The sequence below is a fragment of the Gigantopelta aegis genome, chromosome 10 (assembly GCF_016097555.1).
Source record: "Gigantopelta aegis isolate Gae_Host chromosome 10, Gae_host_genome, whole genome shotgun sequence".
In the NCBI taxonomy this organism is placed as follows: domain Eukaryota; kingdom Metazoa; phylum Mollusca; class Gastropoda; order Neomphalida; family Peltospiridae; genus Gigantopelta; species Gigantopelta aegis.
Window position 1 is genome coordinate 16,258,911 of NC_054708.1, and position 72,089 is coordinate 16,330,999.

At 36.4% G+C, this 72,089-nt stretch overlaps 5 protein-coding genes across 6 annotated transcripts in view; 2 read left to right on the forward strand and 3 right to left on the reverse strand.

Annotated features, from left to right (window-relative positions):
- Positions 1-481: 481 nt before the first annotated feature.
- LOC121382598 (trithorax group protein osa-like) lies at positions 482-27,509 on the reverse strand. 2 transcript variants are annotated; one of them, XM_041512115.1, is made up of 4 exons: positions 27,351-27,509; positions 13,255-13,302; positions 2,676-3,422; positions 482-1,121 (listed from the first exon to the last, which is right to left on the reverse strand). In XM_041512115.1, exons 3-4 carry the CDS (start codon positions 3,406-3,408, stop codon positions 853-855), a joined length of 1,002 nt encoding a protein of 333 aa, XP_041368049.1. In that variant the 5' UTR covers positions 3,409-3,422; positions 13,255-13,302; positions 27,351-27,509; the 3' UTR covers positions 482-852. The 2 variants fall into 2 exon arrangements, with proteins under 2 accessions (XP_041368049.1, XP_041368047.1); XM_041512113.1 differs by having other exon boundaries at positions 13,206-13,302.
- A 326-nt stretch (positions 27,510-27,835) lies between these two features.
- LOC121382909 lies at positions 27,836-34,854 on the forward strand. The gene is made up of 3 exons (XM_041512590.1): positions 27,836-27,972; positions 32,427-32,585; positions 33,939-34,854. Exons 1-3 carry the CDS (start codon positions 27,903-27,905, stop codon positions 34,013-34,015), a joined length of 306 nt encoding a protein of 101 aa, XP_041368524.1. The 5' UTR covers positions 27,836-27,902; the 3' UTR covers positions 34,016-34,854.
- Positions 32,696-42,202, reverse strand: LOC121382907 (protein ALP1-like). Its single transcript, XM_041512589.1, has 2 exons — positions 42,151-42,202; positions 32,696-33,853 (listed from the first exon to the last, which is right to left on the reverse strand). Exon 2 carries the CDS (start codon positions 33,751-33,753, stop codon positions 32,944-32,946), a length of 810 nt encoding a protein of 269 aa, XP_041368523.1. The 5' UTR covers positions 33,754-33,853; positions 42,151-42,202; the 3' UTR covers positions 32,696-32,943.
- Positions 42,203-48,820: 6,618 nt separating this feature from the next.
- On the forward strand, positions 48,821-53,015 carry LOC121383502. Its single transcript, XM_041513573.1, has 4 exons — positions 48,821-49,398; positions 50,641-50,782; positions 51,237-51,410; positions 51,896-53,015. The coding sequence occupies exons 1-4, from the start codon at positions 48,873-48,875 to the stop codon at positions 53,013-53,015; spliced, it is 1,962 nt and encodes a 653-aa protein (XP_041369507.1). The 5' UTR covers positions 48,821-48,872.
- A 14,231-nt stretch (positions 53,016-67,246) lies between these two features.
- Positions 67,247-72,089, reverse strand: part of LOC121383434 — an 8,340-nt gene continuing 3,497 nt past the window's right edge. Inside the window, exon 2 of the mRNA XM_041513452.1 lies at positions 67,247-72,089. This exon is cut by the window's right edge and continues 1,086 nt beyond it. Coding sequence (XP_041369386.1) covers positions 69,712-70,944 — 1,233 coding nt within the window. The 5' untranslated portion in view covers positions 70,945-72,089 and the 3' untranslated portion in view covers positions 67,247-69,711.

Sequence of the window (72,089 nt, forward strand, 5' to 3'; positions counted from 1 at the left end):
TGACACCACTAGAGCACATTGATTTATTAATCATAGACTACTGGATGTCAAACAGTTTGTAATTTTAACATATAGTCTTAGAGAGAAAACCTGCTACATTTTGACATTAGTATGCCAAGGGATCTTTTATATGCACCATCCCACAGACAGGATAGCACATATCATGAACTTTGATATACCAGTCGTGGAGCACTGACTAAAACCAGAAATAGACCAATGGACCCACCGACGAGTATTGATCCTGGACCGACCATGCATCAGGAGAGCGCTTTACAACTGGGATACATCCCGCGCTACCTTCATATATAAAGTAATACAATACATGTACGTCGATCTCACCTTGGATACATCCCGCGCGCTACCTTCATATATAAAGTAATACAATACATGTACGTCGATCTCACCTTGGATACATCCCGCGCGCTATCTTCATATATAAAGTAATACAATACATGTACGGATCTCACCTTGGATACATCCCGCGCGCTACCTTCATATATAAAGTAATACAATACATGTACGTCGATCTCACCTTGGATACATCCCGCGCGCTACCTTCATATATAAAGTAATACAATACATGTACGTCGATCTCACCTTGGATACATCCCGCGCGCTACCTTCATATATAAAGTAATACAATACATGTACGTCGATCTCACCTTGGATACATTAAAGTAACAATATGTTGCACATCTCTAAAACGTCAATGTTTCAAATAAAAGAACATTTTAGTGATAAAATGTTATTTGATTAGACACTAGTTCAGATAATACAGAGACATGTTCAGAAGGGCTGGTTTTTGTGCCTAACACTAGATGAATATGGCCTGATAGAAGATAATGGCATCAGTCAAACTTTCTGCAAACACTCAGCGTCCTGTATGCAGCATCCACTGTGTATTTGAGAATTAGGCACTATAAACAAATGTTTTTTATTACCTGCTGCATCTTTAAAGTAAATAACAGCTGAATGTCTGTCCTCGTACAATGACAGTGAAGAAATGTCTCCACCTCCACTTTTGCGCCGGTTTCCAAAATACGACCGCACACTCTTCTCACTTATCTTCATCAGTCCTTCAACCAGTAATCCTATTGCTTCCTCACTATCATCAGATTCATCTAGTAAAATATACAAAACAAATCCCAACATATCAAATGAATCAATAGCATTAAAAGAGTTAAACTAATGATTATTACGCTGAAAGGAAAAGAAGAAATTATAATGTGACCATTGATTAGCATTCGTATTTCCAGGCTTCTGCTTCAAAAGGATATACATTTTTTCTATCCTGCAACCACTGCTTCTATTGACAGATTATGATGACCTATTAAAGCAAAATCATAAACGTATACTAGCAGATTATGACTTTTTTTTATCACTCATATGACATCACACACATAGCTGCATTACAAAATTGCTCATTTGACATCTAGGTCATCGTAAAATGTGGCTGAAATAACAGAAATAATAGCTTTCCCCTTAATTTTTATGGTCTGCAGGATAAAGATAATAATTAGTTAGTGACATCGGAAATCTGCTTTATCCTGTTCAGGCCAAATGAGAAATTTCCCATTTTTACCTTCACAGGATAAATCAGATATCCGACGTCACTAACTGGTTATTCTCTATATATCCACATACTTGTTACCATTGGTAAAAGTTTATAGACAACATATCAGGGATCACACAAGTGGGCGATGTGGATAAAATAATCACCCCTTTCATACTAAACTTCGACTAACTTTTCAATCCATGGCGAAGTTGTAAGTCACTTTCTTAAAAAAAAAAGTATGTATCACAATGATTCAGGCTTTTTTCCCCATCGGAAAATATCGGTACCGGTACATTTTGCCTCCATTTTGTCCAAAGATCATGTGACCACATTTTGCAATCGGCCAGTGGACTCGGTTATTAATAACACAAACATCAGAGCAAAACTTTTGTTAAATAATTTTACTACTTATGGCATGAGTCCATATAAAATATTTAGTTAAAGATGCTGTTTTATTACAAACTGAATATCGATGCATACATGTATAGTCCGTCCCGTCTTTCTACCAAAATGTTTTTTGTAAATATTTTCAGTTTGGATTGATGTAAAAAGAAAAGTAAAAGCGTTTTGGAAATAAAAACAAAAACATTATTTTTGTGTACAATTTAGAAAACAATTGTCTCTAAAATAAACAACTTGTAATAAATTTCAGAGAATGAAAAAAGGCGTTCCCTGTGGGAAGAACTATAGATGTTTAAAATTTTGTTCGTGACAATGGCTTGGTTATGTCTTTTTAAACTTGGCTTTGTTCAAGTGGAAGTGGTACCTAAAAAAAGGTTCCCAAAGATTTAAATCAGACTTCTTTTTAAATCAGACATCTCATTTCTCGGCACGAGTTTGACCCATTACCCCCCACCCCACCCCCATTTCAATGGTTAGAGTTAGGGTCAGGGTTCATCTTAGAGCCTTTTATATAGAGGGGTACGGGTCGAACTCTTTCCCATTTCTCCTTCACCAAACCTCACTTTTCCCTAATGTTCCTCACTTCTCCCTAATGTGTCTAGAGTGAGAAGTGACTTCTCCGTGTTTTTCTAGCTTAGCTTGAACCCTGCATATTAATCAAAGTCAACAGATAATCTGGAATTTTTCATACATTTTCAACAACCTCATAGCCACTCACCCGACATAGAATTTTCAGATTCAGATGCTCCTGTATCATACATAGCTTGCTCTTGTGCATGACCAGTAGCTTCATTCTCGTGTTCTTCAACTTGGTGCACATGCTCCGGCATATCATAGCTTTGCTGATCCCCCGGACAGTCCATTGGCTGTTGTGGTCCGTTTGGCTCTGAAACTCTGCCAGGACTTTGTACATCTGTGGTTGCTGTACCTGGGTATCCTGGTGATGTAGCATGTTGCTTTTGGAAACTCTGATCGAAACGTTCTGCTTGTCCTCCTGGAAAAGGATACTGCCCTGGATGTGGCTGCGGCATGTTTGGATAGCTGGGATATTGTCCTGCATTTGGTTGGTGCATTCTTGGCACTGTAGGTGCATACATGGGATATTGATACAGCCCTTGTGGCATGCCTGCTTGTGGATGAGGAGGATACTGTGGGTACATTGGTGGACTACGGTAAAAAGGATAGCGATTTTGTGGACTGTATTGAGGCATGGGTGAATTGTGTGCAGGATAATTCACAGGATAATCCATTGCCTGGCTTGGATCATTTTGATGTGTTCTGTTACCATACTGTGCATGTGGATACACTTGACCCACGTTATCTCTGCCCATCTGTTGTTGTCCTTGGAAATGAGGAACATGATCTTGTCCTCTGTTAGCTTCACCCAGCTGTTGTTCTTCTTGACCTTTCACAGAAGGCTTTTCTTCATCATCTGGTGGCTTGTCATCCATAATGAACTATAGTTCTGAAAAAAAAGAGCTAAATAATATTTTTTTTTTTTTATAACATTTAAAATGTAAAAAAAAAAACCTGATGACTTATCATCCATAATGAACTATAATGGCAACAAAAAGCAAAATAATATTTTTTCATCACATTTAAACAAATGTCTCCATTTGGAACTGTCCATAGCCAATTCAAAATATTGTAGAATCCATAGCCCAGGGGTACTTTTTTTTAAAAAGCACTTAACTGATCCACAACTGGTGTAACAAAGGCAATATCCTGTATGTAGGATGCTATAAAAGATATCTTGCTGCTAATCGGAATGAGTAGCTCATTGTGTGGGGGTAGTGGATTTCCTCTGTCATTATCTACTCCCAGTATATAGATATTGAGAAGACTGCAGTCGATGGAATAGAAGTTGGACTGCATTTAAAGTTCAAAGTGAACAATTAAAGACTGACAGACATGCAATTAAGTTATTTTCAATTTTTGTAAGTTGCTAGCTAGCTTAGAAATCGCAGAGGTGTACGTAGACAAAACAAGGAATTGTTACTTGTTTAACATGTAATGCTGATATTACAAAGCTAAATTTATTTTACTTAAACATATGGATACATTTTAAAATTAAATGTACTCAGCCACACAAGTTCTTAATCTTGTGAATTAATCACGTTTTTGGTTTTTAGGACTATCATGAGTTATTTTCAAAGTTTATTTACATTTTGCTTGGACCATCTTAACACATAATGCTAATAATGTTGCTTTAGTTATTATTTAATACAGTATGGTAATACTATATGTATAGACCAAATGCCTAGCTACATGTACCAACAGTAAAGTTTATTGTCATAATTCACTTAAGAAAAAAATCAGTCTGTAGCATCAGATTTAGGAAATCAATTATTTTAGTCATAGTATTTGTCAATCGTTTGATAGCACTATGCAGAAATGACATAATAAAATAGACATTTATTAGTCCCCTACCAGTCCAACTGGGGTGGGGGACTAATAAATGTTTGACATATCCAATAGCGGATGATCAATAAATCAATGTGCAATAGTGGTTTTGTTAAACAAAACAAACTTCAACTTGTTATGTACATTGGTTGTTGATAATGATAAAACAACATAGAGCGCGGTTCCAGAAGGCAAATGAATTCACAAATCTTTTAAAGAGCACCCACATTTTCAAATAAAGAGATTAGGAGATAGCTGAATTAAGAAAAACAACATTTCACAACTGATAGCAACTTACCACACCCCAGCTCTCCTGGACTTAAGCAGAGTGAACCTTAAATGGATGTGGATATGCAAATACAGTTTGGAATGTGTTATTGACCCAGTCAATCATATTTACATGCAAAGTTAAAGTTTGTTTTGTTTGACCACACTGCTAGAGCACATTGATTTATTAATCATCGGCTATTGGATGTCAAACATATGGTAATTCTGACATGTAGTCTTAGAGAGGAAACCCACTACATTTTTCCATTAGCAGCCAGAGATATTTGATATGCACCATCCCACAGACAGTATAGTATATATACCACAGCCTTTGATATACCAATCATGATGCACTGGCTGGAGTGAGAAATAGGCAAATGGGTCACTGACGGGGATCGATCCCAGACCAAGCGTGCATCAGGTGAATGCTTTACCACTGGGCTACATCCCGCCCCCATATTCACATGAAGACAGGAACATCCTGTGTAATTACCATTCTATGTACATGTACGTCCCATGTATAGTGCTTGTATCACACCCTAAATATCACAATAAGTTGGGGGGAGAAGCAAGGGACATTATATAATATACACCTTTTATTGTTTTATTTGCATATATAGAGGTTATTACCAGTGGTTTTCGATATCATCAATATCATATATTAGGAATAAAAATTGTATTATGCAAGGCTCTGGGGAGCATAATACATAAATTTTATTCCTAATATATAATATTGACGATACCAAAACACATGAGGGTAATAACCTCTTTATCATATAATCTTAAGCTTATAATACCATTATTACTAGATATTCAAATGACATAACAATATGTGATGCAGCGTCTTTTTGAATGGAAATGACGTGAAAACTTGGATGACGTCATTTTGGATATCCTTACATAAAAATAAACTAGTACTTAACATTTTTTGTTTTCTGAATGCTGAACAGCTTTCAGTGTAAGGTTGCTTTTGAAATGTTTTTGTTTCATGACTATGAATGCATACATCAATTAAGGAGTGTCATCCTAGTATAGCTAGTACGTTTGCTTAAATGGCAATAAACATAGTGCCGGCCATGACCTCATTTAATTTACATCTAATTTGCAAAGTTATCAAATTCTTAAAGTATGTGATCTGAAAAATATCACATACTTTGATTGCACTGGAAATGTAAAATATTATATGATAAATATAGTTGTTATACAATTTGACATATCGTCGCTGAATTAAGAAATTCTCATATCTGCATTTTTTTTATGAAGAAAAAAGGGTTTATTTGCTATCTTATAGTTCTTAAGAGCCATTTCTTACACTAAATCAGCTTTTAACAGAACACTTTTTAATTGTCATCTCCTGGAAAACATAAAAAATGCCAATACTACATGTAGGCTTTCTTTGTTTTCTTCGTTCAAGGTTTTCTTGTTTAGCGACATCACTAGAGTAGTTTCATTTATTAATCATTGGCTATTGGATGTCAAATGTTTGGCAATTCTTAGAGACGAAACCTGCAACATTTTTCCATTAGTAGCAAGGAATATTTTAAATACACCAACCCACAGGCAGGATAGCACATACTACTGACTTTGATAGACCAGTCTTGGTCGACTGGTTTATTCTCCAAAACGATCCCCCAAAACATTACAGGGCTAGTTGCAAATTTCAATAACAATTGGCGAATTTTGTTTTGATTTGGCAAAATAATTTTATGGAGTAATTGTTATTTTGATTTGAGACAAAATAACTGGGTTTTTGCAATTTTTGAAGTTTAATAGATCATTTGGCGAAATTTTCTGCTCACACAGAGCTAGCCCTGCATTATGTAATGCTCAGAGACACCCTCATGCATCCCAAACAAGCAGTGTGATAACGTATACGCATATTTATATATATACTATTATGATGTTATTATGGTTTTTCATTTGCGCCAAACTGATTGCCATGCAGCATAATAATGGTTGATAAAGCATTAAAGCTGTACCAGACCATGCAAAAAGGTTATGGAAGAGCTCACACAAAAATGTTGTGACATAGAGGCCTAGCTGCATATTAAAGGCCATGGTATGTGCTATCCTGTCAGTGGGATGGTGCATATAAAAGATCCCTTGCTGCATTAGGAAAAATCCAAAGTCAGAATTACCAAATGTTTGACATCCAATAGCAGAATGATCACTTAATCAATGTGCTCTAGTGCAGTGTTCGAATTAAGCACTTGTCCGTTTGTCTCGACAAGTGAATATCTATTCGAACAAGCAAAATGTGCCTTGGTGGTTGTCCAGTGGACAAATAGAAATTTTTAGCGCAGTTTTATTTTGATCAATCAAAAACATCATCCTGGTGCTTGAATAAAACAAATAATTTATTTGGACAAGTGAAAATATTGGCGGACAAGTAGATTTCTAGATGTATTAATTTGTCCAGTAGACTACTGAAAAAGTCTGCTTATTTCTATCACTGTAGTGGTGTCGTTAAAGGGAGGATCAACTCAAATAAGAGCCTTATGTGTTGGAAAGATGCATACCCGGACGACCAACACATACTGATACTTTAAGAAATGAAAAACACGTTATTTTAGAGTTAATAAAAAAACATGATTATTCTTGCTAACTGGGGGCAGCCATTTTGTTTCATCTTTGTGATGTTCGGTGGTATAGCTTGGGGCGAAGTGACATCAGCTCTCTCCAACGCCTCTATGCACAGTGTAAACAATTAAACGCTCTAATTTATGATAAGGTGCTTCACTTTCATCAACCTAACTTGTAAAACAACATAAATGACTTGATAGTATAATAAACTATTTAACTACCGTATATCTTCGCCTATAAGTCGAATTTTTTTCACTCATAAATTATTTTATAACTTGGGGGTCGACTTATAAGAGGGTAAAAAAAATTCTACAAAAAATATTACTGTTTTGGGGATTATTTTACAAGTTTTATTGTTGAAGTATGCCATGTATTTATACTCAAATATGTTAATTTGACACATTTATTTTTTATAACCTATTTTTTTTGGCATTAGAACGGTTTTGGTTATGCGAAAAGGCGTACGATCTCACTCACATGCCAAGACAACAGTCCACTTAGTTAAATTAACAGTCATCACTAATAGTAAAAATGTAAACAATACTAACTACCTGTTGCCTGAGTTTATTTTGAAATCTGGTCACTGGCATTAATGGTTGTTCAAACAATGTTTTGGCGGTGATTAACTTCATGAATATTACTGAGCTTTCCCTTAAAATAGACTGATCTCTGCAGTTCACTATCTAGAGCAATGGTCTCACTACACAGATGTCATCTGCCATTGAAACCCATGTTAAACTGCCCAACTTCAAGCGAAGATTGCCCATAGAACGGGTTCTCGTTGGCACTAACAACATACACCATTGCAAACATACATTATATAAGCATTTATTTTCACTCCAAAATTGAGAACATTTCCGTCTCAGTTTTTTGCTATACGACCGCATCTGGCTGTAGTACCGGTCCGAATAGGTGGTTCATTAACCGATTCACTCCGGCTGTCACTTGCGCTATATACCCATGTCCCAAAAGGTCGATGCACAATATTACAAAATAACATGGGCAAAATACAGCCAGAAGGCTTACCATTAAGCATACATATTGTTTTAATTCTTCACCATTTGCTAGAAGTGAATATGTGACCCATAACATGTGTCCCAATTAGGAACTATAGTGGACCGTGATGAATGAACTGTCACCCGGAAGTGATCTGTGTAGTGAGACCTTAAAGTCTAGTGACCGATTTTGTCAAACTTGGTATGAAGTCAGTTTGATAATTTGGGTCATTTACACCATGAAAAGCTATACTAGAGCCATGTAACTTATGAACTCTAACCAATACACCAAAAGATAGATGCACCATACCATCCAATAAAACTTCATATCACATTGTTACTCCTCGGTCATCCACACAATAGATGGTCATCAAACAAACAGCCACTATATGGTAATGTATGACCTTGTTGGTAGTTCTGATATGGGGAACATACAAAGAAGCTAATTATCTAGTGAGTTCATTAAAAATATTAGTTTCCATCAATTGTTGCTAGGGGCAACAATTGTTTCATAATGAAGTGTTGAAATCCTGTTTTTTTCTGTATATTTCAGCATGAAGATCCACATATTATTAATGGCAGATACAAATTCCACTTTCATAGTAGAATACTATGTTATATATTCACAATACCATCAAAACTGTGTGTCATTATGACTGTACATTCGAAAAAATTCATTATGCACAAAATCACAGAAATTAGGGTGAATTTGGATATTGACCTTGTGACCTTGAATTTTGACCTTTTACAATGAGAAACTCAGTGTTAGACACTCAGATCAATTTATTTATTACATTAAGTATACTAGAATATACATTTTGACACACACACCCTAAAAAATAAAAAGAAAATAAAAAGAAAAATAATAAAATAAATAAAATTAACATGTTTGCAATATTTACCCAAATAGGGCCCCCATACACTTGGCTGAAATCCACATCGATGTAATTACCTTTTATAAGGATGCTACACTAGTACATTTTCATTTTGGCTTGCTAAACTTATATATTTTGGGATAAACAGTAATTTCATGTTTTACATTATGGTCTCACTACACAGATGTCATCTGCCATTGAAACCCATGTTAAACTGCCCAACTTCAAGCGAAGATTGCCCATAGAACGGGTTCTCGTTGGCACTAACAACATACACCATTGCAAACATACATTATATAAGCATTTATTTTCACTCCAAAATTGAGAACATTTCCGTCTCAGTTTTTTGCTATACGACCGCATCTGGCTGTAGTACCGGTCCGAATAGGTGGTTCATTAACCGATTCACTCCGGCTGTCACTTGCGCTATATACCCATGTCCCAAAAGGTCGATGCACAATATTACAAAATAACATGGGCAAAATACAGCCAGAAGGCTTACCATTAAGCATACATATTGTTTTAATTCTTCACCATTTGCTAGAAGTGAATATGTGACCCATAACATGTGTCCCAATTAGGAACTATAGTGGACCGTGATGAATGAACTGTCACCCGGAAGTGATCTGTGTAGTGAGACCAATAGGGACACACATCATTTGGTACAAAAACCAGTGTACTTTCCAGAGTTATCCTCCTTACATGTATTAATATGGCGGCAAAACGTGATACTTTCAGTTTTATCGTAGTGATCTGTTGTCAGTGTTTATAAATAAAGTTGTTGTCTGTGCACAAAACCATCTGTACAGTACTATACAGTAACAGTCAAACAGCTTTCACTCTCTACTAAGGAAATATTTCGTTTTGATGCTATGTAATAATGATAGTTTGATTGGAATAGTTTGATTATATTGCGATGTACAAAACATGAAAACCGAAGTTTGTAAAATAATTTTCTTTTGTTCAAATATTATTGTTCTCATGTGCTGAAAATAAGAAATATTTCAATATTTATAAGTAGTTTTTCATGGGTCGACTTATAAACGGGTCAATAAAAAAATAAGTTTTCAGGGCTTGAAATTAGGGACTCGACTTATAGCCGAGATCGACTTACAGGCGAAGATATACGGTAAATATATTTCAATTTGCATCAATAGAAAGAAATGGAGTTACAGTATTTTACTCTTTTAAAAATCCAAAGCAAAAAATGCATATCATTAGGCCTATTGCATGGTAGGGTACAACATGTACATTCGAGCAAAAACAACCACTCAAGACACCCAAATGATAATTTTCTTTTCTTTGGGACTACGTAATCAATGGTCAGTTTTGTGATTTTAGATGGGAAAGTCTACTTAATCAAGGGTTTTACAGAATTACTTACAGTAATAAAGACAGACGGCTGATAATGTCTATTAAGATTGGAGGGGTGTCTGCATGGTTATCACACATAACCCTGTGATCTTAATAAAAGAGGCACGTCTTTTTAGTGTGTCTAGACATAGTGTCTGGGGACCATCTAAATATACACCTGCCAATTAGGAACCACAGGTACAGGCCACAGAAAGAAAAGACTCAATTAACCAAGAAAACACTGATTATCATTTCAGTACGTGGGTTAATTTATGTACAAAACATAAGACAGTTATTTCAACTTTGACAATGGTGGTTTATTTTTTATTGAAATATAATATATACTTGGTGCTGGCTTATCCGGATGGACATTATTACAGAACACTGCGATGCATCCACAAAAATCAGGTACATGTATGTTTCGTTTCTTCAGTTCGAAGACTACCTGTAGTTCCTGACATGACAGGTTAGGTATTACGTAACCGCCAGCTCGCCAGAGGGCGTATTTACTGGGATGGTACAAAATGGCTGTGCCAGTTATATATAATAGCCGTCACATTTAAGCATTTTATTAATTAACTATACAATTATACTTGTTGATATTAAGCAATAATGTTCATTATATATCCTTGACTATGCATACCAGGCCAAATGCCTTAATTGTCCCCTCCTTTAAACAAAACAAACTTCTTTTTTAAGAGGCCTACATGTAGCTATCCCGGTTCAAGAGGAAAAAAACAATAATTTGAGTAAAAATAAATGTTACGTAACATTGTTCAGTATACACACCCCACACCCTGTAATGATGCATAATGTTTGGACCTAGCTACAGCCCCTGAATGGCCCAGCCCTTTAGGAAGTGCTTACAGTATCAAAATAAGATGTGGGTGGGAGATATATATCTTTTACAATTTTATTTTTCGTATACATATATGAATATTTATCATATAAACTGTTCAATATTGATCTATAATCCAGGCAAACATATCCCCCTGTAGTATCTAGCCACAAACAACTAATCTGCCTACTGGTACAACACAGTAAGTTTTGGACTTTGTTGCAGAGGTCGAACTTTAATCGTTGTGGGGCATGTCAAGTGTTACCTTCAGATTAATAACAAAAATTAGACTGAGCTGGAGGCTTCAAAGGCAACTTACTTTCTGTCAAGGTTTCCTCAGATAAAAATTATTTCACCAGGGCTAGCTCTGGCACACTTGCAAATTTTAGAAATAAATAGTGAATTTTATTTTAATTTGGCAAAATAATTTCATGTTAAAATTTATATTTTGGTAGACTAGATTTTTTAAAGTTTAATAGATTACCAGTATTTGGCGAATTGTTCTGCTCACCCAGAGCTAGCCCTGTTTCATCCTATGGGACAGGGAGGGGGTATGGTGGAAAACCAGTCAGGGCACACCACCATTTTTTTTGCCATCTACAATGTCAGATTTAGGGGCATAACGGCAAGTAAGGGGCCATTCAAATATTACGTAACACTCGTGGGGTGGGTGGGTGCATGTCCAAACTTTATGTAGTGTTACAGGGTGTGGGTGGGTGTATTGAACAGCATTACATAATACACTTTTTTAATTACTAATTAAAAATACAGGGGACAATATTTCAAAATTTTAGGAAACCAGAAGTCAGTTCACGTGAGTTTTACTTAGGTAACCGATTGTTCAGATATATGCGAATATAGTTCTTGTAACCGATGAGTCAGGCCTACCTATCTAATCCTAAAACACTATAACTATGGTTCTGTGCTACATTGGTGGTTCAAATTGATTTTCTCTTTCATTACTGATATATGGTACTTTTAATTTTAGAATGTAATTGTTCACCACAAAACCGATTGGCAGTTCTCATGATTTTAAAGTTGTGTAATTGACATGCGAACTGAACAACGATTCTCGTGAAATATTGTGCCCTAAAAAATATATATATATACCGTATATTGCCGTGTATTAGCTGACTCCTTGGATAAGCCGACCTCTTAGTTTGACCCTAAATATCTAGTACAAAATCATCGGCCTTGTGTATAAGCTAAAGTCATCTTTTGTCCAGTTGTATGTTGTATCGATTTCAATAATACTGTCAACAAATAGACTTGTGCTTTTCTTGTTCATTATATTTGTTTTTCCTTTAATTATTACAAAAACGGTAATCGCGATCGCAATCAATGCCGCAATGCCAACATCTACCAAGCCATGAAAAATAATTATGAACTGATAAAGCATAACAAAAAAATAAAAATATCAAGCTGTAACAACATATATCACTGCACACAAGTGATGATGATAACTAGTTTAACGTGCCCATATACCACTAGGGTTTCGAACACGCCCATCCCGAGTCCGACCTCCGATAAGATCGGTGGCCTGACTCGGGATGGAGGGGGGGGGGGGGGGGGGGGGGGGGGGGCGGCGGTGAAAATGGGCAGAATTTTGAAAATAGCAATTAGTAAAAAAGATACATATCTGATAACATTCTCACAGTTATTGGATCTTTCTTATTAACTGGTTTAGATAACCGTCTTTTTCCTGCCTCCAATATATTTTATACTAGCTTAGAATCAGTAGGTGACTGAAAATCATACAAATTATGCGCCCATTTAATACTATAAAAAGCATTAATAACTGTTAGCAGTTTGAATCAAAGAAGCTAAATAGAGTGCCACATGAAAAGGATCAGCTGGCAAAATGTTCCCATCCCGTAAATCATTACTCAAGGCCCATTTTTTCCACCTAATAAAACCACCATAATATGATTTACAAGTATTTTTAGCCCTTGAACTATTAAGTAACTCCGGGAGTAAGTCCACCTTGTCCACCAATACTTCTGGTAGCTCGTCTATTTGCTCTGCATAACTCTGAAAAAAACAAATGTAAAAACACAAATTTACATATAACAGATGTATATTATATAAACATTCAATACAAATTAAATTTAAACATCAAATTACTTAACATCTCATCCATATCCACCATTAATTGTTACTATATTACAACACATCTAAAACTGCCACTTTCAATTCAATTCAGCAATTCTATAGGCAGCCACGCCTAAAAACTGTCAAAATAACCCAGCAATTCTAAAGGCAGCTACGCCTAATACCTGTCGAACCAGACCAGCAATTCTAAAGGCAGCCACACCCAATACCTGTTAAACCAGACCAGCAATTCTAAAGGCAGCCACGCCCAATACCTGTTAAACCAGACCAGCAATTCTAAAGGCAGCCACACCTAAAAACTGTCATACCAGACAAGCAATTCTAAAGGCAGCCACGCCTAAAAACTGTCATACCAGACCAGCAATTCTAAAGGCAGCCACGCCTAAAAACTGTCATACCAGACAAGCAATTCTAAAGGCAGCCACACCTAAAATCTGTCATACCAGATAAGCAATTCTAAGGGCAGCCACGCCTAAAAACTGTCATACCAGACAAGCAATTCTAAAGGCAGCCACGCCTAAAAACTGTCATACCAGACCAGCAATTCTAAAGGCAGCTACGCCTAATACCTGTCGAACCAGACCAGCAATTCTAAAGGCAGCCACGCCTAAGAACTATCAAAACAAAACTAGCAATTCTAAAGGCAGCCACGCCCAATACCTGTTAAACCAGACAAGCAATTCTAAAGGCAGCCACGCCTAAAAACTGTCATACCAGACAAGCAATTCTAAAGGCAGCCACACCTAAAATCTGTCATACCAGATAAGCAATTCTAAGGGCAGCCACGCCTAAAAACTGTCATACCAGACAAGCAATTCTAAAGGCAGCCACGCCTAAAAACTGTCATACCAGACCAGCAATTCTAAAGGCAGCCACGCCTAAAAACTGTCATACCAGACAAGCAATTCTAAAGGCAGCCACACCTAAAAACTGTCATACCAGACAAGCAATTCTAAAGGCAGCCACGCCTAAAAACTGTCATACCAGACAAGCAATTCTAAAGGCAGCCACGCCTAAAAACTGTCATACAGACAAGCAATTCTAAAGGCAGCCACGCCTAAAAACTGTCATACCAGACAAGCAATTCTAAAGGCAGCCACGCCTAAAAACTGTCATACCAGACAAGCAATTCTAAAGGCAGCCACGCCTAAAAACTGTCATACCAGACCAGCAATTCTAAAGGCAGCCACGCCTAAAAACTGTCATACCAGACAAGCAATTCTAAAGGCAGCCACGCCTAAAATCTGTCATACCAGATAAGCAATTCTAAGGGCAGCCACGCCTAAAAACTGTCATACCAGACAAGCAATTCTAAAGGCAGCCACGCCTAAAAACTGTCATACCAGACCAGCAATTTTAAAGGCAGCCACGCCTAAAAACTGTCATACCAGACAAGCAATTCTAAAGGCAGCCACACCTAAAAACTGTCATACCAGACAAGCAATTCTAAGGGCAGCCACGCCTAAAAACTGTACCAGACAAGCAATTCTAAAGGCAGCCACGCCTAAAAACTGTCATACAGACAAGCAATTCTAAAGGCAGCCACGCCTAAAAACTGTCATACCAGACAAGCAATTCTAAAGGCAGCCACACCTAAAAACTGTCATACCAGACAAGCAATTCTAAGGGCAGCCACGCCTAAAAACTGTCATACCAGACAAGCAATTCTAAAGGCAGCCACGCCTAAAAACTGTCATACCAGACAAGCAATTCTAAAGGCAGCCACGCCTAAAAACTGTCATACCAGACAAGCAATTCTAAGGGCAGCCACACCTAAAAACTGTCATACCAGACAAGCAATTCTAAGGGCAGCCACGCCTAAAAACTGTCATACCAGACAAGCAATTCTAAGGGCAGCCACACCTAAAAACTGTCATACCAGACAAGCAATTCTAAGGGCAGCCACACCTAAAAACTGTCATACCAGACAAGCAATTCTAAGGGCAGCCACACCTAAAAACTGTCATACCAGACAATCAATTATAAAGGCAGCCACGCCTAAAACTCAAAAACAGATCATCAATTCTAAAGGCAGCCACGCCTAAAACTCAAAAACAGATCATCAATTCTAAAGGCAGCCACGCCTGGATATAATTTTCAAAACTACAGACAATCATACCAATCAACACTTAAATAGTAAAATCCAACATTCTGAATTTCAAATCTTCATTCCCAAAAATACCAACGCCATTTTTGCATGGAACATAAAAAACTTTTTCAGTTGGCAAATCAAACCAATCTACCACATTTCTGATAAATCTTTCACCATTTAACCAAATTAAAGGCCAAAAATTAGCTGATTTCCACACAGGAATCACTAACACACCTTTAGCTTTACAAACTTCCATTTTCTTCAAAACTCGAGAAATTAAAACAATAGGCGGTACAAAGAGACCAAATTGGGTATTCCAATTATATACAAACCCATCTATACCAGCACAATTTTCATTCCAAAACCTGTAATAAAACACAGGCAATTTTGCATTATGATTAGAAGCAAACCAATCAACTTCCAGTTTCCCCCAAGCATTCTGTAGTAATTCTACAATGCAAAATGAAATACCCCAGTCATCACTATCAATGATGTGGGACAGATAATCTGCCTTTTCATTTTCACTTCTAGGTATCCATTCCATTTCTAATGAAATTTTATTCGCAAAACAAAATTCAAACACTGCCATCGCAATATCTTGCAAATCTTCTTTCATTGAACCTTTAGTAACAATACTGCAAACACTCATGTTATCTGTAAACCACTTTACTCTGTGGCAGCTCAACACATTTCTAAACGAAAATAAAACTCTTTGCAAAGCACTCAATTCTCTCCAAGTAGACGATTTCAAACTTTCTTCCATGTCCCACATACCATGTGAGATTTCATTATTCATCTCGACACAATACCCAGCAAATCCACTGCTGCTAGCATCGCTATACACAACTTTAGAACAAAATTGTGAAGAAAACATTTTCCTTTTATTAATTAAAATCAAATTCCGTTCCCAAAACTCTAATTGAACAATACTATTTTCTGACAATTTCACATAAGAATTCCAAGTAGGAGCAAACAAAATATCTATACTAAGATATTTTGTCATGATCTGTGTGATATTACCAACAACAACATTCATAGAAATGATCTGTCCAACCACACTAGCGATCTGTTTTACATGAATCCGTCTATTCTTTTTCACTGATAATATTTTTTCAATACAGTCAATTACTTTAGTAATACGTGTTTTTGATATACACATAAAACCACTTGAAGCATCTAAAATAACTCCAAGAAACTGAATTTCTTGCACAGGTGTCCACAGAGACTTTTCAGATTAGGGTATAAAACCAGATTGTAACAAATCATTCTTAATACATTCTGACATTAAATTTGTAGAACAATCATCTTTTCCACACCCAAACCCATCATCTAAATACATCAAAATCCTCATTCCTTCGCCCCTCCATTTAGCGATTAAAGCTAATTAGCTCCACTATATAAAATGGTAAATTTGCGACTGTAAAACCACCGATATACGTCCGCAAATCGGAAAACACAGTAGGGTTATCCCTATTCTAATTAAACTGTTTGCTGGTTGATTTTAAATAGGAAATTGTCATATTTTTAGTAAGAATAAGCATATAAACGTCACCAGCTGGTGACATCATTAGGCAGCCCATTAACAGACAATGGGTGGTCGGACAGTTAGCGGCTCGAACATAGATGTGTAATTTGACATATTTAATCAGGTCTCGTGATTAGATAACGACTAATAAAGAATAATATGTTAATTTCTGACATAAAAACCTCTCAGTATTTAACAACTTCTGTACGTAATATGAACGCTACAGAAATTGTCTTTATGACGTCATTACAAAACAACCCTGTTCTTTGCTTAACCTATGACGTATTTCTGCCAGAAAATTTGCGACCGGTCTATCGGTGATTTTACCACCTGAAATTTTTAGTGGAGATCCAATCAGATTCGTTCTTACAAATGTGTTGAATTAGAATTAAATAAGAATCCTTTTTACCATAACATTGAATAACAATTGTCAAATAGTAGCTCTACTAGATAATTATGGCACATCCACAGGGCTCGAACTTAACGGCGGCAACGACAGCAACTGCTGTCGGTGAGATATAAACTGCCGTCGGTCAGGGGTGTCACCGATGGCACTTTTGTGCCGCCGGATAAAAACTACTGCCGTCGGTCAAGCTCCTCACCGATGGCAAAATGTATAAACTTGTACGAACATTATCTGCTAGTATTTAACACAGGCATTTGGGACCTGGTTGTAGTTAATGGTTGTTTAGTTAGTACCACTCGATAGAACGAACCATGCGCTTACCATGTAGCCTATTGTTGTATAATATACGTTATACATTCTCACTGCGTTTTGCTGCCTTACTTTCGTATTATGCTGCTCCCCCACCCCCATTTCATGTTCGGTCGCCCCGCTTTATTTGTCAGCGCTCCTTTATTTTTTCCGCATCCCCCTATAAAATTTACAGCACACAGTTCCACTATTTCAAAATGAAGACTTTTTTCCATACTGACAAACATCAATCAGTCTGCACACTGGACATCAAAGAAAACAAGCCGCTGTGTGTACAGAAACGCAACTGACGAAAAACTTCAGTAACTTAAGACAGTTACCATAACGTAATTTAACAGTATTTTTAACAGCCTTATTTGTGTCTCATATCAGTATTTATTTGTAATGAGCAATAAAAACTTCTTCTTTTTTTCATTTCGGCAATCTCCGACTGATAAAACGCCAGTTATATGGCGCCAAATTGTCACGTTATCAGAGAGGTCATCCTGTCTTTTATGTCCACCGACTTTCGTTTGATACTTTGTTCTCATTTGCAGATTTAATTTGTTGTAACTGATGATTTTTACTTACTGCCATGTGTTTATTTAGCTATTACTAATAAAACATTAAACACTTTTAATTTTGTTAGGGATATCGCCGCTGATAAAAACAACGGAAGTGGTAGTGTTTATCATTTTAATAATAAAAAAATTGGTGCCAAATAATATGTACACCACCTTTACAAAAACGAAACTACTTTTATTAGCTTGCGATATGATATCAATGGAATCAATTTCTTTTGGGAGGGTCCTGATGTTTTTAAGGGCGAGGGGTACTGGTCGCACAGCCACCTCCTTTAATTTTCACCCAACAAGAACAAATTCCATGTGATATTCACATAAAACATAGGCAACTTAGTCTCCACTTGGCAAGATGATTGGGTCAGTCTGGTTGCGAACAAGCTTCATTCTGTCAAGCCAGTCTTGGGAGAGTGGCAGTCATCCTACAGGTCATGCAGGAAGGATGAAGTAGTCTTGTGTCGTTCCGCATAGAACATACATATTTAACGCATTCATTTACTTTAAAGAAGGGCTCCTCCTCTGTGAAAATTGTCAGTGTACACTGCCTGCTGCACATTTTGGTGGGATGTAATCATCTGATGCCGACGAGAAATGATATATTTGGTAAAAGAAATGTTTTAGAATCTTTTAAATTCCACCCAAAATTAATCTGAAAGTTTTTTAAAACACTTTGATTTCTATACAAAGTTTTAAATTATGCCTTGAAGGGACATTCCTGAGTTTGCTGTAATTTTTAAGATGTTATTAATTAATAAAATGTTTCTACGATTAAACTTCCATATTAAATATATTATCTTGTTTAGAATATTAGTGGCTGTATATTAAACATGTTTTAATATTTGTACTAGGTTAATTTTATTTTATTTCCTAAAAAATATTTTTTCGTACATACGAAATTATTAAAGACAAAATCCAGTCTATACTATAGGCTTCTTACAAATATTAAGACAACCAGAAACACATTTAATATACAGACACTGATTTACATAATTATATAAATTTTATTTCTATATACCGTATATCTTCGCCTATAAGTCGAATTTTTTTCACCCAAAAATTATTTTATAACTTGGGGGGTCGACTTATAAGAGGGTAAAAAAAATTCACCAAAAAATATTACTGTTTTGGGGATTATTTTACAAGTTTTACTGTTAAAGTATGCCATGTATTTATACTCAAATATGTTAATTTGACACATTTATTTTTTATAACCTATTTTTTTTGGCATTAGAACGGTTTTGGTTATGCGAAAAGGCGTACGATCTCACTCACATGCCAAGACAACAGTCCACTTAGTTAAATTAACAGTCATCACTAATAGTAAAAATGTAAACAATACTAACTACCTGTTGCCTGAGTTTATTTTGAAATCTGGTCACTGGCATTAATGGTTGTTCAAACAATGTTTTGGCGGTGATTAACTTCATGAATATTACTGAGCTTTCCCTTAAAATAGACTGATCTCTGCAGTTCACTATCTAGAGCAATAGGGACACACATCATTTGGTACAAAAACCAGTGTACTTTCCAGAGTTATCCTCCTTACATGTATTAATATGGCGGCAAAACGTGATACTTTCAGTTATATCGTAGTGATCTGTTGTCAGTGTTTATAAATAAAGTTGTTGTCTGTGCACAAAACCATCTGTACAATACTATACAGTAACAGTCAAACAGCTTTCACTCTCTACTAAGGGAATATTTCGTTTTGATGCTATGTAATAATGATTGTTTGATTGGAATAGTCTGATTATATTGCGATGTACAAAACGTGAAAACCGAAGTTTGTAAAATAATTTTCTTTTGTTCAAATATTATTGTTCTCATGTGCTGAAAATAAGAAATATTTCAATATTTATAAGTAGTTTTTCATGGGTCGACTTATAAACGGGTCAATGAAAAAATAAGTTTTCAGGGCTTGAAATTAGGGACTCGACTTATAGCCGAGATCGACTTACAGGCGAAGATATACGGTACTTACCTTTTCTGACACCCAATAGCTGATGTGTATTTTTTTTGCTGGGGTGTCATTAAACATTCATTCAGTTGTCTCAGAAACATCAGGTTCCGTTAAATGTGAGCTTATGCAACTATAGTCCATGATTTCATTTATAATAATATATTTCCCTTAGATTGACACCCAATAGCCAATATATATTTCGTGCTTGGGGTGTTGTTAAACATTCATTAATTCCATTTATAACAAATTCTTGTTTATTTAACTTTATTGACATAATTTGAAGAAATATGACTAATGTACACACAGAAAAACAACCTTTCAGTCAAATTTATTTGCTGCAAAAGTCAGTTTTAAACAATTGCCGTCGGTAGACTAAACATTGCCGTCGGTGCGCCCACGGCTATTTTTAGAAACAAATGTTGTGGGTGATAAATTCTTAAGTTCGAGCCCTGCATCCAGTTCTTTCCAATAAGCCGATGACTTCCAGAGTTTAAAAGCTTGATCGATCCCCATCAGTGGACCCATTAATTGGGCTATTTCTCATTCCAGCCAGTGCTCTACAACTGGTGTAACAAAGGCTGTGGTATGTACTATCCTGTCTGTGGTATGGTGCATATAAAAGATCCCTTGCTGCTAATTGAAAAGAGTAGGCCATGAAGTGGCTACAGCAGGTTTCCTCTCTCAATATCTGTTTGGTCGTGAGCCATATAACCGTAAATAAAATGTGTTGAGTGTGTCGTTAAATAAAACATTTTCTTCCTTCATATTGTGTATAACAACACATATTGGAGTAACACCATCAGTATTCAACCAGTGTATTTTTATACTCCTTTTAACTAAGCAGTCCATAGATTTTGAACAATCACAGTACCGTATATCTTCGCCTATAAGTCGAATTTTTTTCACCCAAAAATTATTTTATAACTTGGGGGGTCGACTTATAAGAGGGTAAAAAAATTTCACCAAAAAATATTAGTTTTGGGGATTATTTTACAAGTTTTATTGTTGAAGTATGCCATGTATTTATACTCAAATATGTTAATTTGACACATTTATTTTTTATAACCTGTTTTTTTTGGCATTAGAACGGTTTTGGTTATGCGAAAAGGCGTAGGATCTCACTCACATGCCAAGACAACAGTCCACTTAGTTAAATTAACAGTCATCACTAATAGTAAAAATGTAAACAATACTAACTACCTGTTGCCTGAGTTTATTTTGAAATCTGGTCACTGGCATTAATGGTTGTTCAAACAATGTTTTGGCGGTGATTAACTTCATGAATATTACTGAGCTTTCCCTTAAAATAGACTGATCTCTGCAGTTCACTATCTAAAGCAATAGGGACACACATCATTTGGTACAAAAACCAGTGTACTTTCCAGAGTTATCCTCCTTACATGTATTAATATGGCGGCAAAACGTGACACTTTCAGTTTTATCGTAGTGATCTGTTGTCAGTGTTTATAAATAAAGTTGTTGTCTGTGCACAAAACCATCTGTACAGTACTATACAGTAACAGTCAAACAGCTTTCACTCTCTACTAAGGGAATATTTCGTTTTGATGCTATGTAATAATGATAGTTTGATTGGAATAGTCTGATTATATTGCGATATACAAAACGTGAAAACCGAAGTTTGTAAAATAATTTTCTTTTGTTCAAATATTATTGTTCTCATGTGCTGAAAATAAGCAATATTTCAATATTTATAAGTAGTTTTTCATGGGTCGACTTATAAACGGGTCAATAAAAAAATACGTTTTCAGGGCTTGAAATTAGGGACTCGACTTATAGCCGAGATCGACTTACAGGCGACGATATACAGTAGGTCTAGAATAAACAATTTTTCTTCCGAAAGCCCTATATAGCAGACGATAAACATAATCGTTTGACGCCATATACATGTAACTGTAAATAAAATGTGTTGAGTGCGCCGTTAAATAAAACATTTCCTTCCTTCCAGAGTTAAAAAATATATGCAGTGTCTTCAATACATTTTGAAATCTATTTTTAGAAAGACCCGGCCCAAAGCCACAGAAGCTGAATCTGGCGATGTCAAAATATAGAGCATGTTCTATGTCTTCTGCTGCCAGAGTTACAGTGTAATTCGGGCCAGCAAAGATGCGGTGTGTTTTGTCCCATTCAATTCACTTTCAGTGTTTTTCTTTTTCAACTGGTACCATACTCGCCAGACCCTAAAGTCGATGGTCACCCAACAGACTATCAGGGCTAGCTCTGACACTCGCCAAATTAGCCAATTGCGAATTTTGAAAGCAGTTGGCGAATTTTATTTTAATTTGGCGAAATAATTCCATGTACTAATTGACTTTTTTTTTTTTTAAATAACTGTTGAATTCTGCAATTTTTTAAGTTTAATACACAATTTGGCTATCTCTGTAAAATTCTTAGTCGCCCTCAGCCAATAATGCTAATTTTCAACCCTGTTATTCGCATTAATAATATGACACATTTATTGCTATGTTTTGTCCAGCAATAGTTCAGCAAGCTGACCAGCTAGTCATATGCTATTAAAACAAACAAAGATTAAAATTCTTATACATCATAGGTTGGATACTAAGATTTCAAAATCTGGTATCCCACCTGAGAATTTAGTATCCCTCTTAAATGAAATTCATAAATAACATCGTACGCCGCAATCGAAATCGTGGAATTTGTGAAACTGGCAATCAAACAGAATATGCAGAAAGATTTGCTGCATCTATTTTTGCGTAATAATGACATAAATTAATATTTAGCAGTAATCTATAAGTGTTTCTGACATTACTAATGATAAACCTACCTGTATCAATTTCATGCATATATGGAATCAATATCTCAAATAAAATTTGAAGGGAGGAAACATCCAACAAAAACAATAGCAACTTAGCGGTTCCCAGTCTATTGCTACCTCGCTATTGCTCCAGTGTAGCATCAGACTGGGTATGAGCTGGGGGGAGATATTGTTACAGCATAGCGTTAAGACTGGATACGAGCTCGAAAATACTGTTACTTAAGTTCAGTAAATGACCGACGTTCACTGTTTCAGCGAAAAATGAAAACGCAGGATTACAAAACCCAACAACAATGTTACATTACATTAGTATCCTGGTGGGATACTGGGTTATTGAAATCTGGTATCCAAAATTAAATTCTGGTATCCCCGGGATATCGGGATACCATTAATCTCGAACACTGCAGACTAATTGTCCAATATAGTCCAGCAAAAGCCGACACGATTCATCGCGCATGAATGGGTTTTAGCACGCTAATCCTGAGGTCAGGTCAGGTCATAGGGCTTTACATGCACATTCAGAGCAAGCTGTTGAAGCGTACAAGAGCCGGCCTCGGCCGACTCCTCCGTCCAGGACAGGACAGGTGGGGGGGGGGGGGGGGGGGCTGGCAGGTGCAAGTGAGTACCAGCAGCCCGACCATGGTCGGTAGCAGGTGGGGGGGGGGGGGGGGGGGTGGTTAATGGTGCTATGGAATTTTGAATGGAGCAAGAATTATGGCAAACGAGAAAAGGTGCGTAAGTTTGATTGAGGAACTTGGGCGCAATTTTGAACGGTCGGTCAAAAAGAAAGTTCTGGAGCTAATATAGGTTTTGACATTAGTGAATCGAGAGTAGCTCGTTAATTAGACCTCTATGATGCTGTGGTGTCCTGAGGTCGACAATTACTTTGTTTTTATACTGTTCAAGTTCTCGGCATATCTTAAGAAGATACAGTTGTAATAGTACATGTATGCTAATGTTTAGCCAGATTAAGGCAAGTTCTATACACGTTAGTAAATGATTGCTGCAAAAATATGCTTTGAGCTGATCTCACGAAAAACACTATCGACTAGACAGGTTAATTGATGTGTACACTGATACATAAAAATTACTGAGTTGATCTCATTGAAGATGCCTGCAACTAGGATTTAACCGAAAAGTACCCAGACGGGTGTTATTAGGAAAGTAATATTTTATATGGAGGCCATATATAGTACATTTTAGTCTGCCCACTATCACTCACATTAATTTAGGGACACGTTAATTTCAGGATCTACAGTATTCATAAATGCTCTGTCATGGTAACAATGTTTAATATAAAGTAGGTATGTAGTAATATATATATATATATATATCTAGATGTAAACACACAATAATGATTTTAAATAGCAGTTAAAATACGTATCTGCACTTTTCCAAATGGCAAAACATTACGTTAAAATTATATTACACCCATAGCATGACTGGTTTATAAATGGGGGTGGGGGGTGGGGGAGTCTCCAAGCATTACATAATATTTGGGGGGATGAATGGTCTAGCATTATGGAACATTACAGGGGGAAGGGAGGGTGTCCAATTTTGTAAAAAAAATCAGCATTACATAATATTTGAATGGCTCCTAAGATGGACAGCCAGGGTATAGTGTTGTGGTAAAATTCAAAGCCTGCTGTTGGTTTGATAATCTTAGAAAGAAAACACCACCATTGGTCTCTCTGGATACATCAAATCACTTGTTCACATTTCATGTGCAAATTAAGTGTTTAGTTGCACATTAATTTTGTTTCTCTTTTGTTTTGTTTTTAACCACAACATTCATGGTTTCAGTTATAAATTATATGCTTCCTAAATTTTTTCAACAAAAACGACAGCTCAGCATGTTGCATCGTAGGAATTAATCTATGTTGGGCATATTTCTTCATTTCTGAATGGTGCTGTTGTCCTAAATTGCTCAAATGTTACCCACCCCTCTAGCTATACTATGTAAACAGAACTTTGGCTAGAGCCTCTAGTAGAAAAAAAAGAAAAACATTTGTCTTGTTTTACAACACCACTGGAGCACATTGATTAATTAATCATTGTCTATTGGATGTCAAACATTTGGTAATTCTGACACTGTAGTCACCAGAGGAAACCTGCTACATTTTTCCTAATGCAGTAAGGGATCTTTTATATGCACCATCCCACAGATAGGATAGTACATACCACAGCCTTTGATATACCAGTTGTGATGCACTGGTTGGAACGAGAAATAGCCCATTGAGCCCACCTATGGGGATCGATCCCAAACCGACTGTGCATCAAGTGAGTGCTTTACCACTGGGCTACCTCCCTCCCCTTCTCTAGTTGAGGTCACTGGGCTATTTATTAAAGTGCTAAATACTGGTTACACAAAGTTATTGAAGTTAACAAAATTTATATATACTCTTCAAAAAAAGAAACGCAAAAGGGTACAAATGGGTTATAACTCCGATTTTATGTTTCCTACCGGTTCATGCTTTGTGAATATAAGGTCATTGCATGTCCCAAACACATTCCCACGGTTACATTCGATAAAACGCAGCTACTGTACAATAAAGTTCCAAAATGTGAATATTCGCAAAAACGCAGCCACGTGCAAACCATGTCACCACTGCACGTGCGTTGTCTGCTTGTGCAACATGAACACCGACAGTATAAAAGTGCAGGGTGTTCGCTTGCCTGGCCTCTGTATCTGGCCGACAGTTGACAATCCAGGACATGCCACGTCTCAGTGAACCGCAGAGAAACAATGCCATCGGCCGACTAGACGCAGGCGAATCCAGAACGGCCGTTGCCAGGGCATTCCATGTGTCCCCAAGCACCATCTCCAGACTGTGGGACCGTTACCAGCAACATGGATCAACACGTGACCTCCCTAGATCCGGTCGACCACGGGTCACTACCCCCGGGCAGGACCGCTACATCCGGGTACGCCACCTTCGGGAACGATTGACTACTGCCACCTCCACAGCCGCAGCAATACCAGGTTTGCGCAGGATATCCGACCAGACCGTACGGAACCGCCTACGTGAGGTAGGAATTCGTGCCAGACGTCCAGTTCGAGGTGTCATCTTAACACCACAACACCGTCGACTCCGACTGCAGTGGTGCCAGATTCATCGACAATGGCCTCAACTGCGATGGAGACAGGTGTGGTTCAGTGACGAGTCCCGATTTCTGCTCCGACGTCATGATGGAAGATGTCGCGTGTATAGGCGTCGTGGTGAACGTTATGCGGCAAACTGCATGCAGGAAGTGGACAGATTCGGCGGGGGTAGTGTCATGGTGTGGGCAGCCATCTCACACACTGGCAGAACTGACCTGGTCCACGTGCAGGGCAACCTGAATGCACAGGGCTACATTGACCAGATCCTCCGGCCACACATCGTTCCAGTTATGGCCAACGCCAACGCAGTGTTCCAACATGACAACGCCAGGCCTCACACAGCACGTCTCACAATGGCTTTCCTACAGAACAACAACATTAATGTCCTTCCTTGGCCATCGATATCACCGGATTTGAACCCAATTGAGCATCTATGGGACGAGTTGGACCGACGCCTCCGACAGCGACAACCACAGCCCCAGACCCTGCCCGAGCTGGCAGCAGCCTTGCAGGCCGAGTGGGCCACCATCCCCCGGGACGTCATCCGTACTCTGGTTGCTTCAATGGGCAGGCGGTGCCAGGCAGTTTCAACACACGCGGAGGACACACCCGGTATTGACTCCAGATGACCTTGACCTTGGTGGTGCGTCCTATCACTTACTCACAATGGACTAGAGTGAATTGTGAACAATCCTGCAACATTTGGTAATTATCGGACTCACCATTCAATAATTAAATCAATTCTCCAAATGTTACGACAATGTGGTTTTGCATTTCTTCTTTTGAAGAGTATATTAAATGACAGCAAAAGTAATCTGTACTGGGATAATTTTTTAGTTTTTTTAACATTTATCAAACAGAAAATGTACCTATATATACCTATCTGTGTTGAGGGCCTGTGTTACACAAAGAGCCGCCATTTTGTTTTCTAGTAGCGAGTGAATTTTTAATGAGTTTATTTATTAAAATTGTGATGTGGCAATATTTACAACAGTCGATATTAAAAACGTAATTCTACACTGGTAGTGTTGGTCTGTTCTTCTTTCTTCTTTTTTTTATTTCTCCCGATGAACTGGCGAATCTAGCAATTCATACTTTAAAAAAATTTCAATTGTGGTCACTGATCCAAACACGAGTACATTCAACATTGGAAAAAATAACCAAATTTTGTTTATTAGCAATCTAAAATTTAATAGCCATCATTAAAAATCATCTCACCTTTAGTATTACCGCTTCCTTTTCTCCCAGACGAATGTCAATTCTGGTCTTAAAAGTTGCAAAATTCAAGTAAAGGAAACCGAAAGTAAGAAGGAAAAACACCATTTACTTCCTTGATTTGGCATTACTTTATAGACAATGCGATTCGTTGAAATTTACCCACGTGATTTCCTAGAAACTCCACTGGTTTTATACTACTTATTCCGTAGCAAATTGTAATCCCTGGAACAGTCTATCTGATGCTGAACATTTTCAATGTAGAGTTATTGCCCCTGGACTCTGGTATGACGATGTCTCACGTTGTGTGTTGCCGTACAAGATTACAAATATCATATTATTATTATTATTATTCGGATTTTGAATCATTATGATTGGTGAACATCTCGGGCGATTAGTGAGTCACCATTCTGGGAAACAGTGGACTTTCGGTTTTAATTTCCGTGTGTTCAAAGAAATTTATTATTTTTTTTGGTATTTGGTACAGGTAAATGTACATTTGTGATATTAATGTCATAATTTATATACATTTACCCCCTATCGTTTGCTTTTTTTATGTTGTTCGTTTGCGTGAAAGAGAGTTTCGACAATAATTCGCCCATATCTCTTTCAAGGCCGTTGGCAAGTATGTTCAACAATTTTGGGGGATGTAGGCCTATACAAATGATTTGCGAACAGGACGGCAGATCATATTTATTATTTTGGTCAAAATGTACACTATTTATATATCCTCCAAGGTAGGACTTTCCTTTGGCATTGTGACGTATACTTTCACCCTGTTGAGTCGTCTCTTATTAACTTAATTAAGTCGTGCCATTTGAGATTTCCTCCCGTTTTGAAGCCATACGCCACCAACCGTAGTTGACATTCCAAGTCTCACTGTAAGGTTTGTAGACAGTCGAGTAGCTAAGAAATTGTAAGTATATCCAATTCTTTGTTACATTTTATCTTTAAAATTAGTTTTTCTACACAACCAAAATAGGTCAAAAACACATGACCCATATGCCAATTAAAACTATTGTAGGTTTCTTAATTTATGGCGATCATGCCCAACATATATTTTGAAGTGTTGTCTGCATGTGCATGTTTATTTTTACCTATTAGTGAACATTATAAATATACTAATATAGTCGGGCTCGCAGTTACCGTGGGCTCGCCGCGGGTGTGGCTATTTTTGGAATAAACATTTGGAAGCGCCATCTAGCGTTTGTTGTCATATGCAAACAGACAGAAGGAAGTATGTTTTTAACAAATGTGAACAAATTGATGTGAAATGTTCCGTTCTCTTGTAAGTAAAAAAACAAATGCGTCATTTTCACAATCCTTGAAATAGTAATTGATCCCCCCTCTTTCAAAAGTTTTTTATCATTTCCTTCCAATTCACTCTCTGACTTTCCACGTGTCTCAGACCGGTCATCTGCTATTTGAGTTTGTCAGCTGACCAGCCAAAAATGTTTTTAATGACGTGTATGGAGGCGTATAAAGGCCACATAATATTAACACAAATCTGTAACATCACACATTGTTTGTTGACTGAATCGCTTACAGAATGAGCGAGAGCATCAAAATATTTGTTACTTTAAACATATTATTTTTTAAAATTATAAACTGAACACAGATATAAATAATAAGGAGTACTGATAATAATATTAAAAAAAAAAATTAAATTAAAATAAACATTTGTCATACAAAATAATTTTTAAGTAACTTATTTCATAAAATTCACTGCAGAGATATATGTAAATATAACTTACACCTAAATAATAAAATAATCAATTTTAACTAATATGTTTTTAATTTTAGATTAAAATGTCTACTCTTGAGTGCCAAATAAACGTAGACCTACGTTTATTAAATTTGTGGAAAAAAATTGGTGTCTACGCTTATTCAGCATCCTACGTTTAATTACATCTTTAAAAAATGTAACCCCCTACGCTAATTCGGCACCCAACGCTTATTACAATTCTTAATTTATCAAATGCTTACCAGGAGACAATATTTCGAAATCTGAGGGAACCGGAAGTCGGTTCACGTGGTTTTTACCTAGGTAACCAATTGTTCGGTTACGTGAATTATATTGGTGTAACCCGTGGGTTACCTGATCGGTTACTTCAAAATTACATTGAAATTATATTTTAAATACATAGTTTTTATTTGAAACAAAGTTAAAACAAATACAAAAGAAAACATTTTAAAAAAAAAAAATGTCTTCAATGCTTGTTAAAGTTAACAATATTACAAAAGAACTGAATATCAGCCCCAGTACTGAAACAAAATACAGGGGCGTAGCCATAAATGTTCTTAGCATTACGCACACCAAAGGCATGCCTGAGCGGGGATATTCGGTGGGGTCGCCCCCTGTAAAACATTTGAAACTCAGGATGCCTGTAGATGCAATCTCAGCGTTTTGGAGGCTTTTTCTCTTCTTTTTTTTGTAATCTTTTTTTCGAGTAAATTTTAAGAGGATATTTTATAGAACAATTACAGACAGCCTCGACCTATTCCCGGATGCGTACTGTGCGTAATGGGTGCTACGCCTTTGAAATATATACATAATCATTTGGAGGGATTCCTTTTTGCATTTTGCGCTGGCTATACTACTTTCACTTTATCAATGGTACTTCTATACTACAGTGACGTTCCAAATGTTTTTTTTTTTAAAGCTCATTATGCGATGTTAGTATTTTTAAATTTTTGTGACACTTTTGGATTCCTGTTTACGTTAAAACTGTTTTTAACATATATGTAAAATTTTAGGCAATCCAATATTATGTCTACATATATTCCTTTAGAGATAAAATAGCAACAGATAATTTAGCCGTCCCTAGCGGTCTGAGCACATTTCTTTAAAACTTTTGGCTCGTCTCTATACTGAACATTTACTTTAGACTGGTTGCAAATTACAACTGTTAAAATATAATGTTGTTTACTGATTTGCTGCGCATTAAGTATCTAAAATTCAGCCTAATACATTTGTCAAAATACTAGTAGTATGTGTGCATGAATAAATGTCCTGTAATCGTGAAATTTGCAAGTTTTAATTTGTGAACGTTTACAGGTTGTGGTTCACGTAAATTTAATTTTGCGTAACCGACACGTGAACAGAACGGCGGTTCGCGTGAAATATTGTGCCCTGCTTACATACAGCCTCTATTGGGGGTACCGATTTTCCACAATCGCGGAAGGATTGCGGATTTGCAAATCTTAAACGGAATTTACAATTTTCTGAGTTGTCTAATAAAATGCCAACTTTTGTGGTCAAATAATACATTTATTTATTAATATACATACATTGTTTTTCTGCTTAATTGATCATTTGAACCATTAATGCACAACAAAGTATGTTACTCTACGACAAAATGTAAACACACGTTTCCAAACATTGTTGGCCGCCATTTTGTTTTTATTCGGTTTTATTCGGTTGGGTAAATTCCTAGGATGCGTTCAATTGAGTGCTCGCCTATAAATCGATGCAACAGTTCATGCAAGCACTTTATATAAATTAATCAATAACACTTCAACACTTCATCTTTTCACCAAACATTGAAGACGGGGGGGGGGGGGGGGGGGGGGTACCGAATTCTTAAAGGTAAATATGACTTTTTTAAAGCTATGTATACTAGAGTAGATAAAGTACAGTTCCTTTTAGGATACGGGGAACTGGCCCAAACTTTATCTACATTCTTTCCTCTTTTTATAATTTTTTTTTTACATTACAAATTCCACTCATTTTGATTACAAATTCCACTCAACCTTTTTATTTTCACTTGCAAATAGTTTATTAGAAATTAGCGAGAAAAATTAGGCAGAGTTACATCCTCTAACTGTGTTCCACTAACAGCTGGCATGGCCGATGACCACAGTTGTTTGTGAATCTTCAGCTGAAATTTATGCATGCCAGCCCCTGGCATCATAAGTGTCCCCACCTATGCTTTAAAAATAAAGAATGATACAGGTAAAAATTAAGTTAATGAAATTACATTTTGTTATAATTGACCATGTGTTAAATATAGGAGATGAATCTAGCGAGCTGTCATCCACCCTGATTGTTTTGGTTTTCTTGCATGGAACTTTTGGAAAAAAAATCGCTTCACACTATCTACTATACATGCGTTTCCATGCAAGCAGATTGCCGCGCTGATTAATGACCGCGCGGAAAACAATCGCTAGTAGAGGCGATTTTTTTCCGCTTGTCAACGCTAGAAAATGTTATAATTACGTCATTAACGTTGGGGTATCCCTTCCGGCGGTGGCGAAATTTTAAGTCAACAATGAAGTTTGAACTACAAATATATGAACGACTGATAGAGTTAGTGAGGAGTAAACCATGCTTATATCAGGCTTCAATGTCTGAACACAAAGATTTCCAACTCCAGAAGAATATCTGGAAGGACATCGCCAAGGAACTGGATGTAAAGGAAATGAACTATAAGTATACTCGAACCCTGTTCAATCGCAATGTCTGTTAAATTGTGGCATTTGTGATTTCCCTATTTTGAAAAACTACCTACTGTTTGTTTACGTTCCCAGAAGAGCATAGTCAAACAGCTAAGAAATCTTAAGCATGTCCAAATTTTTGTTACCATCACAATTATTTTTCTTTGCATATAACCAAAATTGGTCAAAATCACGTGAACCGTATGTGTATTAAAACACTTGTAGTTTTCTTAATATTTGGCGATCAACTCCATAATATATGGCAGTGTCGTTTGCATGTGCATTGTTGTTATTTATATAGTAGTGAGTGACGCCAGAAAGTGTGAGGTCATACTTAAATCGTTTTTCTATGGAAGTAAATAAGAGTTCTAAAAATTAAAATTATAAAATAGTATGCAGATCAGTATTGATTTTTACATTAAAAATTATTTTTACTACAATAGTTTTAGTCAATATTACATTTGAATACTATAATAGCATATTACATATATGGTATTAAATTCATGTTACATGTATGTTAAAATAATATAATATTTTGTATTTTATAATATATTGTATTGTATATTACATTATATAACTTAACATGTTCTGTGATGTGCTATGCTATGTTAAAATATGTACGTTAAACAAATTGTATTTCAGGGGATGACTGGAAGAAAGTGTGGAAGCAAAAGCGCGATGCTTTCACAAAGAAAAGGAGAGAAATTGCCATGTGTAAGAGAGGCTCGGCAACTAAAACAATCAAGAAAGGGCCATTGTATGACCAGTTGACATTTCTGGTTGATCATGGTCTGGGCGGAGGTGCGTATTCATATTTATACTACATTTTAATGTATTTCATCTAGACAACATAACTCAACACACAAACCCCAAACCCCCACCTCTAAAAAAAAAAGAGACTGAATTCTCTGTCATAATAACCAACTTTATAAAGAAAATAAAACGTTTATAAGTAACATTATAAAGGTGCACCACTGTACGTGTATAGAGTTAATAGAATACAGATTAACTCAACAGTTTATTGTTCATTCTAGTACTGTGAGCAATCTGGCAGATGACATCCATCAAGGTTCTTCAGAAGAAGAGGATTCCCGCAATAGTGATGATGAAATGGAGGAGGAAAGTGGTGCAGACATCCCATGAACCAGATACTCTAAGCTTATATATTTAATTCTCTTCGAACGTATTGTACTTGCCAAGGTAAAGCATGTGTATTAAAATATCTGGTAAACTGTTCTCTGATCTGCATTGTCTCAGCTGTGCCTCTTGTGCCCAATCTATTTAATGGCTGAAGTCCAGCTGCTAGGTCACAACTGGTCTCGTCCAACAATTCTGTGGTTGTCTTAGATTGTCTTTGTAACATATTGTGCAGCACAGTTGTTACTTTAACAATTCTGATGACACTATCTGGCATGACAGCAATTTTGGTGTGGTACACTCGCCATCTTTGTGATAAAATCCCAAAGGCATTCTCTACAATTCGTCTTGCACGACTATGGCGGTAGTTGTAGACATCTTGTTCCTCGCTTGTGGTTTTTCCTGGATAGGGCCTCATCACATGTCGTTGTAAGGGAAAAGCCTCGTCTGCAACTACCACATATGGCATTGGACCTAATTCCTCATCTCCATTAATAACATCATCCTTGGGTAACTGCAATGAATTTGGAGGTGACAGCGCTCTTCCCAAAGTTGATGCAGAATAAATACCACCATCAGATTGTTTCCCATAAGCCCCTATATCAACATAGATGAAATTGTAATTTGCATCAACCAAAGCTAGTAGCACCACTGAAAATGTATGCTTATAGTTGAAGTACTGAGACCCTGTGTTGGCTGGGGCCTCAATTAGTACATGTTTCCCATATATGGCACCTATGCAATGTGGGTAGTCCCATCTTTGTGCTAAATGCACAGCTTTTGCCTGCCGCTCTTCACTAGTTTTGGGGAAAGGCATGAAGTGTTCTTGCATCGAAATCCAGATAGCTTCACAGACCTCTGGTGACAAGGTGGTCACACCGACTCTGTACTGTGATGCCAAAGATGTGTATGTCTCACCTGTTCCCAGGAACCTGAAAACAAATATCGTTATTAATATTTTCATATTAAACTAGTCATTTATAATAGTTCATCATTTCAATAATTGTTTATTTATAGGCCCATCATGTCAACATCTATGTCAAGGCCAGTTTCACCAACCACCACTCAAGAGATTACTTCTCAGCCAAGCATGACACCCAGTGTGAGCGAGTCATCAGGGTCATCATCTACCACCGCCCAGCAAAGAACTCCTTCTGGTAAAACTGAAAAAGCAACACTAAACGCAATAAGCGTACTAGCGTAAAGGGAAAGAAGAAAAAAGAGTTGAAAGTTGACAGTTTGATCGAGCATCTTAAACAATGTTCTGCATCCAACATGGAGAGCATGCAAAAGCTAGCATCCAAACTTTCAGAAGCAGAAGACGATGCAAATATTTTCACTTTCTTGTCCAAGAGATCCATTTACAATAATACATTTCGAAGTACCATTAAAATATTTAACATCATCAGTAATCAGGGATGCCTGTTGCCAAATATGCCTTATAAGTTGTACATATTGTTATAACAAGTATAAAATGTAAACTTTTAGATTGTTCATAGCATAGTCAAATTCTGTTATAAATTATTATTCAGTGACAACTGATGACAACCTTGCAGTAGCATTACAATGTCATAATTTGTTATTTAAATTTCTAGTTGTATGTTTATACTGTGTTAATTACTACATTTCTGTTTAGAAACCGAAATAAGGGAATCACTCCAATTTTCTGATTCCCATGTAAGTGAAACATGATCACTGAACTTTGTAAATATTTCTGTCAGTAATCCTGTTGAAATTAAGAGAAAAAATGGGAAATCTGAATATTTATTTTATCAGCAAAGTAAATTGATTTGTATCAATATTTATTAGGGAGAGAGTTCTCACAAGGGATATACATGTGACAGACATTGCATGTCTTGTTAGTAAATATATATTTTTTGTCATTATCTTTTTAAAAATATTGTATTTAATTAAAATGTTTTGTTGAAATCAATATTCAATATGTCTTATAAGTTGTAGATATTGTTATAACCAGTATAAAATATATAATTTTAGACTGTTCATAGTATAGTCAAACTCTGTTATAAATTATTATTCAGTGACAACTGATGACAACCTTGCAGTAACATTACAATGTCATAATTTGTTATAACCAGTATAAAATGTATAATTTTAGACTGTTCATAGTATAGTCAAAATCTGTTATAAATTATTATTCAGTGACAACTGATGACAACTTTTCAGTAGCATTGCAATGTCATAATTTGTTACTTAAATTTATAGTTGAATGTTCATACTGTGTTAATTACTACATTTCATTTACTACAAGAATGAATTATAATGCTTACAAACTTCAATTTCCCCCTAATGTAATTGTTTCTTTCCATATGTAAGAAAGTCACAATTACCTATCAGTGTTCGAGATTAAAATTGTCCGGCAGTATCCCAGTTGAATATTAACATTTCAAAATCTGGTAAGTCTGGTATCCAAAATTAAATTCTGGTATCCCCGGGATATCGGGATACCGTTAATCTCGAACACTGCCTATGTTACGTATGTACATGTGTACTGAGGAATAAATCGTGCAGAAAATACTTGACTGGGTGACAGTGCCTGTCAAAAGTGCTAACTGTCTACATTTGCATTGATAATGAAATGGGCAACATTTCATAAATTGTGTGAATTACCACAAACTTGCATCAGTTAATTTCAAAACGTGTAACCATTCACCATGTAATAGATTGACAGTTTACATGAATTTAAACTGATGTGCGAAATCAACAATGCTGTGGATAAAGTATTTAATTAATTCCTTTACAATATTGGGGCCAATGCAGTGTAATAATGAAAGCGTAAATGTTGATTTAAAAAAATAGTGATTACTGCCAGTTCATCTTTAACATTAAATTATTTTCTGGTGCTATCAGTTTTTTCAAACAAATAATAATGCATAACTTTCACAGTTCCCATGTGTTAGAATACAGGAAAATGTAACCTACTTAAATAATGGTGAGTAGACATAATTAATGTTTCATCTATGTTTCAGTTTTCTGTTGCCTGAGTTCATTTTAAGTACAATTTAATATTTATGAAGACACAATCATTCTCCAAGTTTCAAATGTGATTCATAATTGTTTAGAATTTGTTGCAAGTTTAAAATGTATGTTAATTGGGTATCAAATCATTCAGTTTATTTGCAAATTAGTTATGCATGTAATTGATGTTATGCAATTACCAAAATATTGTGTTCTATTTTTTTTTTTTTTTTTATTTACTGTCATTTTGCAAATTCATAATTTTTTTTATCTAGAAGTGAAAACAATTAACATTCAACAAATACATCAAACAAGACTACATCAAACAAGACTGCCCCTGCGTGTGCTGTAACCTCACCGTGGTGCAGGGGTGTAACATTCTCTTTGAGAATGGCCAATACAGCACAAAATTGAAGTTTTGAGTAAAATTCAGTATCCGTAAAATTCTGTGATATTTGTGTTTTTGTACAGTTCTTTACACTGTTTTTGTTTGAGTCTTGAATTTTTATATTGATGTTGATCATCACTTTATTTATTTGCATTACCATAGTTTGACACCCAATAGCCGATGTATTTTTCGTGCTGGGGTGTCGTTAAACATTCATTCATTCATTCATTCATTCATTCAAACAAGACTATTACACATTTGGGACATCGATGGTATGTATGTATATGTATATATATATATATATATATATATATAGAGAGAGAGAGAGAGAGAGAGAGAGAGAGAGAGAGAGACCACACCGGAAGACTGGTAGCGCCACTCACATCCATTACACCATTGCCGAATGCAAGGTTTGAAAAACACATGTTAGTTAACGTCTATAAAACATTTATTGTTTAATATTGGAAGAATACCAGTACTTGTAACAGGTATAAAATACATTGATAAAACTTTATAACAAATATAGAACTCGTGTTACTTGCCACTTTACGTTTTATTCAGTGGCAAAGTGAAAAAGTAGCGATATCGCATTTAATTATTGAAAAATAGTGTTGTTGTTGTTGTTATTGCAAGTATTTATTTTTGTGAGGTAATTATATTTAATTTATTACTCTTGCAGTACATGACAAAATTTAGATGTTTTGATTTATTGTATAACTGTGATCGCCCGTTAACAACATCTTCCTGTTTGTCTGTTTACTACAATCCAAGATGGCGGCTATTTGTTTACATTTTCAATAATTTGTTATTATAAATACATTTATTGTGGCCCTGACACATCTGTTGTTAGGGAATCACATAAAAATAATCCCTATAACCACATCTTTATAATTAACGGATGTAGGACAAAATGTAACTGGAAAAAATTTAACGACACACTCAACACATTTTATTTACGGTTATATGGCGTCAGACATATGGTTAAGAACCACACAGATATTGTGAGAGGAAACCCGCTGTCGCCACTTCATGGGCTATTCTTTTTCGATTAGCATCAAGGGATCTTTTATATGCACCATCCCACCGACAGAATAGTACACACCACAGCCTTTGTTACACCAGTTGTGGAGCACTGGCTGTAATCAATTAAAGTGGTACCCAGGTAAAAATGTCAACTTTGACATTATACTTAATGTGTAAAAAAAACCTTTTTAAAATCCTAACCATGTATTCTACGACTTTTCGTTTCACCAATTAAACCACTGTTTGCACACCTTTGACAATGACAGCACTAAATGTGTATATAATTGTCTCAATAACACAGCATGGGTGATGTAATTTTGTTTTTTAATGCCACTAACTTATTTTTTAAAAATCAAAGACAGGCTGGCTAATACGCCATACAAACAACAATGAAGCATTCTCTAATTATTCCAAATTTTGTAATTATGAAGAAACTCAATTTCCCAAAACCTAACACATACATCTGTTATCTCTTTTGCTCTGTCTTTCTTTTCCTCTCTCCCCCTCTTTCACTGTCTCACTTCTCTCTATCTCTCATATATAACACACACACACAAGTTGACATTTTGACAGAGATACAACATTAATGGTACACATTTTGTCCTCTTACATATTGACCATTGACCTGTATATCACTTTTTCCATGGCCGACTGATGCTCTTTACTCTGTACAATTGAATGCTGTGATAATGTGGGTAACGAATGAGGAGTTACATGTAGCACATGACGATGATGGTAATGTTCATTTGTAATGCACAAATGAGTTTTATTACATTCCACATGTTGTATGATATATGCTTATGCAACAAAAATGGTCGTTTTCTTATGTTGAACCCTTTTTGGGGGTGGATGGGTATTATAATGACCAATTAGTCGATTATACTGATTATATAAATGGTACTGAAGGTATTTTATTTGAAAATAATGAATACATTCCTACAATTTTGAGTGTGCCAAACTTTTTGGGTTATAATTTTTTTTTGCAAAACGGAGTTACCTACCCTGATTAAAAAAATATTATTTTGGGGGTCAGGGCTAATTGAATTTTTTTTTTTTTTTTTTATTCTTTTAAAGGTATTTCTTCAGTATAAAAAACAATCAATATCATTCTTGTCATATTTAAAAAGTGTCCGCGGTCCCTAATACTATTACGACAAAATTATGGGTAAAATTATTTTTATATACCAAATTTTGCATACTAGTACCACCCCAATACATAGGGGCGAAACGACTCATAATGGAGGACGAAACGACTCTTCTAAGGGCGAAATGACTCGGGGCGAACGGGAATAAGGGCGAAACGACTCGGGGTCAAATAGGAATAAGGGCGAAACGACCTGGATTCAATGATTTAGTGGGCCTTATTTCACTAAATATGGATTATAAATGGAAATTACATTCATTTGGAATACTTATAAGTTAAAAAATTACGGCAAAACAGACTCGTAGTGATGAGGCTATATATACGACAATCGTATAATGTATTTTTGAATTTTATATAAACGACCGCCGTTTATAGAGACTGGGCAAATGGGGACCGGCTATATACATGGCAAACAATAAAAAATATATATTATTAATTTCATAACGAAAATAATTGCGAATACGCTGAAATAAAAAAGTGGTCATTCGGTTTAATGTATAGCGTAAAAAAAAACCCAGTGTACTGTCGCATGTTTTGTCGTCCAAAAGTTGGCTTAATTGTTACCAATTTGGCATGATTCTACAAGTAAGGTTTTGATTGGTCGAATGAAAGGTCAAAGTTCTGGACATGAGCTCCAAGGGCTGCTGTTGGATCCACATGCAATAGTGGAGCTAATTTTAATTATTGAATTATTACTTAACCCATTTGAATCCAGTTCTACATGCAGGGACAAGTTCAGCCTGCCGTATGCGCGTGTGTGCACGCACGTTAATCTTGCATTTTTATAGCCAAAACTCCTCCAGATAAAACACCACCCCCTCCACCCCAAAAAGGTAGTAGTAGGCTAATAATAATCATAATAATTGTGTATTAAAATAAATATTAATTTTTTAAATTATTATTTATTTTGCTAGTTTTGCGCGGGCAATATTACGCTATTCATATGTCTATGGAAAACGTACACAAAAGGGTCCGCTAAATTCATGTACTCCCCCTCCCCCTCCCCTATTCAGAAAACGCTCTGTTCGTACAGTACTTAGTATGTATTCCTCCTGTTCGAGATGGTTCGGTAATATGAATTAATCAATAAAGTATTTACATGCTCCTATACCACGAAGGTTTCGAGCACGGATTAATCAAATACTTATTTACCGCCTATATACATTTTTGCTGTGAATATAGCCAGCCCTCGTTAGCGGAGGCTATACACACGGCCTTCGTATATATATAGTCACATCGTATATAAACATCGTCTAGTTCAGCGTATTCTTTATATACTCACATCGTATATAAATTTACCTATAGATGCAAAGGCCTAACCAGTCGGGATTGTCGACGTTTAACATGCTTCTGTTACTAAAATAAATTATTGTATAAGCTTATTATCATTCAGTACATGTTTTTATTATTTTTAAATAACTTATTTTCATTGATGTTCTTTTTCTATTTACCTACGTCGCATAGGACGGTCAAGCGTTCTCGTTACACGAGCTTGGTAAATCATTTTCACACCGCGGTTATTCGGGGAATGCCCGTCACGTGACTCAAAATAATACGTCACACCTCTGCTCTCCAAATAGCCGTTATTTTTCTCAGAATTATGGACCATACCCATATTTCAATTATTTTTATAAAATATCAATAATAAGTGTGATATGGTGGTTATGTAGATGGTTCAATAAAATACTTTTAGGTACAAATCAAATGTATATATTATCATATAATACCTTGTTGGGTCAATAATTAGGTCAACCATCTGTGGGTGAGCGCGTTTTTAATAAATATACATTCTTTTTTTAATACTTAATGATATATGAACAATAATGTAAGGTCCATTTCATTTACATATAATTTTTATTTAAAAAAAAAAAATTACAAATTTAATACATAAAATTTAAACTGTTATTAATTCAGTTATTTTTTTCCCATGCTTTTCTAATTATAATATTGAAGAAGAAATTTTTTTTAATTTAAAAATAAGTTTTAAAAATATTTAAAGAAAAATCAAACATTTTGACACTCCCCCAGAAATACATACTTTTGTTTTGGTCTAATCATATGAAGATCAGATTTATGTCAAGTGACTTATAATTTGGGTCAGTGACCGAAAACAGTAATTTTTCTTCACAGTTCATGAACATTTTCATTAAAGCCGCACACCCTAGTTCCATCCAGCGAAAATAAATTATAATTTGGTTAATCTACAAACCTGTAACACACTTAGATCACGTTTTAATCAAATGGAGTGAAAAAGTAGGTTTTATATCAATAAATACCATGGGAATCCCCATGTCCCAATTGCTTGAAATAATTTTGTAAGTTTGTATTCTGATGTCACCGGTAGATGTCGCTCGAAGCACAACAATGCCTACGTCACGACAAATTTCACAGACTTGGGGTGCATTCTTTTCACCTCTCCTGGACATGTTCCAACTGTTCTGTCCTGGTTGTATCCCCTCTCCAGATATTGTAGGACGTAGCAAAATTATTGGTTTTAAGGGTTTGTAACGTTTTGTATTGAGACACTTACTTGTCTGAACTTTATTGTTACTGAAAATGTTCACGAACTGTGAAGAAAAATCTCACAAATGAACAACAACAAATCGGATGTTGATTGCGCGAACCGTGCACGAGAAAACAAACCGAACCAAAATGATAACGGCCACGTGGTATACCAACGTCTGTGACATTGAAATGGAAATATCCCCTCTAAAAATAGATTAGACCTTGTCTGCTCAACGTTTTTTTCTCAAACGTGCGTCCGTTTTTCAGAAATACGAAAAATGCATTTTGTGGTATTACAAACACCAGGATTACCAGGATTACCAAAAAACACTTCAGGTGAATGGAAATGTATATTCTAAATAATAAACGGTAAGTAAAGTGCAATTTTATTTGTGAAAAAATGGGTTTAATAGCGAAAAACAACTCCGTAATGGTTAACAACTAGCCGTAACTAGGGTGTGTCCCTTTAACAATAAAATTCAGACAATTAAGTACACTTAAAGAGATATTCCTGAGTTTGTTGCATTGTAAGATGTTTCTGACTAATAAAATATTTCTACGATTAAACTTACATATTAAATAGTGCAGAAAGTTAAAAAAATGCACCTATGAGTCCGACGGGCGATGGCTTTTTCTGACTGACTGTAAATTTATTTTATGTATTTATTTATTTATTTATTTATTTTTTACATTGAATCTGCGACTCCGCATCAGCCATGCCAAAATTCCAAACCATTCAAACAAACGGTTCAGAATGGTGACGAAATAATTCAAATATACAACTCATGTACCGCATTGCCGTAATAAATTCGATAGTATGAAAACAGATGATCCCTGTGGGACACACTATATTAAAAAAGAAGAAGAAAGATACCAGATGCCGGTGTGTTTATAATGGATTCTTCTGTCAAATACTTGCGGGATGTCACTTGAATTTTGAAATCTACATGAAAGAAATGTGAAAAAGTTAGTCTTTACCAGAATATTTCAAAATTTACCGGGTTATTGATGTTGATCACTTACCAAGCATATTTAATAATGTTTTTGTCATTATATATACATTTGGACACTGAAGGATAGATTCACACCATACACCATTAAGTGGAACATTTTATCCAAAGCAAAGCCATACTCTCCAGCGAGCAAAAGGTGTAACCTCTGCCTGAAGGAAAAACTGTTCATAATGTATAAACCTGAAACCAGCACACTAAACTCCAAGAATGAACTCGTATCAGCATGTCGACACAGACGCAAATACCTTCTGTGCGCATACCACACATCACCTATAGACCTGCATAGTAACGTAACCTCGACGTCACAGAGTCCATTACGTCATCAGCTTTCCGTTGACGGAGTAATTAAATCTACATCTGATGAGTGAGAGCAATTCAACTCTCTCACGAAACAAGCCTGTCATGTAGAGACAAACATACACTTTTTTAAGATATAGATATAGATATAGATATATACAGTAGAATCTCATTGGCTCGAACACTGTCAGTGCATCAAAGTCAGTTCGACTCCTCGGGTAGTTCGAACCATGCATTCGGCCGTTGTAGGGTGCTTCTGTAACACAAAAACCTCGCATATCTCCGTAAAACCGGTTTGGGCGAGATGGTCCGATTGACTCATTAGTAAAGAAGTCGCCGTCAAATGTCAGATGAGATATATATTTGCAACTATTATTTATCACCGTTAAATAAACAAATAATAAACACACTGGCAGTCTATATTTATAAATATTTATTAATTTAGAAAGTCGTTTTTTATTATGCTGTTGTAGAATCTTTTGTGACATATTGACAACGTTGAGAAAATATGGACAACATTTTATAATAGTTCGAGCTAAATATGTTTAACTTAAAAGTTCTGACCAATAACCTGGTTCCAGAGAAAGCTTCTGTTCGACCCCAGGGGTATTCGACCAACCAGCACCAAAATAAAAGGGTTTAAAGGAATGCTAAAGCAAGGCTTTTGGACTGGTGTGCATATTCAACGATACATAATGCACATTATTGCTTAATAAGTATTTAATCGTATAGTTAATTAATAAAACGGTTAAATGTGACGGCTATTATATATAACGGCGTAGCCATTTTGTACCATCCCAGTGAATACGCCCTCTGGCGAGCTGGTGGTTACGTAATACCTAACGTGTCACGTCAGGAATTAGTCTTCGAAATGAAGAAACAATACATACCTGATTTTTGCGGATGCATAGCAATGTTCTGTAATAATATCTATCCCAGTAACACAGCAACGTGTATATGTGGTTTATTTTTCAATACAAAATAAACCACCATTGTCAAAGTGTTGAAATAACTGTATTATATTTTGTATATAAATTAACCCACGTACTGAAATAATAGTCGGAGTGTTTTCTTGCTTAATTGGTCTTTTCTTTCAGTGGCCTGTACCTGTGGTTCTTTATCGGAGGGTGTTTCACTTTTGTTTACTAGAATGGATTTGTTTTACATCCACATTGTTGATTTTTTACGTTGATTGCAATCTATTTTGTTTCACGTATCGTAGCTGAAAAATGTAGAATAATATTTCCGTAAATATCGTATTCGTGTTTTTGTCGTTAGGTGAACGCAGTTTGGGACGTCGATGGATATATATTTAATTGTTTTTAAATCAAAGATAGGCTGGCTAATAAGCCATACAACCAACAATGAAGCATTCTCTAATTATTCCAAATTTTGTATTTATGAAGAAACTCAATTTCCCAAGACACATCCATCTGCCATCTCTCTTGCTCTGTCCCCCCCCCCCCCCCCCCCCCCACCCACCTCACTGTCTCTCTGTCTCACTTCTCTCTATCTCTCATATAACGCACACACGCAAGTTGACATTTTGGCAGAGATACAACATTAATGGTACACATTTTGACCATTGACCTGTATATCACTTTTTCAATGGCCGACTGATGCTCTTTACTCTGTAGAATTGAGCATGCTGTGAACATGTCGGTAACGATTGAGGAGTTGCTCATTACTACATGTAGCACATGATGATGATGGTAATGTTCATTTGTAATGCACAAATGAGGTTTATTACATTTCACATGCGACAAAAATTGCCGTTTTTTATGTTGAACCCTTTTTGGAGGTGAATGGGTATCATAATGACCAATTAGTCAATTATACTGATTATATTAATGGTATTGAAGGTATTTTATTTGAAAATAATGAATACATTCCTACAATTTTGAGTGTGCCAAACGTTTGGGGGGTTTTGGGGTGGGTTTTTTTTGCAAAACAGCGTTACCTACCCTGATTAAAAAAAAAATATTTTGGGGGTCAGGGCTAACTGAATTTTCTTTTTTTTTAATTTGTATTTTTATTCTTTTAAATGTATTTCTTCGGTACAACAAACAATCAATATCATTCTTGTCATATTTAAAAAGTGTCCGCGGTCCCTACTACATAACACAGGTATCCCCAAACAACGTCAGATATATCATTCTAACGTTATGTAATAAAGAGTACTCTTTATATATGCAGGGCCGTAGCTAGCAGGGGGGCTACTGCCCTGTATATATCATTATAGAAACTTAAAGAAAATTCTCTTCTTAACTGTTTAAGGAGTTTTAGACTTAACTACTCACTTGCCCCCCCCCCCCCCCCCCCCCAACAAAAAATCCTAGCTACGGCCCTAATATGTAACTATAGTATTTGTATTACGGGTTTCTGTTTGGGGATAGCTGTGACTACATAAGCCCATAGTTCACCAAGGTAAACATCTACGGTCCGTTTTTTTAACATTTTGACATTTATTGGACCTCCGATGTTTACAAGTTTAACAGAAAAAAAAAGCGTGCACTTACCGCCCAAATTTCAGGCAGAATCGATACAAACATGGAATTAATTATTTCGGGGCGAAATATGAGATGTAATAACAAATATAAACACTTACTGTATAAAGAAAACCTCCCGAGTTACGTTTTACGTATAAATAGACATTTTGTCCAAATAGTAATGGTTGTGAGGCAATCCTCAACAACACAGTTAATGTTAAATTAGGTAAGTAGGAATGAATTATCACTAACAGCAGTTGTCATCAACATTATGGATGAAACACATCAGTGCAATACAACTTCACATGGTTGCGAGGCTATGGTAGCAACTCTTAACGTTTTCCACACCTGTTATTGAAAGGTGCAAGACACATATCACAGGTGACGTTTACTACCACGTATCCATAATGTAATTTACAAATTTAGATTTTTTTTCAATTTCAAATTTAATTTTATCTTGGCAGGGACATTGAGCAATGCAGGTAGAACAACATTAGCATCAAGCGCATTTGCAAATAACATTTGTATCACATTGTCCTTCGAATAGGCTACAAACGTGATTTGCATTCCGAACAAGCTCTGCCAAATCTTTTTCTGTGTTTTTTAAGGACAGAGTAAAATGGTCGTATACGGTCATGGCATAACCTCTCCTTCCATCTCGTGCACATCTGCCAACTTCCTGCCAGTAGGACAACACCGATTTTGGGGCACCAACATGGACGACAATGTCTACGTCAGGTATATCGAGGCCCATGCCTAGGGCAACTGTCGCTATGAGGCATCTGATGTTACTATTTTCAGACTTGAATGTGTCAGTGAAAATCATTATAACATTTTAGATTTACATAAAATATAAAATATTTTCAACAGCCAGTTTAACTTTCATATTGTCTGTTTCCCCATTTCTTTGTGTGTCTGTTCACCTTTCCCTAGAACTTACTATAAAAGATTAATATAAATATTATGAAAGATTAATGAAACTATTATAATCAATGATTTTTTAGGTTGTGGAGTTGGGGGTTGTGCAGGTTAATTATAAGAAATTTATATTTTTTGTTTTGTTTTAAATTGAATAAAAACCCTAAAATAACTAATAATCAGTAATTATAGCTGAACATTTTTTAAATAATAAAACAAAAAAGAAGCGTAAAAATGAACTTTAAATAATTAAATAAACCTCTTAAAATAACTAATGACCTGCAATGATAATTAAACTAAGATTTTTTTTAAGAAAAAAAAGAAGAGAAAAACCTTTGAAACGCATGTAAGTAATGGCCTGTAATAATAATATTAAAAAAAAAAATACTAAAGGAAATAATAATTTTTAAAAAAGTAAATAAATGAAGGCCTTAAAATAAGTAATGACCTGTACTGACAATCATAATGTGATAATATTAATAATGCATATAAAGCAACCCACACAGAGCACATATATAGAAACACAAATAACAAAATAAATAATCAATTCCATTCAGTTCCGTAATATTTCTTTTTATTGGGTGTACGTAAAATGCTTGATACGAATAATTCTCGTTCCGCAAAATTTTCATTCCGCATTTTCGATGTGCCAGGATAAAAATAGCTTTCAAATGTAAAAATGTGTCATCTTCAAACATCTAAAGTCCGAACCAAAATGTTAACAACTACGAAAAATTGCTCTCCTACCTTTATTTTTCGTTAGATTTTACTCACATTTTGTCCAGACAGAAATCTAAGAAAAACCATTGAAATGACACAGATTCCACATACTAAATGATAACCATGTCACCAATATCGACTTCGCTGAGATCGCATAGGGCAAAAAGCATGTAATTTTGTGCCGGCTGCCATTTTGACTTTTTATGGAATATTCTCCAAGAGGGGTGAAAGGGTATGACTTATCTAGCAACGTCATAACATGTTATGATATAAAAGCAAACGTGATGACGTCATATTGATTTTGTAATTATTTTTTGTTTGTTTAAATATACCACTAAAGATCATTGATTTTATATTAATTATGTCACATACTTGGAACGCTTTCACCCTTCTTGAAGAGTATTCCATAAAAAAGCAAAATGGCAGACGGCAGAAAACTGCATGCATGTTGCCCTATGCTATCTCAGCACAGTCGATACTGGCGACATCGTTACAGTCTCATAATATTATGTGGAATCTGTGTCACTGTAATGGTTTTTTCACAACTTGTGTGTGGATAAAATTTGGGGGAAATGTAACGGTAATTAAAGGTAGGAGAGTAATTTTTTGTAGTTGTTAACAATTTGGAAAGGTTACCAAAGGTATTGTACTTAATATTTTTGTCTAAAATTTATTAAAATATGTTGTTGTACGTGTTGAAGTTCTTAAATAAAGCACATATGCCTGACTTTATTAAATCGTGATTGCAAATGGAAAATTCGATCCAATGGATAAACGTTACGGCACAGCAATAAACATCACAATAATAAATATCGTGTCGGAGACGTTTATCTTGATGAACTACATAAGCCCAATGATAACTAGGTTCAAAATTAGCAGTCGCCCGGACTATATATGGTGAGCATATGGTTATTGTTCAATAAAAAAACAAAAACCTACTTTTGATTTTGGCTGTGCGGTTAAATTCCTGTGTGATAATTGAGACGGGCCAGTACGATTTTTCTTCAACTGGCCCTGCTGGCGACCATGGTTTGCATGTTAATTTTCAAACCTGTGATAATCAGTTAAATTATAACCTCAGACCTATTATCAGTTCTGTCACAGCATGTTGCAGCTCATGCTGATGTAACCGATTCACGTTGAAAAACGTGGCGATTAATTTCATAAATTACAATAGTGTTCTATCTTTTTATGTTACTATTTCTTTCATCTCCCTGGGATTTTCTTTGTGTAATATCCTCCATCTGACTAAAAACAAACGTCTGCTATTACAGCCATTTTGTCCAAATAAAAAGTAAAACTATAGAAATGAAACAATAAAAATGGTAAATTATACAGTATAACTACATAATATAATGCAAAGAACGCAATGTCATGTAATTCACAACAAGAAAATCTTAAAAACGCCTGAGGCTAATTCTTGAGGCTGAAGGCCGTTTTCTATATGCTATAATATCAGACCTCTATAAAGAAGTTTGCTTTGTGAATAATTTCAGTTTGGTCTGACGTAAAAAAAAAAAAAAAAAAAACCCAGTAAAAGTGTTTTAGAAATAAAATTTAAAAAATACTATTTTTGTGTGCAGTTGTGAAAACAATCGGCTCAGAAATAAATAAATTTACAAGTTATTTATTTCGGAGCCGATTGTTTTCCAAGTTGCATACAAAAACAGCATTTTTTTTTTTTTTTTTATGTTGTTGTTATTTCCAAAACACTTTTATTTGTCTTTTTACGTCAAAGCAAACTGAAATTATTTACAAGAAACATTTTAGTAGGATGGGACAGACTAGGCTATAGATACTTACTTGTCTGAACTTTATTGTTAATAAAAATGTTCTCGAAATGTAAAGAAAAACCTCACAAATGAACGAGATGCAAACGACAACAAATCGGATCTGGTTGATTGCACGAACCGTGCATGAGAAAACAAACTGACGGAGTTGGAAGCATAATGCAGTTTGGGACGTTGACGATATGCACCCCAATGTCGTTTCGGTGTGAATGGCGTCGGCTTGTTGTCATTTGTTTTGTGTCGCAGTACAACTGTTGGTACGGCATCTTTTTTAAAAGCCATAAACACATCTGATTTCATATGTCTGAGTTTCGAAACACCGGGTTATATCAAAACCTATAGGCCGTCGGCTGAGCTGAAAAAGACGACTTTTCGTTCCACTTATCGATGGACTAAAAATTAACATTTGTATTAAACAAACATAATAATTTTCTACTATAATCGACTTGTTTCCACCTTCCAAACTTGCACAACATTTTAATAATTGCACTCAAAGTTCGGATTATATTGTTTTACCAGAACTCGATATCGCGTAAACCGTCCTGTTAAATTAAAGCGCACAAGCTCAAATTGTAAATAATTTGTGACGTAACGATGTACAAAGTCACATGATAATATAGAAATTTACTAATAATAGTAACGGAAGTGTGAAGATTTACGTCCCTTAGATAACGGAAGTTGGTTCAACATGGCCTCGGAAAATGTCAACAAACGCAAATTGAAGTGTTTAATTCATCATTCCGGTAAAGTAACAGGCAAATTAACACCTTTTAGTTCTACATCATGGTTAAGACTTACTGAGTGCGCTAAAAGATGGCTAGAATGTGACTCTGAGAGCGAAGAAAATGCCATATCTAAAATTTTAAACGAACAGGGATTTGTCAACAGCCTTTATAATTCTGTAACAAATTTTGGCCACTTGGGATATCATAGATCCTGTTACCAGCGCTTTACAAACAGCCAACATATTGAACGGGCTCTGCGAGCTGTGCCACAACCTGATTCAACTGACATGTGTCCTGACCCAAGTAGTAGTGACTGTGACACAAGTTATGAACCACCTCGGAAATTACGATCAGCTTCCAACCTGCAATTATCAGCCAGCACCACCCTTCCTGCTATATGTATTATCTGTAAAAGGACTGATAGATTTGTAAAACTCCATCACAAACGTACCAGAGACAAACTGATACAGGCGGAAACAATGACAGCAGGTGAGTTTTCAGTCACTGTCTTAACTAGTATCCTAAACGACCAACAATAATTAATTTTATGCATCGTACAACTATATTTCTCTCTGACACAATATTTTTTATTGTATTTAAATTTAATAAAAGATTGGAACAGGTACAAATTAAAATAGTTAAATGGATTTTTAAAATAAATATTCATATGGGTTGCTAGTCTCTTCGTACCATGGTCATTTCGTACCATAGTCATTTTGTACCTAATTTGATCGTTTCGTACCCTGGTCATTTCGTACCATTGCAATAAATCATTTCGTACCCTAGTCATTTCGTACCATAACTGAAAGTCATATCGTACCATGTCATAAAAATCACCCTGATAGTGTCTTTTACCAAATGACATTAAATTACAATTTTGTTTGTTAATTTAAAGGATATTTTATCAGCAAAAGAATAAAAGTTATCGCCACTTTGTACAAACATTAGCAATTGGATAATTTGGCATTCAATAGGGTAGTTATTGTTTTAATGGTTGTTATTGTTTATTTCTTAAACAAATAAGATGCAAATAAGTAATATTCAGACATTTCAACTGTCAACTAAAATATGTGTTCATATTTTTTTATTATTATTAGCATATTTATTAATTGTTAATATAAAAAGCGCACTGTCAACTGGATTATTGCCGATTTCTTACAGTAGAAACACTATTTCCCTTCTTAGACGTATTTTTCCATACAAGTTTGCAAGTAATCTGTCTCCAAGTTGTTTTCTGTTGTTTGAAGAAAATTGTATTCAAAACTATACGGATTATCTTGGACCTGAAATGTATTCATCTTACCTGCTTTAAGGGCTATGTTTGTTTAATGTGTCAGTTTGAACGATGGTATGAAATGACTTTTTGCAATGGTACGAAATGACCCGGGTACGAAATGACTAGGGTACGAAATGACCAGGCAGCATGGTACGAAATGGATGGTACATTATGACTTGGGTACGAAATGACTATGATTCTTTATATGCATGCCCTATTACAGTATCAGGGTTTCCTGCAGATATTTTTTTTTTAATTGTAAAAATTTATGTGTAACACCGGTGAGAAATACTGCATATACTTAATGATAATTTGATGATTGAGACTGTTTCAATGATATATATCACTGACACTGAGTCATACAGGACAATGTAAATTATTTAACATTATAAAAAAATTTAATCTTAATAATATTTTAGTGTACTCATTAATTCTATTTAAATACATAATTTCAGGGAAATTATACGAGGCAGCAGTTAAGAAATGTGATGAATCCATTCTTCTTCACATCCGAGAGAAGGACTGTGTAGCGATTGAAGTAAAGTACCATCGCACCTGTTACCGAGACTACACTAGATTCGTAACCACGAAAATGTGGTAGGGTGTTCTGGTTGTTTTTGTTTTAAAAGTTTATAGTAAATTATACTTCTATTCAATTGTCAATTCAGAATAGTACACCTTTTGATAATATTTATGTAGGCATGTATGTGTTAATATTTTACATGGGCAAAATTAGCAGCTTAGTTGGCCCTCCAATAAAATACATTGTGACAGGATGTTAAATTCAGTCTGCAGGATTCATTGTTCCATAGTAATTTACTTGTTATTTCAATCTCTGGACAGTTATTATAAATGCATGATGGACATAAGTTTTAAATTGAAGGCAAACTGTTCTGATGTTCCATGTATGAATTAAAAACATTGTATTTGTGCAATAACTAATATCATGACCATGTTTTTCAACAGTTTAATTTTTGTGTCACTTCTTAGACATATATCCCATTTACTAATTTAATTGTCATTATTTAATTATGATATTTATATATTACAGTGATCGTTCAGATGAAGACGGCCTACAATTTGCAAAGGCATATGAACTGTATTGCACATCTGTTATTGAAACGCGCATGATAAGGAATAAGGAGATACTGAGAATGTCAAATCTTATTCGTCTATTCCACCACTACGTGCAGAAACATGAAGGAATAGATCCATCAAGTTACAGGTAACAGATATATGCAATCTATCTAAACTCTTGATCATTGTGGTACATTCTGTCTAATATAGTAGGGAGGCTCATCCCATGTAACATTCTGAAGGGGGTTTAATACTTCATAGTACATTTATTAAGGGGATAACTTATCACAGATAATGCCTGGTTTAAAATTACACACATATCAGGGCTGCTTGTTGGTTTGTAACAACTCCTCCCACTTGGTCGATGCAAATGGCAGGAAAATTAAGTAAGACCTTAAAGGTTTGGTCTGACTCCAGCTTATGATGCTTTGTCTAGATGACAGATTAATTGTGTAGTCAATTGTTATTGTTGTGGTGTTTTACATGTAGTATTAATTAAGAAATAATTGCTTTGTGCCCTTATGTGTATTTTGTTTTAATGAACTGTGCAACTCATCTTCCAAAAACCCTGTAACAGTAGTCCTGTGAATAGTTCCTGACAATTTCAACCACCTGGTTGTTATGTTGTTTTAGATATCATGTCTTCAAAATGCTGCAATGTGACCAAGCTATTGAGCAAACTGTGAGCAGAGACTCCAAAACAAAAGGAGGCGTCACTGGATTTACATTGAACAGTGGAGCTGTGCAACGTTGGATCCTGGCCCAACCACAACGGTCAGCTATTACACGACAGTGTGAGATGATGGCTGGTGTTTCTCCAGAAACAAGGCCTTGTAAAGATAATGATGCTACTAGAATCAAGAAGGATAAAAAAGCAATAACTTTAATCATGGATACAATCAACAGCATGATCAATCTATTTGACAACCAGTATGATGAACTAGTGTGTCTGAGCTCAGGTGTTATAGCTGACAGAAGTGTGAGTCTTGACTTGAAGAATGCCTATGCTAAAGGTGATGAAGCATCAGCCAACTATATGAAAGAGAGATTAATTTCTAAGAAAGGTGTTGATATGTTTGCCCCCATTAAAAACTTGAAGTTGAAGACTTTTGGAGACCAAAAGAGACAGAAACAGAATACCAAAGCAGAGAAGGTGGCAGTCTTAAAGAATGATAGAGCACTGTTTGCTAGATTGCTAGTCATAGCACAGACCAGGAAGATTGACCTTAGAGAAATTCTGACATATTCCCTTGGATCTATATCTCTGCCATTGGCAAGCATGGATGGTTCTTTAGCTAAAACTTCAAAATCAGCTCTATTAGATCTTGTGGAAAAGAAAGCAGAAGATTGTCTTGTAACATTGGTGCCTTCCAACTCGGCCATTATATTAGATGCCATGGCTGTCCTACAATCTCTTCAGCACATTCCAGAGACATTTGGAGAACTTGCTGACAAGATCTTGGATCTCGTGATTAGCATTGCTTCAAGGTACAAGTGTAGACGTGTGGACTTTGTTGCCGATCAATATCCGGACATATGCATAAAGAATGCTGAACGAGCACGGCGCACAGCAACTTCTAGTGGTACCCAGATTACTCACATTTACAGCAAGGCCCAGAAGAAGACGCCACACCAATGGAAACATTTATGTCTGCTGGTGAAAATAAGGAAGCACTTATTACCTTTCTTTTTTCTTGTTGGAAAGAAGGAAACTACAGCAAGATGCAAGACATTGCCATCTATGTCACCGTAGCAGATGAATGCCACTTGATTGACGTTAAGGATGGGAGTGCAACAGTGAGACATGTTGGTGATCTTGACTGTGATCATGAGGAGGCAGACACAAGATTACTGCTCCATACACTACATGCATCTATCAGTCTCAATACTGTTGTCATAAAAAGTCCAGATACAGATGTTGCTGTAATTGCACTCGGTTTGAAGAGTAGAATAAAAGCCAATCTCTTCTTTCTGACAGGTGTCAAGAACCGAACACGGATCATCAATTTGCAGAAGATTTCAGCAACATTATCACCCAGAATATGCCAGTCGCTTATTGGAATGCACGTCTTTACAGGTTGTGATTCCACAAGTGCTTTTTATGGAAAAGGAAAGAAGAAAGCTTTTGAATTGACTATTGCATCAAGTGACTTTATTGAAGCATTCTCAACATTAGGTGAGCAGTTTGATTTGAGTGAATCAGTCTTCACAGTACTTGAGCAATTTGTCTGTAAATTGTACGGACAATCGAAATCTACCAGCGTAAATGAAGCTAGATATCAAATCTTTTGTATGGCGAAATCATCAGAAATGAGTTTTCCGCCAACTCAAGATGCTTTGTGACAACACTGCAAAAGATCCAACTATCAGGCAGCCATTCACAGAAGAGCACTACAGCAGTTCATTTCCCCTCCATCACCCACTAACCATGGCTGGAATGTGAAAAATGATGAACTGCTTATTTACTGGATGTCAAAAGACCCAGCTCCAGAGGCTGTTCTTTTGAATGTACACTGTAGATGCAAAGCAGGTACATGCTCTACTGCCAAATGTTCATGCCATTCAATCAAACTAGCTTGTACAGATTTTTGTAAATGCTCCAAAAGCTGCTTAAACAAGAAAGATGATGACAATGAAATTAATCGACATCATGATGATGATGATGACGATGATGCTGCTTATGATGATGAAGTGTGAAAATGGCAGGGTTTCTTGCAGAAATTTTGTTTAGGGTAGGCTCTATTTTGTTTTGTTTATCATATGTGACATTGGTGAGAGATACTGGATATTTAATGATACTTTGATGATTAAGACTGTTTCATTGATATATGTCACTGAGTCATACAGGAAAATGTAAAAAAATGTTTAACATTATAAAAAAACTATTAATCTGAAATTTGAGGGTACACAATTTTACTTGTTTTACCCATTATTTTTACCATCTGGAAAAATACCTGGGAAAAGATGATGACAATGAAGTGTTATCAACACAATGATGATTAATTACGATAATGACTGATTATATATTGCACTATTATGAGTATGTTTATTAGAATGTTCTAATCAGGGTTTCCTGCAGAAATTGTTTTTAGAGTAGGCACTTTGTAATTCTTTGAGATCGCTATGCAATTCTAAAAGTAATACTATACAAAATAAGTAATTGCTAATCAATGGATAATTTTTGCTAATCATTTCTAAAACAAAATGTTCCAGTATATACATGTATAAGGATATCATGTTATGATAAAAGTGTTGCTAATGACAGTTGTGATCATGATGTCTAAAATGAAAGTTTTTTTTTTTTTTTTTTTGTATATTACATATTATCTTGAAGAGATTGGTGCTATTTTTAGAATTTGACATGCTTCTATTTGGATAATTATTAAAATAATACAAAATATATGACAAAATATGAAGTACATTGTGAAAAGGAACAATATAAATATATATGTAAAATTTGCAATTGTATGTTTAGTTATGCCAATGGATACGAGCAAATTGTTTTATTTCTAAAAATAGCACTATATTTACATTATCATGATTTACGCAGGATTTACTAAACATCTTGCAATTTTTTCAAGTTTTTTATGAAGATTATACATATTAATGATGAAATATACACAATTTGTTTGAAAACATTTGCATTTTCAAAACAAAAACTAAATAACATTTTACTGTTTGGAAAATTATGACTGAATTTTTGTTTTGTTTTTAATCGTAAACATGCGTTAACATGCTTCAAATTGGTTGTGTGCTTAAATGAAGTTACTAAATAGTAACATGGTTCTCTGACAAACACAAATATATCAATTTATTTAATATGAGATGATTATTAACAAAGTTATGAGTGTTCAAAGATGACACGTATCTGCATAAAAATACCTAAATATTTACCCCGACAGGGTACCTTTAAAGTCAAATTTTATAAAGTTGTGCAAGTTTGTTTGCTGGAAACAAGTGAATTCCATTAGGTAAGACATGTATATACATGAAAACATAATTGTTTTTTAGTCCATCTGATAGTGGAACGAAATCCTATTTCTAGGCACATATTTCAGCTCAGCCGACGGCCTACTAGCTTTAACACTGGTTTACGTAAAACGCTGAAAAACCTGACCAAGACATACACCCGTGGTGTATTTCACATGTGTGTGTTTTACCCGTGTTTACAAAACCACGCTTTTTACATGGGTTACCCGCAGATTAGGAAAGGGACATAAGCGAGGAATAGCTTACACTTCATCACTTTGTAGTTGAAACTCGTTACCGGTATATTGTTAGCATTCGCGTTCGAGATGGAGGATTAGCTACCCCCCCCCCCCGCGCAAATGTGGAGCAAACCTTCACATTCTGTCAAAAATGATGGACATATTTGGGAAAATTAGCTGGCCTGAAAATGTTTCACCATGTATTTCCATCATTTTACTCACAATAGTAGTTATAATCCATGACAAATGCTTACAGAACCCTACATAGCTGTTGGTAATAATGCAAATATGAATAAACGTTTTGTTATTGGCATTTCCCTTTATTTCTAACATATATAAAAAAAAACACAAGAGGGGACGCGTACGCCTGAGGGCACCGAGATAACGTATGGTGAAATTTTCTAAACTGTGGGCCTGTACCGCCTTGTTCCCCCTTTATTAAGACGAGACAAACACGAAAGTATGTCATTATAAGGCTGCAGTCTATGATAGACGTGTATTGCTTTGATACCGGTGGTAACCGATCAACTTTCATTACTAGTACTTCCTGTTTTCGTGCAGTTCATACACAATGAAGAAAATGTTTATTTTTACTAATTTAATAAATAACTATATTTATTACCCCCCAGTTACCACTCATAATAGGGAAAATATTTTCCGTATTTTCTCAGTGTGAAATATTATGCAGTGTTGTGACGTATAATATTACTGGGTGATTTGACGCTTACAAATCAATGACTTTGTTGGTACTAAATATAACATCATCGCGATTTGGCAAACACACAAAATAACGTCATGTACTTTAATCAGTTTGCATTCACGACTGTTTTAATATTAAATTTATAACAAAATGTCATTTTAACGCAAATCAGTATTTATATTTTTAGCAGAATAACGATAACTTTTGTTAATTATCTGTGAACGTGATTAAAATGCAAAGTTATAGCAATACCCAGAACAGAGTGTGTCAAGTAGTTTACATTGTTTCTATAGCCTACATGTACATGCATGTGCGCCTAAAATAAAGGCGTTTAGAGAAAACATAGCTGGGATAATAAATAGAATAGCAAACTCGGTACCAGTTATTATCAATGTATGTCCCGAGTGAAATACTTTTCATTTGTCGCTCGCTAAAGCTCGCGACAACTAAAAATGATTTGATTTGGGACATAATTTTGATAATAATTGGTATCTCGTTTATTATCCTCTATATATTTCAGGCGCTTTGTTGTTCATTCGCCAGGAACATGCTAAAGGGGTGGATGTAATTATACAGTCGTGCTAAAAAAAACCCCACCCCAGGCAAAAGGGCATCTTGTCTAAAGGGGGAGGGGGTTCGAACCACCCTACCCCCACCCTGTATTCGTTTCTGTACAGTGGCGTAGGCAGGATTTTGTGGTGGGGGGGGGGGGCACCTGGCAGCCAAGTAAACAATGATATTGAGTACGCCACTGATCACCCCTAATTTTGGCGGGATTGGGGGGGGGGTCATGGCCCCCCTGACACCCCCCCCCCCCCCCCCCCCCCCCCCCCCCCACCCCCCCCCCCCCCCCCCCCCCCCCCCCCCCCCGGCTACGCCACTGTTTCTGTATTGGCTTCAAATGATCTCTAAAATACGTTCACATTTCATGGCTCTGCAATACTGACGTAAAACACGATTTTGCTGCCCAAATTATCCATGAAGAAAAGTTACTTTGAGCAAACCCAGCGAAAAACCACCTTAAGGGCAGGTTTAAACAAGCAATACAATTGTAACCCAGTGTTAAACTAGGATTACTGAAAACCAGACATGCGAAATGCACAGTAAACATGACCCAGGGTTTAACCTAGGTTTAAACCATATGTTTCCAAAACCCACCGATAACCTAGACATATGAAATCGGCCCATGGTATTCCCATATCTCATTGAAGACGACAAGCCAGTTCGGACGAATCGAAACTAAAGTGTCTTCTGTCGCAACGGTCTCCGGCATTTTCTTCCTGTCCAGTCTTTCCACGTTGTTTTAATCAAATTCACACACAGCTTTTTCACAGCAACATTACTAGGAAATGCGTGAAGACTAAATTTATCGGCTTTTGTATTGCTACAGATGCCAACAACACGCCGTTTAACCATAATAAACACACAAGAAACAATGAATAATGGCGCTGACTATCGAAAGGAGTTCCCTTCGTGACGTCACGGATCAAATCTTACGGAAATTCCCGAAATGAATTCAGCTGGTTCTCTTTTTCAGGGGAATATTTTTAAATGGAAAATATACCGGTATATTATTATTATTTTTTTTTTTTTTTTTTTTTTTTTTCTAATCATATTAAAGGGACATTCCTGAGTTTGCTGCATTGCCAATCTAATTAAAATTAGCTCCACTATTACATGTGGATCTAACATCAGCCAGTTGGAGCTCATGTCCACCAATCAAAACCTTACTTGCAGAATCCTGCCAGTGATTTAAAAATAATTTGAAAACATTCCGAATTATCCTGAGGGTATACAACATGTTTCGTGTGAATTACGAATGCCTTATGAAATAAAATGAAATTTAACCTAGTACAAATATTAGAACGATCAGAAACACGTTTAATATACAGCCACTAATATTTTATGCAGAAAAATATATTTGATATGTAATTACAATCGTTAAAAAGTCTCTGATAACATCTTAAAAAGTGCAGCAAACTCAGGAATGTCCCTTTAAATAATATGTTGATTGATATAGCTCAATACATCATACATATCTTGAACAGCACTTTAAAATGTTCATCAACGATATGTTAGAACATACAAAATGATTTGGTCCGTAGATTTACGATTACGTTTACGTGCAACACGCACCTTATTCTCAAAGATGGTCGTAAACATAAACGTAACCTAGTTGGGCGTAAATCTACGATTGTATCTCTCTCACTGTACAAATTAAAAACAAAAAACATTAGAACGATGGCTACCGGGTAAATAACAAATGCGCAAATGTGCAAAACGTAATTTCGTTTGTTGTCTGCTAACAATAACATGGCGAACCATGCCATTTTGGTATTGGTGAGGATCCGCGTTTTGATACGAACTTCGTTGTTTTTGTCAGCAAAGTAAAGTTTTCTGCAGGGATGTATGCGGCCATTGGAATTGATTGAACGCTGGAATGCTTCTCGTTTCACATATGTTTTGTGAATATGGGTCCTTATTATTATTAAAAGTACAATAAATATAGTTTGAAATACATAGATTTCGTTTTATTTTATCCTCAAAATGCTCCATCTTCCGTAATGATGTAATTTTCTCCGTGAAATCGTGCCAAACACGTGTAACCGAACACTGGTATAACTGCTAGTCACAGACGTAAACTTACGACGCTTTGTGAAATTGGCTGCAGGAGTACAGCAATTCCTAAAATCATGTACAAGACACCCAGAGTGATTTCAAGATCTACGTAAACAACTTACGTGCATTTTATGAACGCTGCGACTCATGAATGATGTTAATAAGGCTGTTATGGGCATACTTCATGCCATGGGAAACGGGAAACATAGTTATACAAAGTGTTTAAAGAATGTTTTTGTGAATACGATCGAGTAACTCTTCGTTGTTTTTAATGATAAAATGAAATCAGACATAAACACAACTCTCCGTTAGCAGAGGCCGACTGTCCGTGTCCCCTCATCCCGAAACCGTCCCTGCTTTGGCGAACCGTGGGCACTACCGGACTGCATGCCAGAATCGGACACCACAGCTATGTGAAGACTGTCAAGAAAAACCGATTTCTTAACAGGTGACGGCTTGAAAGCAGCCGCCGAATGACGCTTACGAGCATTCCGGGACTGGGTTGCTGGGACAAATTTCGTCGCTTCCTGGTTCATGACCAAGTTAAAATAGGTCCCAAAAGGTAAGGTTTCCCTTACTGAGCGACTACGAAAGTAGGTTTTAACCACACCCGTCGTTCTCAGTCCTGCCAGGTAGTGATCCCGACGCAGAAGTAGACTGTTGGCAAAAACACGCACAGCAAGCTGAGTGACGTGATGAGAGGCTTTAGAATCCGCCAACAAACATCCCTTAGGTATCAGCGGAAGAGTCGCGACAGCTTTATCTAACCCAAATAGGAACGTGCCTAAATGGTTATTGACTTGAAAGAGAAGTTTCGAATACCTCTCCAAAGAATCTAAATCGGTGAGCGGCACACTGATGTAGAGAGGTGGGTGACAGTCTGCCTTCACCCTAGCGGAAACGACCGCTGGATGTGAACGGAAGGAAGCTCCCAATGTCTTATACGAAGACGTGGACAAAACCTTCGCAGCAGACAACAGTTTCCTGGTAGCTAAAGCTGCGGGGAATAAGACTTACACAATTTATTTTTTATTTCATTTTTTTAATTCAAAAACTTTCCTCTTTTTTTTTACAAGCAAAACTAAAAGTATTAACTAAAACACGTTTATTAGAGGTTGCAACGGGGTATAACATGGCGGTGTTCCCTTTAAAATGTTACTCCAGATATTAGTTGCATTGCATTGGTTAAATTGCAGACACAAGACCAAACTGGTAAAAAAAAAATGACATGTTTTATATTCTTCTGTATATTATTAAAATTAACTTTAAATATATAAAATAATTTATATGAATATCGGATGATTTTATAACAGGTACTAATATTGCTGACGGTGGTATTACGTAAGTCTTTGATAAAGGGCCACAACTCGTCTTATAAAGTACAAAATGTTCTGAAAAGAATGCTTTAAATAAACGGATGGCATTATTTTTGCCCAAATGAGGAAAAATGAGCCTTGACCTCGACAATCACCAATATCTCTGCACAGGCGGCTTGACACATCCTCGACTGTAGTAGCAATGTGATGGCCTGTGATCCGTGACAGAGTACTCATCTCCAACAACTGCTCTCTGACATTGAGGTCTTTGTCAACCAATTTGATGCACACTGGCATTAGTAACACATTATGTTGCATCCACCAAGATATTGTGTGGGGAAGATTTTGAGGGAAGACTGTCTGTCGTGGTATCTTAATAAATTGACTTAATATATTGTTTTTACGCCATCAGACAACCCATCCACCGAGTTTATGATGTCCTGAACATATTTTGTCGCATTGATTGACAACCCAATCCCTTTAATCATTTGTAACTTTCAAACCAGCCACCCTTGTTAATACTTGTTCTGTTTCGTCAAGCTTGTATTGGTAGTTACAGCGTTTTGGATTCTCGACCCTGCAGTGTTTCTGTTAAACTGCTTTCGGAAGTCGAGGGTCTATTAGTTTCACCATGATTCGAGTCATGATTCGTGTCTTGGGGAGGGCTTTAACTTCCAATCCCTGTAAAACAAAATACTGAGTAGCCAAAAACCATTTAAATCCAACATAAATGGGAGAAAATAGTGATTGTCAATTACTGGAGATTTCTAGGTGACGCAGTGATTCCTTGGCCCATCTGGCATCTGTACACTGTCACTTTTATATCCCTACACAATTTCCTTTGTGTGTGTGTATATATATATATATATATATATATATATATATATATATATATATACTGAACAAAACAAGAAACTTCCGCTAACTTTGCTTGAACATAACTTGATGAAAACAAACCGGGGGGATAATTGTTATATATGCGTTTAAAGAGTGTTCAATGATGCATCGTTTGGTGCAAAAATCATGGCCATAGGTTAACAGAAACTGGGAGAAATTTTGACAAAGTGTGGTACGGGTTAAAAAAAAAAACCCACTTAATAACGGGTATTACCACCTCTTGAATTGACCACTGCAGTGGATCGCAGGCGCATAGAATTGACTAAAGTGTTGATTTCTGCCTGTGGAATATTGTTCCATTCCTGAATGAGCGCTTGACGAAGTTCGTTGACGTTAGCGGGTGGGTTGGGACGACGCCCCAATCGTCTGTCCAGACTATCCTAGACATGCTCGATGGGGTTGAGATCAGGACTTTTAGCCGGCCAGTCATCAATGAAATCAATGTTATTTGTCCGAACAAAATTTACAGTGTCTCTAGTTGTATGCGAGGTGGCATTATCATGCTGAAAAATCGAGATGTTGGCGTTGTTATGGAACAGAGGAATGACATGATGAGCGAGAATGTCATCGCGGTAACGTTGAGCATTTAAATTGCCATCAATGACGACAACCCCCACCCCCGAAACGATCTCGTTCAAGAACACAACAGTCAGCATAGCGTTCATTTCTCCTACGGTAGACGCGCACCCTGCCATCACCACGTTATAAAGAAAATCTGGATTCATCCAAAAAAAGAACGGTATTCCAGCGTCGCCGTATCCAACGAGTGTGTACACGTGCCCAATTAAGACGATTTAGACGATGACGTTGCGTTAAAACGCATCCGACGTAAGACGTCGTGCATGTAAACCATTCTCCCGCAGACGATTACGAACAGTTTGCCCACTGATTCGGTTATTATGAAGCCCAGGTGTGTTAGCAGCAGTAGCAGTGGCAGTTTGGAATCGATTGCGCAAATGCGTGTTCATGATATAGCGGACTTGACCACGTGTTGTAACGTGGCAAGTCGTTGGTGCTTCCTGTCGTTCGAAATCTTACGCGAAGATTTCGTATTGCTCGACTAGAACTCCCAACATGCCTTGCAACGTCTTCTGTCGACATGCCAGCATCAAGCATGCCAATCGCCCGTTTGCGTAAATTATTGGGTATTCTTGGCATACTAAAAATGCTACAATGTAAAAAACGCTTTCGTTCACTTGACAACAATGTCAGTAAGACAAGTAAAACAAATTGACCGAATACTACACGGGACATGTCGAACCATGCATGCACGTGCAAATTGAATTTCACGTTGTCGACGATTAACAGTGCAAAAATAATCGATAAAATTCATGAATCCTGATAATACAGCTCAAGGCTAATACTACCTATATAATTTCATTACACAATGAATTCTTTAACACAACAAATACTATATGTACAAATCGGAAGTTTCTTTTTTTGTTCAGTATATATATATATACAAGGTTGGTTATCTTTTATTATACTTTATTAATAACATCATCCTGGCATAGCAAATGTTTCTCTGTTAAAATATATAATAGAAGACATAACACTGAATAACTCTATTTTAATACGTACTGATGGATGACTTACTCACTAAAGAAGAAATCTTGTAAATAGTTCCCATATTCAAAAGATGGTGGGCAATATAAACTTGTCTCTGAACTGTATGTCATTGGTGTTACTGTATATACTTATGAGAAAGCAAAAGATACCAATAGATATTGGCCATAAAACCTATTTGTCAAAAACAACAGACAAGGCCCAGCAGGATTGAGAGTTCCGCTCAATTGAAAAAAACAAATCGGATTTTACATATAAAAGTTCTTGTCCCAAAATGACCGGGATAACCGTAACGTAGCCGCTACCCGTCGGACTCCTCAATCACCAAATCAATTATAGCGGTATGTTTAAATAATAATGTATTATATACGATTCAAAAAGAGAAAGGCATAGTTAAATTAAAAATGCATTTTATTACAAGATAATAGATACATAAAGGTCTTCAGAAAGTCAACACAGTCTAAACTGACAACATATCATGTAACAATATTAGTGAGTTTACAGATTAGAGTGGAAGCATAGATTAACTGCAGTTATTTGTTCTTCTTTTTTGGTCAGATAAAAATGCATGTAAATATCGTTAAAGATTCAAACTATACGTTTCTTTCTTTGAAGAGTATATACACAATTTAATTCAGCGAAGGTCACATGACGTAATGATGACAGTTTTGCGCGCAGTTTATACACAGAGGAGAGCGTGACGAGTGTGATTTTTCAATTATTATATAACTTTTGGCAATTTACTTTTATTTTTAAAATACCAGCTTCAGATTAGTTCTGGCTTTCTTACAGTGAAGATAAAACTTTCTACAGTGACGATAACACATTTTTAGAGTGAAATAGTGAAATTTTCACTCTAAAATGTGTTATCGTCACTTTTATTTCAGCGACATTTTAAGATATTTCAGTAAATGTTATATAATAAAACGAAGTTTCCTAATATCTTCGTTCAGCTAAAGACCGCATGCACATTTCCGGTTACTTCGTGCGAGTGTGAGCGAAGCTTTAGCACACCCCGGCGACTACATACATATATATTGAACAAAAAAAGAAACTTCCGATTTGTACATATAGTATTTGTTGTGTTAAAGAATTCATTGTGTAATGAAATTATATAGGTAGTATTAGCCTTGAGCTGTATTATCAGGATTCATGAATTTTATCGATTATTTTTGCACTGTTAATCGTCGACAACGTGAAATTCAATTTGCACGTGCATGCATGGTTCGACATGTCCCGTGTAGTAGGCCTATTCGGTCAATTTGTTTTACTTGTCTTACTGACATTGTTATCAAGTGAACGAAAACGCTTCAAAATTTGTAAACAAAATTAACGTTTTTTAGATTGTAGCATTTTTAGTATGCCAAGAATACCCAATAATTTACGCGAACGGGCGATTGGCATGCTGATGCTGGCATGTCGACAGAACAGAACAGAATTTATTTACACTCTGGCCGTTCAGCAACGGCATAGGAGGGCTACATAATATACTCTTCAAAAGAAGAAACGCAAAACCACATTGTAGTAACATTTGGAGAATTGATTTAATTATTGAATGGTGAGTCCGATAATTACCAAATGTTGCAGGATTGTTCACAATTCACTCTAGTCCATTGTGAGTAAGTGATAGGACACACCACCAAGGTCAAGGTCATCTGGAGTCAATACCGGGTGTGGCCTCCGCGTGTGTTGACAACTGCCTGGCACCGCCTGCCCATTGAAGCAACCAGAGTACGGATGACGTCCCGGGGGATGGTGGCCCACTCGGCCTGCAAGGCTGCTGCCAGCTCGGGCAGGGTCTGGGGCTGTGGTTGTCGCTGTCGGAGGCGTCGGTCCAACTCGTCCCATAGATGCTCAATTGGGTTCAAATCCGGTGATGTCGATGGCCAAGGAAGGACATTAATGTTGTTGTTCTGTAGGAAAGCCGTTGTGAGACGTGCTGTGTGAGGCCTGGCGTTGTCATGTTGGAACACTGCGTTGGCGTTGGCCATAACTGGAACGATGTGTGGCCGGAGGATCTGGTCAATGTAGCCCTGTGCATTCAGGTTGCCCTGCACGTGGACCAGGTCAGTTCTGCCAGTGTGTGAGATGGCTGCCCACACCATGACACTACCCCCGCCGAATCTGTCCACTTCCTGCACGCAGTTTGTCGCATAACGTTCACCACGACGCCTATACACGCGACATCTTCCATCATGACGTCGGAGCAGAAATCGGGACTCGTCACTGAACCACACCTGTCTCCATCGCAGTTGAGGCCATTGTCGATGAATCTGGCACCACTGCAGTCGGAGTCGACGGTGTTGTGGTGTTAAGATGACACCTCGAACTGGACGCCTGGCACGAATTCCTACCTCACGTAGGCGGTTCCGTACGGTCTGGTCGGATATCCTGCGCAAACCTGGTATTGCTGCGGCTGTGGAGGTGGCAGTAGTCAATCGTTCCCGAAGGTGGCGTACCCGGATGTAGCGGTCCTGCCCGGGGGTAGTGACCCGTGGTCAACCGGATCTAGGGAGGTCACGTGTTGATCCATGTTGCTGGTAACGGTCCCAGTCTGGAGATGGTGCTTGGGGACACATGGAATGCCCTGGCAACGGCCGTTCTGGATTCGCCTGCGTCTAGTCGGCCGATGGCATTGTTTCTCTGCGGTTCACTGAGACGTGGCATGTCCTGGATTGTCAACTGTCGGCCAGATACAGAGGCCAGGCAAGCGAACACCCTGCACTTTTATACTGTCGGTGTTCATGTTGCACGTGCAGACAACGCACGTGCAGTGGTGACATGGTTTGCACGTGGCTGCGTTTTTGCGAATATTCACATTTTGGAACTTTATTGTACAGTAGCTGCGTTTTATCGAATGTAACCGTGGGAATGTGTTTGGGACATGCAATGACCTTATATTCACAAAGCATGAACCGGTAGGAAACATAAAATCGGAGTTATAACCCATTTGTACCCTTTTGCGTTTCTGTTTTTGAAGAGTATATAAAGGAACATATATATATATATATATATATATATATATATATATATATATATACATGAAGAATTTGGGATTTACAATATAAATGTATATATGTACACACATTCACTTCACAATATACACATGACAAGATGGTGGTTGACAATATATGCAGTAAATAAGTTATTTTCCAGTATAAACAGTACAATCCTTAAATACTGTTAGTTTGGGTGCATTTTGAGCGTTTAAAGATATTAGTAATAACATTTATTAATTTTGATAAATTCTTTAATACACTGATTCGTTTACTGTTCATGAGTTGTTTGAATTTGAAAGTATTTGGTCGTGTATAATAATATGGATGTAGAAACTGGACCCTGGAATCATGAAAATATTTACAGACGAAAATATAATGGTATTCGTCACCAATGTCTATTTCATCACATAGGTTACATAGCCTGTCTTTCTTAGGTATGTTATTCCAGCGTCCAGTTTCAATAGGCAAATAGTGATTAGATAATCTGAATTTCAAAATAATTGTCCACATCTTTTCAGGGATAATAGTAAAATATTTTTCTAGACTCAGGTGTTCTTTGTAATATCTGTATGTAGTAGTGCCTTTCGATGAGAGTTCTATTTCGTTACTCCATGTTTGTAAATATTGGTCATATTGTCTATTTTTTATTTGAAATTCCTGCTGATAGCTGTTAATATATTTACACGATACCTGTGGGTTGAACCCATGAAAAATAAAACTCCAGAATCGGTCATTAAAGGATTGAAGAAGATTTTTATTACTGCACCTCTACCGGGGCTCATTAGATCAGATAAGGGCCGTGAATTCAATAACAATAAAGTGAAAGCTTATTTGAAAGGCAAAGGTATAACATTCTATGTCACTCAAAATGAAACCAAAGCTTCTTATGCCGAGCGTGTTATACGAACTTTGAAGGTGTCTATGTACAGATATTTTACTTATAAACAGACATATCACTACTTGGATATTCTGCAAGATCTAGTGAACGACTATAATCATAGACCGCATAGATCACTGAATGGACGCACATCAACCGATATCGATCAACGAAATGAAGCTATTGTTTGGAAAGAACAGTATGTGGACCCTTTAAAGAAAGTAAAACCTAGAAAGAAACTATTTAAATTCAAAGTTGGAGATCAAGTTAGAATTTCTCATTTGAGATATACCTTTCAAAGAGATTATCAAGAAAAATGGACTGAAGAAATATACTACAGAGATGGGTTTCCCATATATCAACTGAAAGATATGGCAAATGATCCTAAAACACGGTAGCTTCTACGGAAACGAGTTACAGAAAGTATATAAGGAGAAGGATAACGTTTGGCGCGTGGAAAGGGTTCTAAAGAGAAGAAAGAGGAGAGGTCAGAAAGAAGTGTTTGTCAAGTGGATGGGTTACCCTAAAAAGTTCAACAGCTGGATCCCAGAAACAGATCTCCAGCAAGTATAAATAGCAACAATTCTTAATCAATCACCAATGCTAATGTTCGAAGATAGATGTGAATATAAAAGGAGAACAAGCAACTAGTATTAATTTTTGATTTCTGACGTTGTGGAGTCAACACCTATTTGAAAGATGTATCGATGTCATATTTGCTTTAAAGAATACGTCTGGCCTCATGACCGATCTCGCCATATACGGACTAAACATGACAAAATAAGACACACACCCTTACCAACAACAGCAGCAGCAGTATCACCACCACAACCACAAGCAGCAGCAGCAGCAGCAGCATTATCACCACCACAAACAGTAGTAGCAGTAACACCACCAACATCTTTACATTTGGATCCAGTTCAACATTTATCAGATCAAGGAGAGCCATTCCAGTTTACTATCCCATCAAATGCAGTCATCGTTGGTCCGAGTGGATGTGGCAAGACCATGTTTATGTATCATATACTACAGAAAGGACTCGTCAAGCCAACTCCTAACAATATCATATGGTGTTATACAGAATGGCAGCCACTGTACAACACTATCCGTGAGTCCATGTCCCAAGTTCAGTTTGTTAAAGGTATTCCTTATAACCTACATGACGACAACTTCTTCGACGTACGCAACAACAATGTCTTAATTCTGGATGACCATATGACCGAGGCCAAGGATGACAAACGAATATCACAGCTATTTACACGTACATCTCACCATAAGAATGTGATTAATTTCCTATTGCTACAAAACCTGTTTCCACGAGGTAAGGAGTCACGTGATATAGCTCTCAATTCTCATTACGTGACTTTGTTTAATTCTCCTGTGGACAGAAAACAGGTGAAGTTGTTTGCGAGAGGAATTTATCCCAATAATAATGGACGTTTTATGTCGGTCTATGAAGAAGCAGTTCAAAGACCTTACGGTAATCTCACTATCGACTTGCGACCATCAACACGTGAAAATGGAAGACTTCGACCTAATGTGCTTGAGATTCATACCAGAAAGGAGCTTTATCCTATAAAAGAATCATCGACTCAGCTATCATCTCAGTTGAAAGATATTACCCCACCTGTGCACATCACAGACGACGCGGTAGCAAATCCTGAAGAGCAAGTTGACATTATTGATATAGATATAAACATGCCTTCCTGCGACGAGTGTGGTATTATGTTTGAGAATAATCACGACCTGCAACGACATGTCAGAACCTGGTGTCCCGAAAACGGGGGTGAACCTTTAACCAAACGAGCTAGATTAGAAGAATCAACCGTTGAATCTAACAAAGGTGGAGTAACCAGTGAACATGATAAAGAGCGTGAGGTGAAAGGACTGGCACACATGTGGGAACATACTTTGGAACATTGTCAGAAAGATATCATGAATAAGAAAGAAGTATATGAAGAAGAAAGAAAGTCGGAAAGGTGGATAGAGAGAAAACTAAGGAAGTGTTGGGAAGACACTTTTATTAATCGACTTTCCGTTGCAGTTCGATTGTTGAGCTACTTTAGCAAAGGGCCTTCTTTTCAAACCCGTTCTTGATAAAGTAACAGCGATGGACCCAGATACAGATCCCAAGATACTCTCTACCAAAATCAAACTCTTTATGAAGCCCATTGCAAAAGACATACTCTCACACGTGGACCTAGCAGAGGCTGACGACTTAGCCAGTGAGCAAGACGACTCCAGTGACAATGAAACAGACACTGAATAAATGTTGATATATTGTCCATTCTCGTTATTATAAAACATATACGGTACTGTTGGGATTTATCCCTCAATCCGCAACAAGTATCACTTGATTGCGAGGGAAAATAAATATATATTTTATATTATGTTTATGTTATAATTTCCATTATGTATAAACAAACACAACAACAATTCATTTCAACACATTTATTAGTTCATTAGTATGTACATATTGCAGTGAAACATAATGGGAACAAATTCATAAGTAATCTGATACATATTTACATTGATTACATATAATGTCACTCTATTTTGTTTAGAAGACCACACATTGACAATCTTATTTATTAAGTCAGTGTAACATGCGTGTAACAACAATTTAGTAGTAAATTATATACATAATAAAAATACTATAAAACGAATGAAGTGGTAAACTTAAGTTAGCTGAATTTTATAGTGTCCATGAGCCAAAGTATGAACACCATCTGCCATGATGTACCGTTTATCGTCAAAGGGACTTAAGCTAATTTTATTTCGACAGACACTGTACAGCTGATGGCCCTGACTGTAAATCTGTTGCATTTCGTGTCGAAGCTGAACGTGATCAAACAAACATTGTCTATGCATAGAGTGCCTCAGCTGTTTCTTTATGACGGTTTTACTGACTCCTTTGGCAGTCATTTTATCTTTCCCACCATAGGCAAGTGAATACATTTTAGCTCTAAGACCTACAAACTCCTCCATAACACCACCTCCTAACTCGTCCTTCATTTTCCCCAAGACTTTAGCATTGGCTTTAGAATAGATCAAATGGTTAGGGTCATAATTACTGGTGTCGAATAAGTGAGAATGCTCCAGCATGTCAGTGTAGATATCATCTGTTTCTATCTCATACAAAAGCGAATCAGTATCAGTAAAACAGAGCCGAGCTTTATCACCATACTTCTTCTGAATGAAGTTGTAGTGTAAGTCGTACATGAGTATTTTTGACATGTCTAAAATCGAAAAGCCAGCATAGAGTGGTTAGTTAAGATAGAGAGAGGTTTTCTTCAGGTGAACTGCCGCCAAGTGTGGGTTAAAATTTTTAAAAGCTTCAAATGTTGGTTTTGAGCATAGCTTTCTCAAGCGCTTTTTCGTATTGACCACTTCAAAGTGAACATGCTTTCTAACATTCATCATGCTTCGTCCAAAACATGAGTTATTAGCCAATTTGAAAAAGGCTTTTTCGGATTCATTTTTGGCCTCTTTTCGTTTCTCAGTATTGAAATCAATATAGGGTTTAAGCCAGGGAGATTGTATGAAATGTAGGGCTTTGTGTATTTTCTTGAGAATTAAACCCTGACTCATGTAGAATTTCAAGTTTCGGTAATGGAGTACATATTTCTGTTTGTCATTGAGATTCGGAACAAGCTTTTTGACAGGCTGTGCCTTGATGCAGAGCTTCTTCTTTAACTCTTGGGAGTGTTGAGATAGCATGTTATCTGTGACTGTCATGGATTCCGGTGCTAGAGGGTAGTCATTATGATTATCATGTAGGTCTTTAGGGTATTCAAGATCTACCTCTAAAATGTATCCAACATCCGAATTGTCAGGTATAGAACTAACATCCAGGTTTTCAAGATCCTGGGGACTTACACACTCGAAATCTCTCTCGGGTAGTGACTGAGACATGGCCCAGCCATACAGATTGTTCGCATCCCAGTAAATGAGGTGGGTGGATGGCTTGTTTGGGTTGTAATCTTTCAGGTGGGGATTATTGGCTTTAGCATACTTCTTGGTAATCACAGATATCTCTCCTCTCAAACCCTCTTCTACCATCAAGTGCATATCCAAATCGGTGAGTAGCTCCAGCTTGACGCCACCCATCTTCAGCATAGCATCCCATCCCAGTCCAGGTAAAGTGTAATAATGAGCACAGTCTAACCCATAGTATTCAAGACATAAATCCCTAAAATTTTCAAAAACATCCGCCAAACGAATGACATCTCCTTTCATGTACAAATCGTGATAGTCCCCCATGGTTTTCAAATTAAACCTTTTCCAGACGTTCTTCGCATGCTCATAATCTCTATCTGAAATGTGACTGTCTGTCAGAATATTGTAAAATGCTTCCTTTGGTGGGAGATAAATCAGATTAAATTTCGATTCCTCATCCATATAATCATAAGGATAAACACCTTTTCTTAACAATAAATCAATCTTATCAGAACAAAATTCCTGCTTATAGATTTGTGACCAACGTTTCCAAAGATGCATTCAGAAATTGGAGAGAGTCTATGAATCTCAGATACCCCAATGAGAAAGAAATGTATTTTTCCATATTGTTAGCAATGCAATCTATTTTTCCTTTGTAGGTTTTGTCCAATTGTTTTATAATGAGATGAGAATCATACCCTTTCAAGTTGTGGAATATGACTGGTATAAAGAACCGATCTGGCTCATTTTTTTCTCCCACCTGTCTTTCTGAATTTATAATTCAGATTACAGTTTTTATGAGCAGTACCTCGGAATTCCCCAGATAGGTGATCATGATCCCTAACCCGATCCTGACCTAATTTACACTGACAAATATGGCAAGTATCGGCCATGTGAAATAATTTCTCTTGTTCATCCGTTAAATTCATGGGCTCTGGATTTTGTAAGATCTTCGTTATCTCCCTTTCTTCTTTCAAGAGACATTCTATGAAATGTTTGATCACGTCAGGTCCACGATAGACCACAGCTGCTTTGTCAAAGTTTGAGTCAGAAGCAACAATTTTGTAACAGAATCCTGATGGTTCGTGTTTCTGATACTGTGTGGTATAAGATATACATGGAGAGGGTTTACACCCACTGACCTTTTCTGTTAGGGATTCAAAGTCACAGTAGATAATGAAAGGTACCCTTAGCTGTTTGTGTACACTTTTAAATTCAACCCACTTTTTATCCTCTGAAGGTAATCTAACTTTTTGAATACCATGTTGAGTACAGTAGGGGGTGTGATCAATTAATAAATCATGCCTAGAGAATCCATGCAGACATCGCCTGCAATAAAATGTTTGGTGTGCATGCTTCGTTCTGCCTCCCATAAGTCTACTAAAGTTTCTGATGAGACAAAAATGTCTCTTTTCTCCCTGACTGACTAGTAACAAATCAACCTTTCTGTGAACTTCAACATTACTAATGTGCATAGGAAATACTCCATCCTTCTCATCGTACCCCAAAACATTGATTGACAGTTCGTTTTGATCTTCAAATTTGGATATTTGGGATAAGGGAATGGGCATGTCAATGCATTTTAAATGAAGTTCACTTTCGTAAGGTAGATATTTACATACCCTCTCAGCATGGTCCTTTCTATCAAAAGGGTGAAGGTATGCTAGTATACACCAGATAAAACATTTTTGGTCTTCATTCTGAAT

Coding starts and splice junctions, on each gene's coding strand:
- LOC121382598 (XM_041512115.1), bottom strand. CDS start 3,408: ATGGATGACAAGCCACCAGATGATGAAGAAAAGCCTTCTGTGAAAGGT. Junction 1,122..2,675: donor ATCTGAAAATTCTATGTCGG/GTGAGTGGCTAT, acceptor ATATTTTACTAG/ATGAATCTGATGATAGTGAG.
- LOC121382909 (XM_041512590.1), top strand. CDS start 27,903: ATGTTGTTCGTTTGCGTGAAAGAGAGTTTCGACAATAATTCGCCCATA. Junction 27,973..32,426: donor TCTTTCAAGGCCGTTGGCAA/GTATGTTCAACA, acceptor ATTGTATTTCAG/GGGATGACTGGAAGAAAGTG. Junction 32,586..33,938: donor TGATCATGGTCTGGGCGGAG/GTGCGTATTCAT, acceptor GTTTATTTATAG/GCCCATCATGTCAACATCTA.
- LOC121382907 (XM_041512589.1), bottom strand. CDS start 33,753: ATGCAAGAACACTTCATGCCTTTCCCCAAAACTAGTGAAGAGCGGCAG.
- LOC121383502 (XM_041513573.1), top strand. CDS start 48,873: ATGGCCTCGGAAAATGTCAACAAACGCAAATTGAAGTGTTTAATTCAT. Junction 49,399..50,640: donor GGCGGAAACAATGACAGCAG/GTGAGTTTTCAG, acceptor ACATAATTTCAG/GGAAATTATACGAGGCAGCA. Junction 50,783..51,236: donor TTCGTAACCACGAAAATGTG/GTAGGGTGTTCT, acceptor TATATATTACAG/TGATCGTTCAGATGAAGACG.